This window comes from Macaca fascicularis, chromosome 19 (assembly GCF_037993035.2).
Source record: "Macaca fascicularis isolate 582-1 chromosome 19, T2T-MFA8v1.1".
Taxonomy (NCBI): domain Eukaryota; kingdom Metazoa; phylum Chordata; class Mammalia; order Primates; family Cercopithecidae; genus Macaca; species Macaca fascicularis.
The window spans coordinates 10505910-10575492 of NC_088393.1; the positions used below are offsets into that span (position 1 = coordinate 10505910).

At 51.6% G+C, this 69583-nt stretch overlaps 2 protein-coding genes across 2 annotated transcripts; one reads left to right on the top strand and one right to left on the bottom strand.

Annotated features, from left to right (window-relative positions):
- Positions 1-2081: 2081 nt before the first annotated feature.
- COL5A3 (collagen type V alpha 3 chain) lies at positions 2082-54042 on the bottom strand. Its single transcript, XM_005587918.4, has 67 exons — positions 53836-54042; positions 49349-49507; positions 49072-49261; positions 48834-48990; positions 47318-47422; positions 46838-46990; positions 45064-45177; positions 44820-44966; positions 41211-41258; positions 41093-41134; positions 40168-40230; positions 39417-39491; positions 39239-39322; positions 39012-39068; positions 38862-38915; positions 38356-38409; positions 36584-36637; positions 36451-36504; positions 36213-36266; positions 35856-35900; positions 35660-35713; positions 34790-34834; positions 34599-34652; positions 34421-34465; positions 32310-32363; positions 32163-32207; positions 31965-32018; positions 29605-29649; positions 29445-29498; positions 29208-29315; positions 28730-28783; positions 23896-23949; positions 22353-22397; positions 22083-22136; positions 21925-21969; positions 21283-21336; positions 21129-21182; positions 20600-20653; positions 20368-20475; positions 20127-20216; positions 19810-19863; positions 18827-18934; positions 18598-18705; positions 18463-18516; positions 17792-17845; positions 15053-15160; positions 14923-14976; positions 14674-14727; positions 14511-14564; positions 14325-14378; positions 13674-13781; positions 11981-12034; positions 11753-11806; positions 11400-11453; positions 10718-10771; positions 10424-10531; positions 10202-10255; positions 9606-9659; positions 9345-9452; positions 8986-9039; positions 8864-8899; positions 7890-7943; positions 7085-7295; positions 6863-6975; positions 5039-5107; positions 3168-3407; positions 2082-3074 (listed from the first exon to the last, which is right to left on the bottom strand). Exons 1-67 carry the CDS (start codon positions 53921-53923, stop codon positions 2928-2930), a joined length of 5241 nt encoding a protein of 1746 aa, XP_005587975.3. The 5' UTR covers positions 53924-54042; the 3' UTR covers positions 2082-2927.
- A 2973-nt stretch (positions 54043-57015) lies between these two features.
- RDH8 (retinol dehydrogenase 8) lies at positions 57016-66336 on the top strand. The gene is made up of 6 exons (XM_005587919.4): positions 57016-57137; positions 60737-60895; positions 62752-62931; positions 64765-64858; positions 65316-65499; positions 65595-66336. The coding sequence occupies exons 1-6, from the start codon at positions 57035-57037 to the stop codon at positions 65808-65810; spliced, it is 936 nt and encodes a 311-aa protein (XP_005587976.2). The 5' UTR covers positions 57016-57034; the 3' UTR covers positions 65811-66336.
- Positions 66337-69583: the final 3247 nt, after the last annotated feature.

A 69583-nucleotide genomic window follows, 5' to 3' on the forward strand; every position in this document is an offset into this window, starting at 1 on the left:
TCTCCTGGAAACCATTTGGCTCAAAAGGCCAGACACAAAGGGCCATATATTGTGTGATTCCATTTATTTTTATTTATTCCTTTTGTTTTTGTTTTTTGGTTTTTATTTTAGAGAGAAGGTCTCACTCTGTTGCCCAGGCTGGAGTACTGTGGTGTGATCATAGCTCACTGCAGCCTCCAACTCCTGGCCTCCAGTGATTCTCCTGCCTCAGCCTCCTGAGTAGCTGGAACTACAGATGTGCACCACTGTACCTGGCTAGTGTTTTTATTTTTATTTTTGTAGAAATGGGGTCTTGCTATGTTGCCTGGGCTGGTCTGGAACTCCTGGCCTCAAGCAATCTTCCTGCCTTGGCCTCCCAGAATGCTGGGGTTGCAGGAGTGAGTCACCTCACCCAGCCTGATTCCATTCATATGAAATGGACATTTCAGTCCAGAATAGGCAAATCCTAAGAGACAGAAAGCAAATTCGCGGTTGCCTACAGCTGGGAGGTTGGAAAGACATGCGGAGTGACCACTAATGGGTATAGGATTTCTTTTAATTATACAGCTTAAATGGGTGAATTATATGGTATGTGAATTCTATCTCAATAAATCAGTTAAAAATATATCTCAAACCAACATCTAACTCCTAATTCAAATCATCCCGAACCAAGTTTTTTTTTTTTTTTTTTTTTGAGACGGAGTCTCGCTCTGTCGCCCAGGCTGGAGTGCAGTGGCATGATCTCGGCTCACTGCAAGCTCTGCCTCCCGGGTTCACGCCATTCTCCTGCCTCAGCCTTCCGAGTAGCTGGGACTACAGGCGCCTGCCACCACGCCCGGCTAATTTTTTGTAGTTTTTTAGTAGAGACGGGGTTTCACCGAGTTAGCCAGGATGGTCTTGATCTCCTGACCTCGTGATCCACCCACCTCGGCCTCCCAAAGTGCTGGAATTACAGGCGTGAGCCACCGCACCCGGCCTTTTTTTTTTTTTTTTTTTTTTTTGAGACAAGGTCTTGCTGTGGTATCACCCAGGCTGGAGCACAGTGGTGCAACCTCAGCTTACTGCAACCTCCGCCTCCTAGGCTCAAGTGATTCTCCCACTTCAGCCTCCTGAGTGGCTGAAACCACAGGCATGCTTCTCCACGCCCAGCTAATTAATTTTTTTTTTTTTTTTTTGTAAAGAGGCCAAACTTCTGGTTTAAGCTGTCTTGGGCCTCCCAGCCCAAGCTGACAATTTTCAACTTTTCCTCTAGGAGCCTAGGTGAATAAATAGGCCTCTAATCTCCAGTAAGTCTCATTAAAATTGGATTCCCAAAAGACACACCTAATTAATACAGGTGGTGACAGGTACCTCAGATGAGACAAGAGTCAGATCCCAAGAGTGATGTGGGCCACATCAGATGAAAGAGATCAAGAGCTGGGTGAGGTGGCTCATGCCTGTGATTTCAGCAGCTCAGGAGGCTGAGGTGGGAGGATCACTTAAGGCTAGTAGTTTGAGACCAGCCTCGACAACAAAGCAAGACAATATCTCTCTCTACACACACACACACACACACACACAAACACACACACACACACACAACAACCTAACTGGGTGTGGTGGTGCATGCCTGTGGTCCCAGGTACTCAGGAGGCTGAAGAAGGAGGATCAGTTGAGTCCCAGAGTTGGAGGCTGCAGTGAGCCATGATCACGCCATTGCACTCCAGACTGGGCAACAGAGTGAGACCCAGTCTATAAAAATGAACAAACAAGGGCCGGGCTTGGTGGTTCACATCTGTAATCCCAGCACTTTGGGAGGCCGAGGTGGGGGATCACCTGAGGTCAGGAGTTCAAAACCAGCCTGGCCAACAAGGTGAAATCCCATCTCTACTAAAATTACAAAAATTAGCTGGGCATGGTAATGCGCACGTGTAACCCCAGCTTCTAGGGAGGCTGAGGCAGGAGAATTGCTTGAACCTGGGAGGCGAAGGTTGCAGTGAGCCAAGCTTGCACCACTGCACCCCAGCCTGGGTGACACAGTGAGACTGCGTCTCAAGGATAAATAAATAAAACAAAAATAAAAACAAACAAAAAAATTAAAAAAAGAAGTACAGAGACGAAAACACAGTTCATCAGTTTATTCTCAGATTTGAGATGCAAATTATGCCCTATGGCCTGGCGGTGGGGGGGCCGGGCTTGGGTTGGAATCTCTCATCATATCCTAGCCTTCCCTAAGGAGGAAGCAGATGAAATCTACAACACGGGGGATTTTCCCTTTTAATACAGACCCAGGTATAAATAGGGCAGCACCATTAGGATCCTGATTCCCCCCCACCATCTTGGTCCCCGATTCACCTGGCATGGCAAGGTGAGTCTGGGGAGGTGGGGGGCAGGGGGAGGGGATTTGCAGAGCTGGACTGAGGCAGGACAAGAAACACACAGCTCAGTCAAGGGAAGTCCCACTTCCCTCTGTAGTCTGACTTTAGTCCTTTCACCGTGGAAGTAGAAAGGATCAAAGGGGGTGGGGGTCCCAGCCTGGGATCAGGAGACATCCAGTGCTTAACTCTGGGGAAGGGTAGCACCAAAAGGTGTGAAGGGCAGCGACAGAGGAGTGAGGAGGCAGGCGTTGGGGAATGGGGAGGCTTTTGTTCATCAGCTCTGAGTTAGAAGCTCATTGCATGGGGGTTCAAGAGGTGGGGAGGTGAGGTTTGGGTGGGGAGGGAGGGGAGAAAGAGCCAGACTGCAGTATGCCACCTGGAATGGGGTGGGAGGAGGCTGGACCCTTGGGCCAGGGAAGCCCAGCCCCCAGCGCCCTGGAAAGGAGAAGGAATGACTGACCGTGATGAGCGAAGTCACATCCCATTGGCTCCAGAGTCACAGGTAACGATAAATACGGTGGCTTCAAAGCCTCAGCACCAAAGGCACCCCATTCTGGGGCTCCCTCATGGTCCCTCCCACCCCGGACACTCTCAGCTGCTGAAGCAGACGGGGCCCAGTTCAAACCCAAACTTCTGGTTCGTCTGGCCAAAGTCAGTGGCCGCCACATCCCACAGGGGCAGAAATCCCGCTCGAGAAGAGCTGAATTCGAAAAGGGTCTTCGTCTGTCCTTTCCGGAGCTGTCCACAGAGAAGACAGAGATGGTGAGTTATGGGGAGGGTGGCTGAGGTCTTGCCTCCCCTCTCCAGCCAGCCACTGCCCCACCCTCTTACCCGGCAGCCATCCTGGGGGACGCTGACGGTGGCTGCTGTCGTCTGGTTGAAGGACAGCTCCTCTCCATTGGTGCCAAGGAAGCGGACGGAGCGGCTGTGGTCACCCGTGGCTTCGTCCAGCCAGGCAGCCGCATTCTGGCAGGAGTAGGTGAGGTTCTGACGAGCTGTGGCACTCAGCAGTTTCAGGAAGTTTAGCTGCACGACATTCACTGGGGACCCGTCGGCGTCCACATAGGAGAACTGGTGAGAGGAGGTCAAGGCAGAGGGTGAGGGGCTCCATGAGCCTCTTTCGGCAGAACCCACCCCCAGGGAATCTCCATCCACTGGCAGACAGACCACGCCTCCCATGTCGCCATCTCTGAGGAGGTCCCACCAGCCACCTGGAGATCCCTGGCAGAATCGCAAGAGTCACCTGAACATCCACTCTGTCCACCTCTCCATCCAGTAGGTCTCCATGCCCACCCCATATGACCTCCCAAATTTTGGTTGCTTCATCCACCAATCCAGGGTTTTAACACACTCAGCCCCACCCGGAAGTCACAACTCTACCTCCACTCTTGTGAGCCACTGGATCTACAGAGCTCACTGTCTCCTGAATACCCGATTTCTGCCCTGTCCAATACGGCAGCCACGTGTCTTGAAATGTGGCCGATTTGAAGGAGGGACTTTTTTTTACTTTATTTAATTTTTTTCCCTTTTTTGGTGAGTGGGGGTTGGGGCCTTGCTCTTTTGCCCAAGTTGGAGTGCATTGGCACAATTCTGGCTCATTCCAGCCTCCATCTCCAGAGCTCAAGTCATCCTCCCATCTCAGCCTCCCAAGTAGCTGGGACTACAGGTGCATACCACCATGCCTGGCTGGGACTTTTTTTTTTTTTTTAACTTCATTTAATTTTTTTTTTTACTTAAAAAAAATCATAACTAGTGACTGAGCTTCAATCCAGTTATCAGAAAGCTTATGTTTGGAACAACTTGAGTCTGAATCTACTTTTTGAACTGTTGTTCAATGGTTTTATGAAATCTAAATATAGATCAAATATTCCCAATAAAATTTAGCATTTAAACTGTGATGTACTATAAATGTAAAATCTCCATCAGATTTTGAAGAGCTAATATGAAAAAAAAACACAAAATATCTTAATAATGCTTTTTCTCTTTCTTTCTTTCTTTTTTTTTTTTTTTTTTGAGATGAAATCTCACTCTGTTGCCCAGGCTGGAGTGCAGTGGTACGGTTTTGGCTCACTGCAACCTCCACCTCCTGGGTTCAAGCGATTTTCCTGTCTCAGCCTCCCAAGTAGCTGGGATTACAGGCACGCCTGGCTAATTTATTGTATTTTTAGTAGAGATGGGGTTTTACCATATTGGCCAGGCTGGTCTGGAACTCCTGACCTCAGGTGATCCCCCTACCTTGGCCTCCCAAAGTGCTGGGATTACAGGCATGAGCCACTGTGCCCAGCTATGTGACTTTTTCTTCTTCAAATTCACCAGACCCTGTCTTGACTCTGAACCTTTGCATATGCCATTCCCTCTTCCTGGAACACTTGTCCTTGCCCTTCCTAGCTTGCTAACACAGTGCATTCTTTAGGCTTCAGATGAGCTGTGATTTCTACCAGGAAGCCTTCTGGTCTTTCCAACACTCCTCTGAATTTCCACCATGCCCTGTGCTTCCCCTGTCCTGGCACCATCATTCTCTATGGCAATTGACTGTCTGTTACATATCTGAGGCTGCCACCCCACCTCCAGCTTGTGATCCCTAGGAAGGTAGAGGCAAGTCTATCCTGTTCATCTCACCTCTCAGAATCCACCCCTCAAACCCACCTGCTGGTTCCTATCAATTTTCATGCCACTCCCCACCTTGGCCTCTGGTGACTCACCTTCTTCCCTCGACGGAATGTGCTATACCAGCCTCCAGGCTTTTCCTTGGACCAGGAGGCCAATTTCACCTGGAGGAGAAAAGGGAGGGTCACTGTAGCTGATGCCCTTGGTGCCACCTAGATCCCATCTGCATTTACCTCCTCACATTGTAGGCTGCCGTGACTATGTCAGGATGTTCTCTGGCTTCTGGGATGGTTGGGCTCTGCCAGTGCACAATGGGAGAAGGGGGTTCATGCCCCTGAGGCAGCCCTCACCCAATGACTGATGGGAGTTGGTGGATAAATACCCCAGCTCCCTCACCTCCAAGGGGGATAGCTCTCAGGTGCCTGTGCTACACAGTCTCCCAGGGCTCCCCAGTGGATTGAGCTCTGGATCCCCAATGGTACCATTTTATTTTAATTAATTAATTAATTAATTTTTGAGACAGGATCTCTCTGTGTCACCCAGGCTGAAGTGCAGTGACATAATCATAGTTCACTGCAGCCTCAAACTCCTGGGCTCAAGCAATCCTCCCACTGCAGTCTTCCAAGTAGCTAGAACTACAGACGTGCACCCCCATGCCCAGCTTTTTTTAAATGTTCAAGACAGGGTCTTGTTCTGTCACCGGCCTGGAGTGCAGTGGCGTGATCACTGGCTCACTGCAGCCTCGATTTCCAAAGTTCAAGCAAACCTCCAACCTCAGCCTCCTAAGTAGCAGTGAAACCCCATCTCTACTAAAAAAAAAAAAAAAAAAAAAAATACAGAACGAATTAGCTGGGCGTGGTGGTGCATGCCTGTAATCCCAGTTACTGGGGAGGCTGAGGCAGGATAATCGCTTGAACCTGAGAGGCAGAGGTTGCAGTGAGCTGAGATCACGCCACTGCATTCCAGCCTGGGAGACAGAGCCAGACTCTGTCACACACACACAAAAAAAACAAAACCGTTCACTGATATTTGTTTTTGCATCAGTATCTGAATTGCACAGCCACTCTATGAAGTAGATACTTTCTTTCTTTCTTTTCTTTTTTTTTTTTTCTAGACAGAGTCTCACTTTGTCGCCCAGGCTGGAGTGCAATGGTGCAGTCTCGGCTCACTGCAACCTCCGTCTCCCAGGTTCAAGTGATTCTTCTGGTTCACCCCCTGAGTAGCTGCCTGCCAGCACACTCAGCTAATTTTTGTATTTTTAGTAGAGACGAGGTTGGTCAGCCTGGTCTCAAACTCCTGACCTCAGGTGATCTGTCCCTCCTTGGTCTCCCAAAGTTCTGGGATTACAGGCATGAGCTACCATGCCCAGCCTACTGATTTCTTTTGGAATTTTCCTTGTCCGTCTTCCCATGGGAGGTATGAGTTCCATAAAAGCAGAGATAGTTTTCTTTTCTTTCTTCCTTTTTTTTTTTTTTTTTGCTCGTCGCCCAGGCTGGAGCACAGTGGCATAATCTCGACTCGCTGCAACCTCCACCTCTAGGGCTCAAAAGATCCTCCCACCTCAGCCTCCAGAGTACCTGGGACTACAGGCTCACACCACCATGCCTGGTCAATTTTTTAATTTTTGTAGAAACGGGGTTTTGCTATGTTGCTGAGGCTGATCTCGAACTCCTGACCTCAAGCGATCCTCGCGCCTCAGCCTCACAAAATGCTGAGATGATAGGCATGTGCCACCACGCTGGCCTGATATTTTTTCTTTTTGATCCTCTGCTGTAGTAGTCCCAGCTCTTGAGACAGGACTTGGCATACAGTAAGTGCCGGTTGAAGGAAGGATAATGTCCCAGACAAGGTGGGTGTGGGTGTGGGGAGCAGGGGACAGCCCTTCTGGGGGAGGGGAATGAGAGGTTTGGGGCACTCACGATCTCGAACTTCTTGTCGGGATAGAGGCAGGTCTCTCCTCCCGCCGTGAAGTTGCAAAAAACCCTGAACGAGTCCCGCGCGCAGCCCTGGTTGGGGTCAATCCAGTATTCCCCTGCCGCAGAACCAGGCAGGGTGGGTGAGTCCGGATGGGACCGACGGACCCCAACCCCCCCACATCCCCAACCTCCGCCCATCCAAGTGGCGGGGTGACCGGACCTCACCATCAGGCAGGTGCGGGTGGTTGCGGTGCAGCTCGTGGCACACGAGGCCGGGGCGCTCCGCAGTGCCAGGAGGACGCCGCAGCTGCTCCAGCTCCAAGCTCAGCGATGTGAGCGAAGCCAGCACCTCCTCCAGGCCGCCCTCCACGACTGGGAGTGGGACTGGGACGAAGCGCCGGCGCCTGCGCAGCCCGTGCAGCTCGGCAGGGGGACCCTGGGCGTGGGGGATGGGGACGGAAGAGAAGAGAGGGGAGATGGGGGAGGGAGAGACCGGGAGAAAGAGAGACAGGCAGAGATGAAGAGGCAGAGAGACACAAATGAGAAAGAGAAGGGAGATAAACAAGGGGCAGAGACAGAGAAAGGAGAGATAAGCAGACAGGGAGAGACACACAGGAAAGAGAGAGACGGATTCAGAGATGGGGAGAAGCCAAGTTGTAAGAGGACAGAAGAGAAAACGCAAGAAAAGCAGAGACAGAGGGACAGAGAGCGGGGAGAGAGACAAAAGATGAAATAGTGGCGCAAGTATCGAGACAGAGACAGATAAAAAAGATGGAGCAAGACAGGGAGGGAGAGATGGGGTCCGAGAGACAAGACCCAGGTCAGAGCCCCTTTCCCCAACCCCCACCTCCCAGGCCAGACCTTCCTTGGGGTTTTGTAGGGAACTACCCTCTTCACCTACATCCTCTGAACGCCTAGTGTGTGCCTGGCCCAGTGGTGGGCACGGAAGGACCCTCTGGGGACACCCAGACATAGTCCTTGCCCTCCCCCCAGGTTTTGGTGCCCAGCCCCCTCACCCTGTGGAACTCACCGGGGGGCCTGGTGGGCCTGCAGGTCCGGTGTCTCCACGGGGGCCCATGGACCCCTGTAGGGAGAAGTCACAGAATGAACTCTGTCTATGGAGACCCTTCCTACCAACACACACACACACACACACACACTCTCTCTCTCACACACACTCACACACATGCTCAAACACACACGCACATGCTCACACTCACACACATAAACACACACACACGGACTCACACACACTTCACACACACTCAAACACACACACACTCACACACACACTCAAACACACTCACTCACACACACATGTACTCACACACTCACACTCACACACACTCTCACACACTCACACACATGCTCAAACACACATGCACACGCTCACACTCACACATATTCAAACACACACTCACTCACACATGCACTCACACTTCACACACACACTCAAACACACACACACACTCGCATACACACACACCCACTCACACACACTCAAACACACACACTCACACACACATGCACTCACACACACTCACACACACACGCACTCACATGCACTCACACTCACACACACTCTCACACACACTCACACACTCACACACACATGCACTCACACACACACACACACACACACACACTCACACACACACTCTTCATGGGGAAGGGACATGAAGTTTTCAGCATTAAGCATCAGACACAAATTTTCTTTTCATGTTTTAATGTCTCTGAAATCAGCTTCTTAACATCTTTGGCAAGTCATAGTTTACTTGGCAGAACTGTTTTCTTTCCTAGCAGTTTGTAAAATAATGGTACATCTTATAATTGACGGCATTTTAGATCTGATGAAATACAACAGTAGGTGTTGAATAAATATTTGTCAAAGGCATGATTGCAGGAATAAATAAATGAATGAAGGCAGAGGCGTGGAGGGTTCTGGTAGAGTGGAGGGGATGGGGAGCTGGGATATGTAAGCCCACGGAAGTAGGGTGTACTCACCGGAGACCCCTTTGAGCCTTTCTGTCCCAGGGGGCCCTGGAGGGTACAGACAGGAAGAGCTGAGGTCCTGGCCTGGCCCGCCATAGTGACCTCATCCCACGAATGATTCCCTTCATACTCACCGCCACACCTGGGGGCCCAGGATGGCCCAGAGAGCCAATGGGACCAGGGGGACCCTAGGGAAAGGACATCAGGGTCAGTATTGGTGGGGTACACCTTACTGCCCTGACAGATCGCCAGACAAGCTTTCAGTCCCACCAAAGGAAGACCCCAAACCCTAGACAAGTCTCCAGTTCCCCCACAGAGAGACCCCAAACCCCAGACACAGCCTCCAACTTGCCAGTTCTGAGATACAGCTCCCTATTTTCCCTAGACACACCCTCATTAATCCAGACCCATGTTTCCTAGACTCCACACCCACAGTCTCTCAACCCATCCCCTCCTTCAAACATATTCTTCCCACTGAGGTCAGGACACTCACAGGATCTCCCTTGGGACCAGGGGGTCCCTGCACGCCTGGCAACCCCTGATCTCCTTTCTCACCGGCTTCCCCCGGGGGGCCAATGAGACCGATCAATCCAATGTGGCCCTGGAGGACAGAAGAGGCATAGACAGGGGAGGACGTGGGACTATTCAGGGAGGTTTTTCTCCTGGAGCCTTAGGGTGATGAGTTTGGGAGCAGAAGGGAGAGAGGGAAGGAGGGGAGGAGATGGGGAAGAGAATAATGGAATGATGTCCTTACCTTTTCCCCCTTGGGGCCAGCGTCTCCCTTCAGCCCTGGGAGGCCAGAGGGCCCCTGGGAGAAGAGCAAGGGTCAGTCAGGGATTCTCAACTGTGAACTCTCCAGGTCTGTGTGGGTGGTTGGGGGATGGTCAAATGGGAAATTATGCAGATTTCAAATAGGAATTACCAGGGATGGGGGTCAAGGGATGGTTAGCGTAGGCCACCAAGGTGGAATGATGAGAGCTAATGAGGGGTTGATTGGAGGATGGACAATGTGAGTGGTCAGTGGCCAAGGTCAGCCTGGGGGGTCTATCATCAAGATGGAGGGTCAGTGTGGTCAGTGTAGACCATCGAAGTGGAGTGTTAGAGCAGAGGGCTAGTAGAGGTGGGCAGTGTAGGCCATCAAGGTGGAAGATTAAGGCAGAGGGTTATAGAAATGGGCAGTGTAGACCATCAAGGTGGAAGGTCAGAGCAGATGGTCAGTAGCGACGGGCAGTATGGACACTCAGATGGATGGTCAGTGAGGGTCATCCTGCACCAATGCTCACTAGGTGGTCACTAGGTGCCCCGAGTGGTCCTCAGAGCCAGGACCTCAGGGATGAACAAGTCTCTTACCAGGGGGCCAGGAGGGCCCATCTGTCCAGGGGCTCCCAGGAGGCCTGGTTCACCCTGAGGATGGAACAGAACATGGGGTGGGCTGCACCCTGTCAGAACCCAGTGTGGACCCCCCACCATGCACCAGGGGCAGCCACTCCAAACAGTGATGGGATCACAAGCTGGGAGCAGGCAGAAAGGGGCTGGACCCACCCTGTCCCACCCCTGTCCCACTCTACTCACCACAGGGCCGGGGATCCCTCGAAGACCCTCAGGCCCCACACGTCCAGGGGGCCCTCGAGCCCCCATGGGACCCGTCCTCCCTGGGGGCCCGTCAGGACCTGGTTCCCCCTGAAATGGACACAGGCAAGGGAGTGGGCCAGAGTCAGAGGGTTCCTGCCTCCTGACCTCCTGCCAAGAAGCATCTGGGATCTGGAGGGAGTGGGTCCTGGGGTGGTCACAGGTCCACCCTCTCCTGATGGCCCCACTGTTGGCCTAGAGCAGTGCAGGGACCCTTCCCCTTGTCAGGGGACTCACCTTGGCACCTTTCTCCCCTTCTCTGCCTTCTCGACCCATGGGGCCTGAAGGACCCTGGGAAAGAAAGACAATGAGCAGGGTCTAGGGGCTGACCCAGGGTCTGAGGGGTGAGTGGGGGGCTATGGGTGAGTGGGGTTTGTGAGTGTGTGGGGTCTGTGAGATGAGGGGGGCTGTGGGTGAGTGGGATCTGTAAGGTGAGTGGGGTCTGTGGGGTGAATGAGGTCTGGGTGACTGGGGTCTGTGGGTGAGTGGGGTCTGCGGGTGAGTGGGGTCTGTGAGTGTGTGCGGTCTGTGAGATGAGGGGGGCTGTGGGTGAGTGGGGTCTGTGGGTGAGTGGGGTCTGTGGGGTGAATGTGGTCTGGGTGAATGGGGTTTGTGGGTGAGTGGGATCTGTGGGGTGAGTGGGGGCTATGGGTGAGTGGGGGCTGTGGGGTGGGTGGGGGCTGTGGTGGGTGGGGGCTGTGGGTGAGTGGGGGCTGTGGGGTGAGTGGGGGCTGTGGGTGAGTGGGGGCTGTGGGGTGAGTGGGGGCTGTGGGGTGAGTGGGGGCTGTGGAGTGTGAGTGGAGTCTATGGGGTAAATTGGGGGCTGTGGGTGAGTTGGGGGCTGTAGGATGAGTGGGGTCTGTAAGGTGAGTGGGGACTGTAGGTAAGCTGAGGATCCAGGAGGTGGCTTATCACTCACCCTCTTGCCAGGGGGCCCGGGGGCACCGGGTTCCCCAGAAGCACCAGGCGGACCCTGGAGGAGACAAGGACACCAGTTGTGGTCTCGGCTAATGTTGTTTGAGCCTGACTGTTTTAGGATGCCTAGGACCAGAGGACAGCCTTCCCCAAGCATCACCCCAGCACCAGGCACTCCCACCTCCCACCTACTCCCTCAAGCTGCTCACATTCCTGGGGGTCCCCAGAGAGATGAAGCAGAAGCATCTGCAGGGACCTTGGGTACCCCACCAGCTCACTCCCCTGCCCCCCAATTCACTCACTCATTAGCTCCCCAACCCCCACTCTCACCACCACACCCTCTGTTTTCCCACTCACCGGTCCCCCAACATCACCAGGGTCTCCTTTCTCCCCTGGGGAACCATCTATGCCCTGCATAGGCGGAAGACAGAGTTGGGAGGGGTGATGAGGGTACGTGAGAAATGGGGTGGGCTGGGAGGCAAAAGAAGGTTATTGGTTCCACTGTCAGGGTCCAGGTCTGTGGGGGTGGGGAAATGGGGACAGAATGAGGAAATATGCCAGGATTGGGGAGGGGGTCACACTCACTGAAACTCCAGGGTCTCCTGGGGGCCCTAGATCTCCGGGGAGCCCTGTGGGGCCCTGGAACACAGAATGATTAATAATCACATCTCTGAATTGTGGAGCAATCATGCATTTATGGAACAGATCAACTGTATCCAGGAACAGTTTGGTTTCTGGGGACACATTAGTGAACAAAACATAAAATCCTGGCTTGGTAGAGCGAACATTCTCGTGTTTCATGGGTGCAGGCACTGAGCTAGGAATGCTGCACGCATGATCTCACTGCACACAGCCTCCCAGCTCGGATCTCACAGAGAAAACTGGCCATTCATTTGTCCATTCATTCATCCAACCATTCATCCATTCATCCATCCATCCATCCATCCATTCATCCATTCATCCATCCATCCATCCATTCATCCATCCATCCATCCATCCATCCATCCATCCATCCATCCATCCATTCATCCAGCCATTCACACACTCAGAGAAGGGACACTCCAAACAATGCAATTCAAGTTGAGGTCCCACAGATGCTAAAGCCCCTTCCTTACCTCCACCCACCCCAAACCCTACTGTGGTGGCAGAAGGGCCTCAACTTTCGCCTCAAGGCCAAATCCCACATCCACCCCAAATCTGACCCAATTCAACCTTAACCTTTACAACAACGTTAGAATGATCTGCTGTGAAACCAACTTTCATGCCATTCAATGATGTATAACCACTGTACGTTTTTGTTTCATTCACACATTTATTCACTAATTCACTCATCCATCCATCCATCCATTCATTCACTCATCTCTTCAGTCATTTTGTTCACCTATGGATCTATCCATTCATTCATACTCATCTCTTCAGTCATTTGTTCACTTGTGGATCTATCCATTCATTCTTGCATCCATTCACTCATTCACTTACTCGTTTGTCCATTTGGCCACTCATTCATTCATCCATTCATTCACATTCATGCATCTATTAATTTACTTATTCATCCATTAATTTACTCATTCATTCATTCATTCACTCATTTATTCGTACACATTTATTCATTCACATATACATATATTCACTGATTTATTCATTTTTCCATTAATTAATTCACTCATTCACCCATTCATTCACTCGTTCATCCATTCATTCACTCATTTATTCATCCATTTATTCACTCACATATTCATCCATCCACTGAATTATTCACTTGTCCTTTCATTAATTCACTCATTCATCCATTCATCCACTCATTCATTCATCCATCCATCCACCCATTAATTAATTCATCCATGTTCTGGGGGTTGCTCATGAGATCAGTAAATTAGAGGATGCAATCTCTGGCTAGAAGTTTGGGAGAGCTTCAGCCGGGCTTACTGGCTCACGCCTGTAATCCCAGCACTTTGGGAGGCCGAGGCAGGCAGATCACGAGGTCAGCAGATCGAGACTATCCTGGCCAACATGGTGAAAGCCCATCTCTACTAAAAATACAAAAATTAGCTAGGTGTGGTGGTGCGTGTCTGTAGTCCCAGCTACTCGGGAGGCTGAGGCAGAAGAGTCACTTGAACCCCTAAGGCAGAGGGTGCAGTGAGCCGAGATCATGCCACTGCACTCCAACCTGGTGACAGAGCAAGACTCCATCTCAAAAAATAAAAAAAAGTTTGGGAGGGCTTCAAGTACACTCAAGTGCCCCCTCCCATGTCTGCCCCCACTTCCCCCCAGGACTCACCACGTTCCCTTTGGCTCCATCCTCTCCAGGGGGACCTTTCTTGCCTGGGGGTCCAGCAGCTCCAGATGGGCCTGAGTCCCCTTTTTCACCAATGTCTCCCTTGGGCCCCTTTACAGAAAGAGGTCGGAGGTCAGAGTGGTCTGGACTCTCCAGGCATCAAGGATTGGCATACTTGGATTCAGGCATTGGGGTGGTCTGGGACTTTTCTGGGGTCAGGGTTCAGAGTAGCCTAGGTTGTCCAAGGGTCAAAGGTCAGAAGGAGATGGGACTTATGACAGTGAAAGATCTGGACGGTCTAGGTGCCCACTGGTCACGTGCAAGGTCGGCCTAGCCCATGTGCTGTTCTTGAGCAAATTAGAAGAGGGGCTCCCTCTGGGCAACTCATCCTCAAGTCAGGACTCATGACTCAGATTTGAGCCCTCACCTATCTCCTGGGCCATGCAGTCTTGTGCAGTGTGCAACCTGCAGAACTGTATATAGCAGCCCTATCTGAGACCTTCCAGGTGTCCTTCCTCAAGGTAGTCAGGGATGGTCATAGGACAGGGGTGAATGGATGACCTTGGACTGCCCAGAGGTCAAAGTGGCCCAAGATGCCCAGGGGTCAGGGGTTCCCTGAGTTGGGTGCAGGGACCACATCACACAGTCACTCACCGGGATGCCTGGGGCTCCTGGAGGCCCTGGGTCTCCAGCCTCCCCTGGCTCACCCTGCAGGAGGCAAAGTGAGAGTGGGGAAAGGTCCCATCCTAGCAGACAGGGAGGGGCTCCCCAGAATGTCCCTGCCCAATAGAACTAGATTCATCTCTTCCCTCCGTGCAGCCCCTGCCTTCCCTCACTCACCTTCTCACCTACAGCGCCTGGCTGACCAACTCCTCCAGGCAGTCCTGGAGTGCCCTGGAGAGACAGCAAGGGGTAGGAGTGGGACAGTGGAATCCCAACATCCTCTTCTTAGGAAATGGGTGTCCCCGTTTCTGAGCCATCCTGGCCCCCCAAGAGTTCTCACCTCTGATCCACTGGGACCTTGGGGACCCCGAGGACCTGGAGCTCCATGGGGACCCTGTGGAAGGTCAGTATTAGTATCCAGTGACCACAGCTCCCCCCCAAAAGGCCACAGTGACCACAGATACCACTCTCGATGCTTGTGACCCTCAGGGCCCTTAAAATGACAATGTCCCTCAAATGAATCTAATGCCTGCCCCCACCCTATAACCCCACCATCCTCCCGCTCCCACCTTCCTCTGGGAGTGCATACCATGGACCCGACGTCTCCGACCTCCCCTTTCTCTCCGGGAGGGCCTGGCAGCCCCTGTGGAACAAAGAACCAAGATTGGGGCACCAGGTAGGCAGAATCAGAGGTGCCACCCCCAAATCCAGATACCCACCTGTAGTCCAGGAGGGCCTATCACCCCCACAAAGCCTCTGACTCCATCATCTCCTTTCTGCCCAAAGAGGCCTGGGGGTCCCCGGCGCCCCTGAGCCCCATCTGCTCCCTGGAAGAATACAAACAGGGGCACATTTAAGGTCTGGGTCAGGGATTAGGGTAGATTGAGTCTCAAGGGTCAAGACTGAGGTTAAGGGTTGGAGTCAGGATTCAGATTAAGTTTAGGGAGGGTCAAGGTTGAGTTGGAGTTGGGGTCCAGGTTAAGGAACAGGGCTTGGGAATGAAGTCAACGGTTGAGTCAAAGTGTTAAACAGTGAATCAGATTTGCCATCGAGGTTCAGGTCATGGGCAGGGTTCAAACGGGGTTCAGATGGAATTTAGGGTTGGGTTTGAGGTTGGAGCCAGGGTCATATTCAAAGTTTGAGTTCAGGTCTGGGGTCAGCATTGGAAGAGTAGGTCAGAGTTGGGGTTAAGGATAGGGCTGTATGTTCCTATTGTATGGTAATAAATAAACACAAAAGGACAGGTCTGGGTCAGGGCTTGGTTAAGAGATTGGAAGATAAGGCTTTTGTTTGGTTGGTCGTTTTTGTTTGTTTGTTTTTGTTTGTTTGCTTTGCTTTGCTTTGTTTTTTTTTTTTTTTTTTTTTTGAGACGGAGTCTCGCTCTGTCGCCCAGGCTGGAGTGCAGTGGCCGGATCTCAGCTCACTGCAAGCTCCGCCTCCCGGGTTTACGCCATTCTCCCGCCTCAGCCTCCGGAGTAGCTGGGACTACAGGCGCCCGCCACCTCGCCTGGCTAATTTTTTGTGTTTTTAGTAGAGACGGGGTTTCGCCGTGTTAGCCAGGATGGTCTCGATCTCCTGACCTTGTGATCCGCCCGCCTCGGCCTCCCAAAGTGCTGGGATTACAGGCTTGAGCCACCGCGCCCGGCCGCTTTGCTTTGTTTTGAGGAGTCTCACTCTGTCACCCAGGCTCGAGTGCAGTGGTGAGATATCTGCTCACTGCAACCTCTGCCTCCCTGGTTCAAGCGATTCTCCTGCTTCAGGCTCCCGAGTAGCTGGGATTACAATCGTGTGCCGCTGTGCCTGGCTTCTTTTTTTTTTTTTTCTCTCTCTCTCTCTCTCTTTTTTTTTTTTTTTTCTTTTTTGAGACGGAGTCTCCCTCTGTCACACAGGCTGGAGTGCAGTGGTGCGATCTTGGCTCACTGCAACCTCTGCCTCCGGGGTTCAAGCAATTCTCCTGGCACAGCCTCCCAAGTAGCTGGGATCACAGGGTCCCGCCACCATGCCTGGGTAAGTATTTTTGTATTTTTAGTAGAGATGGGGTTTCACCGTTTTGGCCAGGATGATCTTGAACTTCTGACCTCAGGTGATCCACCCGCCTTGGCCTCCCGAAGTACTGGGATTACAGGCATGAGTCACCGTGTCTGGCTGAAGATAAGGTTTGAATAGGACTGAGGTTAAGGTCATGAGCATAGTTGAGACTGGGGCTGAAATGGGGTTCAGAGCTGGGTTTAGGTCGGAATTTACTTCAATTTTAGGGCTGAGTATATATTGGACATCAATATAGAGGGGCAGATCAAGGTTGAGGATGAGGATTGAACCAGATCCTGGGGTTGAGTCCATATTGGGTGTTGGTATTGAGGGGAAGACATGGTTGCGCAGGGATTGAATCAAATTCTGAGGTTGAGTTTACATTGGGTGTTGTCACTGAGGGGAAGACATGGTTGGGTTAGGATTAGGCCAGATTCTGAGGTTGAGTTCACATTGGGTGTTGGCATTGAGAGGAAGACATTGTTGGGTTCGAACTGACTCCGATTCTGGGGTCAAGTTCATATTGGGTGCTGGTATTGAGGGGAAGACATGGCTGGGCAGGGATTGAATCAATTCTGAGGTTGGGTTTACATTGGGTGTTGTCACTGAGGAGAAGACATGGTTGAAGTTGGGATTGAGTCCAGTTCTGGGGCTGAGTTCATATTGAGTGTTGGCACTGAGGGGAAGACATGGTTGGGTTGGTATTAGGCCAGATTCTGGGGTTGAGTTCACATTGGGTGTTGGCATTGAGAGGAAGACATTGTTGGGTTGGAATTGACTCCGATTCTGGGGTCAAGTTCATATTGGGTGCTGGTATTGAGGGGAAGACATGGTTGGGTTGAGATTTACTCAGATTCTGGGGGTGAGTACATATTGGGTGTTGGCATTGAGGGGAAGACATGGTTGGAGTTGGGATTGAGCCAAATTCTGGGGGTGAGTTCATATTGGGTGTTGGTATTGAGGGAAAGACATGGTTGGGTTGGGACTGGGCCAGATTCTGGGGTTGAGTTCACATTGAGTGTTGACACTGAGGGGAAGACATGGTTGGGTTGAGATTGTGCCAAATTCTGGGGTTAAGTTCACATTGGGTGTCAGTATTGAGAAGACGATATAGTTGGGTTGGGGTTGACTCCGAATCTGGGGTTGGGTTAATATTGGGTGTTGGTATTGAGGGGAAGACATAGTTGGGTTGAGATTGAATAAGATTCTGAGGGTGAATTCATATTGAGTGTTGGTATTGAAGGGATGACATGGTTGGATTAGGATTGACTCCAATTCTTGGAGTGAGTTCACATCGGGTGTCGGTACTGAGGGAGGATCAGGGTTGGGTTTGAGGTTTGGATTGAGTCAGTGTACTTCCACTGTCATTTGCTCCCACTAGCCCTCCCATCAAGGATCCAGAGAAGGACTGCAAAGCTGGGGCCACTCACCGGGGGACCTGGGTGTCCTGCAGGACCCCGTATCCCTGGTTGTCCAGGTGGGCCCTGGGAGAACAGGAAACAGAATCAAAAAATTCCCTCAGGTTTAAGATTAGAGAGGGCACTGGAGCTATCAATCACTGCCTCCCAACCCACACCCTCTACCAGGCAGCAACAGCTACATCCCCCCAAATCCTGTCTTCTCAGCCACCAACTGACGAGATCAGACAAACATCTGTCCTAAGCCAAGCCCTGGCCATCAGGACATTTCCTCACAAGTTCCACCAAGACCCAGGGATGAAGCTGGCTCAATGATGCAAGACACTGGGGCTGACGTTCGGAGGGAAGTTGGGTATCAGATGCCTCAGTGCCTGCCACGCAGAGTCACGGGCAGAGGGAAGGACATGTCACTTAGAATGGAGAAGGAGGTTACCCGCACCCCAGTGCCTTTCCAGTTCTTTGGGAGCCCCAGCTATCCCTGTCCTCTCTGCATTTGGGTTCTGTGGACCCATTGCTCCAGGAAGCTCAAGTACCTTCTGTTGCATGTAGGTATCAAGATGGTACCCTGGACGGCAGAAAACTCCATGGCCTCTCCTACCCCGTGAAGAATGATCTCTACATCCCTGGCCTCCTCTCTCTTCTGCTACCCACCCCGCCCCGCCTCACTGGGGATCTCTACTCACCGCATCTCCTTTATCGCCTTTACTCCCCTTGTGTCCAGGGGCACCCACATCTCCCTGCAGAGGAAATGGGATGAAGACCCAGCTTCCGTTCACCTCCATCCTCCCCTGGACCCTTCCTCTCTGTGAGCCCCTCACCTTGTCCCCTTCCTCGCCAGAAGGCCCAGCAGCTCCAGGGGGTCCCAGAGGCCCCAGGGGCCCTGGGATCCCATCTTTGCCGGTGGGGCCAGGGGGGCCACGTTCTCCCTGTTGTTGGAAATGGAAAGGGGGATGTCAGGGCAAGAATGTCCTGCAGGAGCCATGTCCTGGGATGTGGCAGGGCCAGACCCTGAGGAGGCCCTAAGAATGGGATGGGCAAGTCACTTACCGGGGACCCCTTCTCGCCTGCAGGGCCAACGGGGCCTTGGCTGCCACTTTGGCCAGGAAGTCCAATGCCTCCTGCTGGGCCCACAGGACCCCGCTCACCAGGGGATCCCTGAAAACAGGGTGACGAATCAGGAATAATACCAGTAGTAGCTCTCCTTTATGGAGGATTTTTAAGCCACCAGGCACTGAGTTCTGTGGTTACCAGGATTATATCTAACCTGTTCCCTTCCTGCAGCGGCCAGAGGGTGCCTGTGAGCACTTGAGGGGCTGGGCACATTCCTCCCCTGCTCAAGAACCATGGCTCCCATCTCACTTAGAACAAAAGCCAAAGTCCTCCTGGCAGCGTGTATATATATATATATATATATATATATATATATATATATATATATATATTTGTAGAGACAGGGCCTGGCTATGTTGCCCAGGTTGGTCTCAAACTCCTGGGCTCAAGTGATCCTCCAGCCTCAGCCTCCCAAAGAGCTAGGATTACAGGCATGAGCCACCACACCTGGCCCAAGAAAAGGGGTTTTTATATGTTGGTGGCCAACACACAGGTAAGTATTTGTTGGATAAATGATCTCAATGAGGTTTGTGATCATACATGAGATGAGGCTTCTCATCATGGCTATTTTACAGACAAGGAAACTGAGGCTTGCCAAGGACTAAAACGGCCCAGCCAGTGAGCAACAGAACTGACCTTGGCTCACTGCAACCTCCACCTCCCAGGTTCAAGTGATTCTCCTGCCTCAGCCTCTAGAGTAGCTGGGATTACAGGCATTCACCGCCATGCCTGGCTAATTTTTGTATTTTTAGTAGAGACAAGGTTTCACCGTCTTGGCCAGGTTGATCTCGAACTCCTGGCCTCAAGTGATTTGCCTGCCTTGGCCTCCATCATGGGTTTTATTATGACAATGTCAAGCTTCCAAGACACCTTGAGTCCCCTCCACCCTGCCCCCACCCAGCACAAGCGGTTATACTTACACTGGCCCCCACAGGCCCTGGGGGGCCCTTATCACCCTTCAAGCCAGTAGGTCCCTGAAGTAGGAGATAATTCACAGTCAAGAGACCCCCAAGGGTGTCCCCAAGTCCTGTCTTCCTCTGTGGGGAGCTCACAGTCCCCACCTCTCTCCTGGGACTGGACACTGAGCTTTGAGGGATCTGCCTTCTCCAGTTCCCTCCAGCATTTCTTTGCTTTCATCATTTCCCACATCCCAAATGCCATTCCCCCATCCCTCCCCTGACCCCCCCATCCTTTCCTTCTCTAAGGGACATGCAGGAGGGTCTCCAAAGATACTCACCGGGTCCCCAGGGCCCCCCTTGGGGCCAGGAAAGCCCCTGAGTCCAGCTGGTCCTTCCTTCCCAAGGGGTCCTGGTGGTCCCAGTTCCCCCTGCAGGAGTGCAGAGGAGGGAAGTCAAGCTCCAGGGAGGGGATATCTCCGTCCAGTCTGTGACTCAGGGCCCCCTCCCCCATGAGACTGTTTCTGAGCCTTTGGTTGATCTTGGATGTTCAACCAAGGTCTCTAACGGACAGGGTCTCACCTTCGCCCCCTCTCTGCCTTCCAGGCCAGGAAGACCTTGTTCGCCAGGAGGTCCAGGGGGGCCTGGAGGCCCCCTTTCACCCAGAGGTCCCACTTCTCCTGTCTTTCCCTGGTGAGGAAGAAGGTTCCTCTTGAGTTGGGGTGGCCTAGGGGAGTCGCTTAGGAGTCCAGCTTTCCCCTAAGTATCCCCCAACTGGTACAAAACAAGGGAGGTTTATGGAGTCCATTCTGACCTGAGGGCCTAAGACACCAGCTGGTCCAGGAGGGCCTGTCTGACCTTGGAAACCCTAGAGAGAAAAATTAAATGGGGGTGGGGGGTGTTACAAGGGGGAAGGGATGGAGGACGGGGAGACAGGGAAGACCTGATAGAATCAGGAATCTGGCCACTGGTGCGGTGGCTCACGCCTGTAATCACAGCACTTTGGGAGGCAGAGACAGGTGGGTCACTCGAAGCCAAGAGTTTGAGAGCAGCCTGGCCAATATGATGAAGCCCCGTCTCTACTAAAAATACAAAAATTAGCCAGGCGTGGTGGCGCGCGCCTGTAGTCCCGCTCAGGAAGCTGAGGCAGGAGAATTGCTTGAACCCGGGAGACAAAGGTTGCAGTGAGCCAAGATCGCCCCCACTGCACTCTAGCTTGGGTGACAGAGTGAGACTGTGTCTCAAAAACAAAACAAAACACACACACACACACACACACACACACACATACACACACACAAAAGAAAAAAGGATCAGCAATCAAAGGTTGAGGGGTTACTCACCAATTCTCCTCTCTGTCCAGGGTGCCCTGGTCGCCCATCTTTACCTTGGTGACCCTGGGGATGAGGTGGGAAAGAGTTGGGGCACAGATACAGGGCCTCCTCCCTTCCCACATCCTCCACCCACCCAACCCCCAATGAGGGTGACCTCACTCACAGGGGGGCCCTTTGGCCCAGGGAATCCTGGGGGGCCTTGCAGACCAGGGAGGCCCTGAAATGGAACCGGAAGTCATTGTCTCATCCTTCCTGCCTCTCTGCCAACTCCCTGAGCCCCACATAATGACAATAGGATCCAGCACACATTGAGTGCTTACTGCATGCCAGGCATGGGCAGGGCATTCTCCGCACAGTCAGTCATTTTATTCACCACTGCGGCTGGGAGACTGAGGTTATTCCCATTTTACAGAGGAGAAAACTAAGGTACAGAGAGGTTAAGTGACTTGCCCAAGGGCACACAGTAGGTGAGTGGCAGAGAACTCATGGCTCTCTGACTTCAGAGGCTGTGCTCCTTTTTTTCTTTTCTTAAAGATGGAGTCTTGCTCTGTCACCCAAGCTGGAGTGCAGTGGTGTGATTAGCTCACTGCAGCTTCCAACACCTGGGCTCAAGCAATCCTCTCATCTCAGCCTCCATAGTAGGTGGGACTACAGGCGTGCACCACCACACCCAATTAAGCTGTGCTCTTACCACTGCATTATAATGTCTCTTCATCTCTTGGACTTGTCCTCCACTCAGAATCTCTCTCTCTCTCTGACACACATACACATGCACATTCACACACACACACACACACACTCTCACCTTTTCTCCAGGGATCCCGGGGGCCCCGTCCTGGCCCACATCGCCCTAGGACAGAGTGAATGAGACTCAGGCCCCAGAACAAACTCAACTGGGAAGAATTGGGAGGGACTGGCTGAGCCTGAGGCATGGGGGGCCTTGATTGCCCACCCATCCCATACCTTGGGGCCTGGTTGCCCTGTGGCACCCGGTTGCCCCCTCTCTCCACGGGACCCCTGAACAAAAAAAAAGGCAAAGATCAGATATGAGGGGTTGGGGGAGCCTGGGAGATGAGACCAAGTCTTTCAGGTCCCCTCCCCTTGTGACTCCCTCTCCAGGGACATTGATGTAACCCAAACCCTTTCCCTGCCCTCTGATGATATCTCCACCACCTTTCCTTCCCAGCCCTGTCCCCAGGTCCCAGCAGGGTAGGGGGCACTCTATTTTCTTACTGGTGGTCCCCGCTCTCCTTCCAGGCCTGGCTGCCCTGCCTTTCCCTGAAAATAAATTGTAAGAGAGAAAGCAGAAGAGAATTAGGGTGCAAAGGCATGATGCAAACACAAAAAGGCACCCAGTCACAGACCCAGAAAGCTGTCTGCCACACATTTATTCACAAGCCTTTCAGTCATACACATACACACAAATACAACTTGTACTCAAAACCACACAAAGATCCCAAACACACAATTATAACTATGATTGCATCTACAGAGTCCAAACGTGCAAGCATGTTTGCCCACAGATCCATATATTTATCACAGTTGTGCAGTATGCATACATGATTGCATGCAATCATGGCATGCGTTTGGCAATCCACAGCCTGAAGATGACACAGAACTCATCATGTAATACATCTCTTGCACATATGTATACACACTGTAAACATATGCAGGCCCGGATTCATCTGAGGACTTTGTCCTGATAAACACAGCAGTATACATACACTCATGAATGTAAATACAATGTTCATTAACACTGTTACAATACACATGTAGCAACACAAATACAATACATGCCTGTATACACATCACTCAGTGTGCACAGAAACACACACATGTGTATACACATGTCCTTTCACACATGTGTACAAGCTTCTCGCACACATTTATGCCCACCATCATGCAAAGTGCATGCAGATTCATGCCCTTGTTCACCCAGGCACAGGCCTGCAGGCTGCAGCATTCAAACTCTGTCTCATCTATATTGAAAGATACATGAGGCCAGGTGCAGTGGCTCACGCCTGTAACCCCAGCACTCTGGGAGGCTGAGGCGGGTGGATCACGAAGTCAGGAGATGGAGACCATCCTGGCTAACACGGTGAAACCCCGTCTATACTAAAAAATACAAAAAGTTAGCCGGGCATGGTGGCGGGCGCCTGTAGTCCCAGCTACTCGGGAGGCTGAGGCAGGGAATCATTTGAACCTGGGAGGCTGAGATCGCACCACTGCACACCAGCCTGGGCGATAGAGTGAGACTCCATCTCAAAAAAAAAAAAGAAAGAAAGAAAGAAAGAAAGCCATCCTGGCTAACACGGTGAAACCCCGTCTCTACTAAAAAAATACAAAAAACTAGCCGGGCGAGGTGGCGGGCGCCTGTAGTCCCAGCTACTCGGGAGGCTGAGGCAGGAGAATGGCGTGAACCCGGGAGGCAGAGCTTGCAGTGAGCTGAGATCCGGCCACTGCACTCCAGCCTGGGCGACAGAGCGAGACTCTGTCTCAACAAAAAAAAAAAAAAAAAAAAAAAAAAAAAGAAAGAAAGAAAGAAAGAAAGAAAGATACATGAAACACACATACACATACTTAAAGTCATATTCATGGTAATACCATGTGTAATCACCTACACGTGTCATGCATTGCATATAATAGCATGTGTGCACACAAGTGCTTCCAGGCATAGACACAGACACTCATGGTCCACCCATCATCAGACACAACCACACATGCTGTTCCCCTCAGACAAGTTCACCCCTCTCCTTTACCCCCAGTCATGACTCACCGACTTCCCTTTCTCTCCTATGGGTCCCAGGGGCCCGGGAAATCCAATGGATCCCTGAGTGGAGAGAATTAGAAAGAAGACATGAGGGTGAGGAGTGAGTGGTGGGTGGAACTGGCCCCTCATACCGTCCTTTGAGGCATTTCCAGGTCACTGATTCCAGAAGCTTCCTTAGTCTCTACAGCCCCAGCCTCCTATAAGGCAGCCCTCTTCTCTCCTCTCACTTCCTCTCCTCCCTTCTCGTTTCACTGCAGCAAAATTAACCTCCTCGATGTTCCTTGGGCACAGCAGTATATTCCTGCCTCAGGGCCTTTGCACTGGCTGCTCTCTTTGGCTGAAATTCTCGTCTCCTAGGTCTCCACAAAGTCAGCCACTCCTGACCATTTGGATCTCATTCAGATGTCACCTCCTTAGAATGCCTTTCCATCCTGGCTTCCACACTGCCCAAGTTACCCTCCGTCTGTCACATCGTGCCATTTTGTTTTCCGAAGAACAATTGCATTGAAATGACCCTTACTGACTTACTTATTCAATGCCCCACTGTAGCATAGCTCACTGGTCTTATACCCCACTGCCTAGCACACGGTGAGTGCTTTTTAATATTTGTTAACTGACTCCAGTCCATGCTGGAGGAACCATTCCTCCACCTGGGGGAAGACATCACAGGCTCTGATATCCTCTCCCACACCTCACTGTGCAGACTGAGTTCAGATCAGAAAAAACAGTTGCCCAAGTTACCCAGTCTGTGGTGGCATCCCGCCTCAAAGCCCATTTCGGGCTCCCTCTACTCTCCCTTCCCATCTGGGGTTTCCATGGTCCCTATACTCTTTTTTTGTTTGTTTTGTTTTTAAGAGACAAAGCCTCACTTTGTCACCCAGGCTGGAGTGCAGTGGTGCAATCATAGCTCACTGCAGCTTCAACCTTCTGGGCTCAAGTGATCCTCCTACCACAACCTCCTGAATAGCTGGGACTACAGATGCACGCCACCATGTCCAGCTAATTTTAAAAATAAATTTCTAGTAGATATGGGGTCTCACTATGTTGCCCAGGCTGGTCTTGAACTCATGGCCTCTAGCGATTCTCCTACTTCAGCCTCTGAAAGTGCTGAGAGTACAGGTGTGAGCCACCACACCTGGCCCCGACACTCTTTGAGGGTCCTGAACACTTGCACACAAGGACTTTCTAAAACCTTAGTCTATGCCAGGTACAGTGGCTTACACTTGTAATCCCAGCACTTTGGGAGGCCAAGGTAGGAGAATCACTTGAAGCTGTGAGTTTGAGATCAGCCTGGGCAACATAGTGAGACCCTGTCTCTGTAAAACATTAAAAAATTCGTCAGGTGATGTGCACCTGTGGTTCCCAGCTACTCAGGAGGTTGAGGGAGGAGGACTGCTTGAGTCCAAGAATTGGGGGCTGCAATGAGCTATGATTGCACTATTGCACTCCAGCCTGAATGACAAAGCGACACCCTGTCTGAAAGGAAAGCAAGAACGGAAGGAAGGAAGGAAGGAAGGAAGGAAGGAAGGAAGGAAGGAAGGAAGGAAGGAAGAAAGGAGAGGCCAGGTGCGGTGGCTCACGCCTGTAATCCCAGTACTTTGGGAGGCCAAGGTAGGCGGATCACGAAGTCAGGAGATTGAGACCATCCTGGCTAACCCCGTCTCTACTAAAAAATACAAAAAATTAGCCGGGCATGGTGGCGGGCGCCTGTAGTCCCAGGTACTTGGGAGGCTGAAGCAGGAGAATGGCATGAACCTGGGAGGCAGAGCTTGCAGTGAGCCAAGATTGCGCCACAGCACTCCAGCCTGGGTGACAGAGCGAGACTCCATGTAAAAAAAAAAAAAAGGCCGGGCGCGGTGGCTCAAGCCTGTAATCCCAGCACTTTGGGAGGCCGAGATGGGCGGATCACGAGGTCAGGAGATCGAGACCATGCTGGCTAACACGGTGAAACCCCGTCTCTACTAAAAATACAAAAAAATTAGCTGGGCGAGGTGGCGGGCGCCTGTAGTCCCAGCTACTTGGGAGGCTGAGGCAGGAGAATGGCGTGAACCCAGGAGGCGGAGCTTGCAGTGAGCTGAGATCCGGCCACTGCACTCCAGCCTGGGTGACAGAGCGAGACTCCGTCTCAAAAAAAAAAAAAAAAAAAAAAAAAAAGAAAAGAAAAGAAAGAAAGAAAGAAAGAGAGAAAGATAAAAGAAAGTAAAAGAAGAAAGAAAGAGAGACAGAGAGACTGAGAGAGAGAGAAAGAAAGAAAGAGAGAGAAAGAAAAGAAAGAGAAAAGAAAAGAAAAGGCCGGGCGCGGTGGCTCAAGCCTGTAATCCCAGCACTTTGGGAGGCCGAGACGGGCGGATCACGAGGTCAGGAGATTGAGACCATCCTGGCTAACACGGTGAAACCCCGTCTCTACTAAAAAATACAAAAAACTAGCCGGGCGAGGTGGCGGGCGCCTGTAGTCCCAGCTACTCGGGAGGCTGAGGCAGGAGAATGGCGTGAACCCGGGAGGCGGAGCTTGCAGTGAGCTGAGATCCGGCCACTGCACTCCAGCCTGAGTGACAGAGCCAGACTCCGTCTCAAAAAAAAAAAAAAAAAAGAAAAGAAAAGAAAAGAAAAAAGAAAAGGGAGGGCGATGCAGGGAGGGAGGGAAGGAAAGGAGGGAGGAAGAAAGAAAGGAAGAAAGGAAGGAAAATAAAGTTGTCTATTAAAACTAAGTTAAAAGTTTTTTTCCCAATCATTAAAAAGAAAAAAATAAAAAAATAAGTTAAAGGAAAAGGAGTCAATGTAAAGGGAAATCACTGAAAAAAAAAACTGTCAACTTCAACGTAGGCGAGATAACTATCAGCTCAACAGAGCAAAAATGTGAAACTCTAGGAGGATTCTGCCCTCAAATATCTTCCCAAATGTCTATTTTTTTTTCTTTTGAGACAGAGTCTCACTCTGTCGCCCAGGGTGGAGTAAGTGGCACCATCTCAGCTCAATGCATCCTCCGCTTCCCAGGCTCAAGCAATTCTCCCGCCTCAGCCTCCGGGTACCTGGGATTACAGGCACCCACCACTGCACCCAGCTGATTCTTGTATTTTTAGTAGAGATGGGGTTCTCCCATGTTGGCCACGCTGGTGGTGAACTCCTGACCTCAGGTGATCCACCCGCCTCGGCCTCCCAACGTGCTGAGATTACAGCCATGAGCCATGGCGCCCGGCCCCAAATGTCTTTAGGTTCCTCCTCTACTCTATAGAAACAGAACTCATCAGTGATATAATATGGGTGTAGTTTAGGCAGAAAAATGAATCTCATCAGTATCCTCACCCATCAAAACATTGGCAAACAAATGTTATGTTTTTATATAAGTACGTTTTTGCATAAGTACACTTGACTATAAGTTATAATTAATTCAAGATATGTAAGATGTGTATTTTATGATTCTGTGATTCTCCCCTTTAACTGATATTGTTGGTGAATGAAACTTAATCACACCAAATGAAAGGATCCTACAGTTTTATAATCACTGTCATCATCACCATTATCAACATTATTATAATCAAAATGATGAGATGGAAATTACTGGGACGTCTGTTTCACAGCAGAGAAAACAGGCTCAAGAAACGTGCCCAAGATCGCGTAGCAGGTAAGAGGGTATTTGAGCCCAAGTCTGTGTGATGCCAAAGCTCACTTTAAAAAAATTTTTTTGAGACAGAGTACCCCTCTGTCACCCAGGCTGGGGTGTAGTGGCAAACAATTCTCCTGTCTCAGCCTCTTGGGTAGCTGGGATTACAGGTGCATGCTACTATGCCCAGTTAATTATTTTGTATTTTTAGTAGTGACAGGGTTTCACCACATTGGCCAGGCTGGTCTCAAACTCCTGACCTCAAGTGATTCACCTGCCTCTGCCTCCCAAATTGTGGGGATTACAGCTGTGAGCCACTGCGCCCGGCCACATCTGGCTAATTTTTTTTTTTCTTTTTTTTTTCTTTTTTTTTTTTTTTGAGACGGAGTCTTGCTCTGTCACCCAGGCTGGAGTGCAGTGGCCGGATCTCAGCTCACTGCAAGCTCCGCCTCCCGGGTTCACGCCATTCTCCTGCCTCAGCCTCCCGAGTAGCTGGGACTACAGGCGCCCGCCACCTCGCCCAGCTAGTTTTTTTGTATTTTTTTAGTAGAGACGGGGTTTCACCGTGTTAGCCAGGATGGTCTCGATCTCCTGACCTCGTGATCCGCCCGTCTCGGCCTCCCAAAGTGCTGGGATTACAGGCTTGAGCCACCGCGCCCGGCCTTTTTTTTTTCTTTAGATGGAGTTTTGTTCTTGTTGCCCAGGCTGTAGTGCAATGGCATGATCTTGGCTCACTGCAACCTCTGCCTCCTGGGTTCAAGCGGTTCTCCTGCCTCAGCCTCCCGAGTGGCTGGGATTACAGGTATGCACCACCACGCCCGGCTAATTTTGAATTTTTAGTAGAGACGGGGTTTCTCCATGTTGGCCAGGCTGGTCTTGAACTCCTGGCCTCCAGTGATCTGCCTGCCTCTGCCTCCCAAAGTGTTTGGATTACAGCCATGAGCCACCATGCCTGGCCACATCTGGCTAATTTTTATATGTTTTTGTAGAGAAAACGTTTTGCCATTTTGCCCAGTCTGGTCTTGAATTCCTGGGCTCAAGCAATCCTCTCACTTCAGCCTCTTAGGGTGCTGGGATTATAGGCATGAGCCACTATGCCTGGCCAAAGCCCACATTTTACATTCTCTCAATGGCCCGTGGGGCGGGCAGCTCATCCCCCAAGACCACAGCCTGGACCCCTGGACGTTAGTCTCTGAATCCTGCCCATCTCCATCTCTACCTCCACCCCCAGCTTCCTACCTTAGGTCCAGGGCGTCCTGGATAACCTGGGAGACCTGGTACACCAAGCTTGCCCTGCAGAGAGGTTATGGGACAAAGGTCAGAAATTGCAACCTGGAGGTCAGAGGAGGAAAGGTCAGGCTGGCTGGGGCATGGTGAATGGGCTAATGGGATGGGAGTCAGGGAAACAAAGTTCAAGTCCTCGCTCCTGCCTGCTAGGGGCATATCCTTGGGCAGGTCAATCAGCCATTCCAAGTCTCAGTTTTCCTTGTCTGTAAAATGGGATGAAAATGCCTATTGCATGTGTTGGTTATGGAGATAAACATATAAGTTGGGTGCATTAAATTGCTCTATAATGCTGAGCTGAGGAATTAAAGATGACAAGGATGGTAGCAACCTCCTGAGGTCGAAGGTTTAATAAAAGGGCAAAGGGTAAAGGGCAGAGGGAAAAGGTTGGGGACCCCTTGACTGTGGGAGGCTGGAGGGTGGAGTCATTTACCTTCTCGCCAGCTGAGCCTGGGGGCCCCTCCTCGCCAGCCTGCCCCGCCTGCCCCTTCAGCCCCTCGGGACCATCCTCTCCCCGGGGACCTGGAGCTCCGGGTTTCCCCTGGAAGAAAAAGGAGTCTTTAATATCCATCTTTTGTCCTTCCTGCTCTGTCTAGCCCCAGCTCATCCCCTTCCCATCTTCCCCGAGCCCCCCAGACCCACACCACCCCTCATCTGGCGCTGGTCTTACCCGATCACCTTTGAGCCCCACATCGCCCTTGAAGCCCGGGAAGCCGTCCTCTCCCTGGGTGAGACAGACAGAGGCCAGAAGTGAGGGCCTCGGGGAAGGAACACAACCAGGACCCCATGACTGGGGCTCCCTCTCCTCTGATGAATTCTTCTCTCCTCACCTTCTCGCCTTTCTCCCCCTGGAGGCCCCGATTGCCTGAAGTGCCCTGAAAAATAAGAAAGCTCTCAAGCTTCTTCCCTGCTTAAGAAGGAACCCAAACTTGGTCCCCTGCTGTAAAGCAGCCAGGATAGTCCCAAGAGGATGCTAGGCAGAAGCTGGGAGGGGCAGCTTCAGAAGAAATGATCTTTCCCCAGAGACCCCTCCCTCCCCACTGGAGGCCTCCCAAGGTCATCTGTGCAGGGGTGTGCGGGGAAGGCCAAATTTCCAAGTAAGTGATTCCCATCTCCTGGAGACGCTTTGTCCACAGTTCCTTCTGGCAGAAGAAAGAGGATGAACATTCCAGGCCCGGACCTCATTATAAAGGCAAAGGAATGTTCCCCACTGTGCCAGCTACAAGGCGACTGTGCTTGGCTATGGAGACAGCGCTTAGTATAAGTCTGGATGCTGCTCATACCAAACTCTGAACACTGCGCTTGGCTGCAACATCTCTGAGCTCAGTGGCTACAATGACAATGCACTTGGATCCAATACAACCCATGTGGTTAGTCTCCAGCCACAGAGAAACAATGTAACTGAGCTTGGCTGCAAGTTGTTCTCTAGCTTTGGCTACAATGTAACTAGACTCAACTACTACAGGTAGGGATTGGTTACAATGTAACTAGACTCAACTAGGGATCAATTAATGTAACTAGAGGCTGGGCATGGTGGCTCAGGCCTATAATCCCAACATTGTGGGAGGCAGAGGCTGGAGGATTGCTTGAGCCCGGGAGTTCCAGACCAGCCTGGGCAACATAGGAAAACCTCATCTATACAAAAAGTACCAAAAAAAAAAAAAAAAAAAAAAAAAAAAAGTAGCCAGATGTGGTGACATGCACCTGTAGTCCCAGCTACCTGGGAGCGTGAGGTGGGAGGACTGATTGAGCCTGGGAGCTCCGGGCTGCAGTGAGTGAACTGTGATGGTGGTACTGCACTCCAGCGCAGGCAACAGAGTGAGACCCTGTCTCAATAATAATAATAATAATCAAATGAAAAAACTGCCAAGCCTGGTGGCATACACCTATAGTCCTAGCTATTCTGGAGGCTAAAATGAGGGGATTACTTGAGCACAGGAGTTGAAGGCTTCAGTGAGCCATGATTATGCTACTATATTCCAGCCTGGACAACAGAGAAGACCCTGTCTCTAAAAAATAAAACGTTTAGGGCTGGGCGTGGTGGCTCACACCTGTAATCCCAGCACTTTGAGAGGCCAAGGTGGGCGGATCACCTGAGATCAGGAGTTCAAGACCAGACTGACCAACGGAGAAACCCTTTCTCTATAAAAAATACAAAAATTAGCCAGGCATGGCGGCACATGCCTGTAATACCGCTACCCGAGAGGCTGAGACAGGAGAATAATTTGAACCAGGGAGGCAGAGGTTGTGGTGAGCCCAGATGGTGTCACTGCACTCCAGCCTGGGCAACAAGAGCAGAACCAGGTCTCAAAAACAAAAACAAAAAAAGATAAAAAATGTAACTATGCTTGGCTACAATGTAACTCTGAGAGTGATGCTTGCCAGACTCTGTGCCTGCTACAGTATAGCCAATTCCTTGATTATAGAGTGTCTAAGCTTGTCTAATGCACACATGTTCAGGTAAATTACATCTATATTTGGTTACAATGTCACTGGACTCAGCTTCCATATGGATGTGAACTCTAACGCCCCTGCACCTCTATTTAGCCAAGGTGCAGCTCTTGGCTTAAGTCAGCATTAGTGTGCGTATAGATTATGTGATTCTGAGTTTGAGTTAACACAACCCTTGGGCCAGGCGCAGTGGCTCACGCCTGTAATCCCAGCCACTTTGAGAAGCCAAGGAGGGTGGATCACCTGAGGTCAGGAGTTCGAGACCAACGTGGCCAACATGGTGAAACCCTGTCTCTACTAAAAATACAAAAATTACCCGGGCCTGGTGGTGCATGCCTGTAGTCCCAGCTACTCGGGAAGCTGATGCAGGAGAATCGCTTGAATCAGGGAGGAGGCAGAGGTTGCAGTGAACCGAGATCACTCCACTACACTCCAGCCTGGGTGACAAAGCGAGACTCTGTCTCAAAAAAAAGAAAAAAGAAAAAGAAAAAAAGAAAAAAGAAATAAATGTGTTCGGCCTCTAATGGGTTTAGCTGTTTTCAGGAACAAGGTGACAAGGTGACAACACACTGTAAGGCTGTCCTTGGCTGTGCCGCTCCAAACCACAGTCCTATGACATCTGGCCTGACCAGCTGATTCCCCTCTCCACACATTCAGAAGTTTCCAATGGAGCTGCGTCGCATCCCTGAACCCAAAGCTGGTAAATCACTCCTACCCGCAAGGCCCCAGTATCACCTACCTTCACTCCCCGAGGTCCAGGATAGCCTGCAGGGCCTGCCGACCCTGGTGGACCCTGGGAGGAAGATAAGGTCAGTGCCATTCCAGACAGTCCTTTCCACATTCTAAGAGTCCTCATCTCTCTCCTCTGTGGCCCCTGACTCCAGGCCCTGCCTCCCGACCCTCGTCCCCAACCCAGCCTAACCTCCTGGTGACTCACCTGGGCCCCTTTCTCTCCCGTGGGGCCCTCATGTCCTGGGTGACCCTGGGGAAGAAACATTCTAAGTTGTCAGAGACCAAAACTCGCCATTCCAATTCCCAAGCTTCCCCCTTCTCCTTCCTACTTTTCCCAGCTCGTGGTTCTTACCGGGGGGCCATCGGCTCCTGGGAGGCCTGGAATTCCTGGGTTTCCAGGAGGACCCTGAAAGAAGATGAACAGCAGGGGAGAGACAGAGGTGCTCAGAGCTCTGGAGTACCACTAGGATCAGATCTACGCAGACATGCAGCCGCCTCAAGGTTAGGAAATAAGCAGACCTCACTGGCCAGGAAATCTATCCCAGCTCTGCCCAAACTTGCTGTGTGACCCCAGGCAAGCCTATTTCCCTCTCTGATCCTCAGAAATCCATTGCTTCTGGGAAGGTTGCAAGGAAGAATATAAAAACAGTACAAGATTGATAGCCCAAGAAGTTGACTATAGTCAATTACATGTCACCCAGGTTGGAGTGCAGTAGCACGATCTCGGCTCACTGCAACCTCTTCCCAGGTTCAAGTGATTCTTCTGCCTCAGTTTCTGGAGTAACTGGGACTTCAGCACCCGGCTAATTTTTGTAATTTTATTAGAGATGGGGTTTCACTATGTTGGCCAGGCCACCTTGGTGATCCGCCCACCTCGGCCTCCCAAAGTGTTGAGATTACAGGCGTGAGCCACTGTGCCCGGCTTCGGGTAATAATTTAATTTTACATTTAAAAATAACTAAAAGAGGCCAGGCGTAGTGGCTCACGCCTATAATTCCAGCACTTTAGGAGGCCAAGGAGGGTGGATCACCTGAGGTCAGGAGTTCGAGACCAGCCTGACCAACATGGTGAAACCCCGTTTCTACTAAAAATACAAGAATTAACTGGGTGTGGTGGTGGGCACCTGTAATCACAGCTACTTGGGAGGTTGAGGTAGGTGAATCACTTGAACATGGGAGGCGGAGGTTGCAGTGAGCTGAGATCATGCCATTGCACTCCAGCCTGGACAACAAGAGTGAAATTCCATCAAAAAAAACCAAAAAAACACTGCCAGGCGTGGTGGCTCACACCTGTAATCCCAGCACTTTGGGAGGCTGAGGTGGGTGGATCATGAGGTCAGGAGATTGAGACCATCCTGGCTAACACGGTAAAACCCCGTCTCTACTAAATATGCAAAAAATTAGCCGGGTGTAGTGACAGGCGCCTGTAGTCCCAGCTACTCGGGAGGCTGAGGCAGGAGAATGGCGTGAAACCCAGGGGGCGGAGCTTACAGTGAGCCGAGACTGAGCCACTGCACTCCGTCTCAAAAAAAAAGAAAGAAAGAAAAAGAAAAAAAACTAAAGTAGTATAACTATTGTTTGTAACACAAAGAGTAAATACTTGAGGGGACAGATACCCCATTCTCCATGACATGATTCTTTATGTGCATCCCTGTATCAAAACATCTCATGTACTCCATACATATATACCTACTATGTACCCACAAAGATAATTAATACAATTGAGTTAAAACAGTGCAAGAGACACGTTGAAATAGAGGATTCATAGGCACACCCCTCTCTTTAAAAATGCCCAGTTGGGCATCATGGCTTTCGCCTGTAATCCCAGCATTTTGGGGTACCAAGGCAGATGAATTGCTTGAGCCCAGGAGTTCAAGACCAGCCTGGGCAACACAGGGAGACCCCATCTCTACAAAAAAGAAAAAAAAAAGAGAGAGAGAAGAAAAATTAGCCAGGCATGGTGGCATGTGCCGATAGTCCCAGCTACTCGGGTGACTGAGGTGGGAGAATCACCTGCGCCCAGGGAAGTCAAGGCTGAAGTGAGGCATTATTGAGCCACTGCACTCCAGCCTGGGTGACAGAGTGAGACCCTGTCCCCACCCCCCAAAAAAAGATATGTGCAGAAAGAAGTGTGTCTGCCAGGGAAGGCGGAAGCAGATGTGCCAGGGAACAAAGATGAGCCCGCAGGGCCCGTACATCTTGGTAATATCTTCTGTGACAGGCTTCTGTGGGCTCTCTGTATCCTGACAATATCCCTTATGTGCGCTAGCCTTGGTGGGTTTCTGTTTCTTGCAACCAATCCTTCCCCAACAAGGACACTTTGTAACTCTGGGCTGGCTTAGGGAATGCTGCAGTTTATCACTATCCAGAGCTAACAGAGGGGTCCTGGTGGGAAGATTTTCCTGGCAACAGAGTTGAAGGAAGGAGACTTGAGGAGGTTGCGGTAGGTGGAGCTGTCACTCACCTTTTCCCCAGGAGTGCCGATGAGTCCCTGGGGACCGGGGAGTCCCTGGGGACAGAAAAAGAAGATGAGCGAAGGCATAAGAAAGAAGCGGTGAGTGTGGAGGTTGGGAAGCCTGGGCGTGGTCTAAGGTCTCAACTGACCACTCCCATGCCCCATTATTGGGAAGGATAGTCCAAACCTGGGACCCATGGTTTCCCTGCTGTCCCGGAGGGCCTGGTTCTCCCGGAGGACCCTGAGGAGAAAGTGGGGTTTCAGTGAAGCTGAGAGGGGTCATGGTGCTGAGGCGGTAGTGAAATTGACTTGGGGGGGTCAGTCATGGAAGGGAATAGGGATGTGGACAATCGGGGTCAGAGGGCACAGGGCACGTACCACATTGCCTTTGGCACCAGGAGCACCATCAATTCCAGTCACACCCTAGGGGAAAAGAGGATGTGAGACCAAGACACAGCAACAAGCAGGGAGCCTGAGTCTGAGACACCGAGAGATGCAGGTGGAAAGGTGGGCGGGGCTGGGCACCGCGGCTCGTGTTTGTAATCCCAGCACTTTGGGAGGCTGAGGCGGGCGGATCACCTGAGGTTGGGAGTTTAAGACCAGCCTGGCCAACATGGTGAAACCCCATCTTTACTAAAAACACAAAAATTAGCCAGGCATGTAATCCCAGCTACTCAGGAGGCTGAAGCAGAAGAATAGCTTGAACTTGTGAGGTGGAGGTTGCAGTGAGCAGAGATCATGCCATTACACTCCAGCCTGGGCAACAAGAGCAAACCTCTGTCAAAACAAAGAAAGAAAAGAAAAGAAAAGAAAAGAAAAGAAAAGAAAAAGAAAGGTGAGTGGGCGTAGAAGCCACGACAGATATGGACATGCAGAGGGCAGAAAAGTGAGAAAAAAAAGATATATAGGGGCTGGGAACAGTGGCTCAGACCTGTAATCCCAGCACTTTGGGAGGATCGCTTGAGGCCAGGAGTTCGAGACCAGCCTGATCAACATGGTGAAACCCCATCTCTACTAAAAATACAAAAATTATCCAGGTGTGATTTTGGGTGCCTATAGTCCCAGCTACTCAGGAGGCTGAAGCATGAGAATCGCTTGAACCCAGGAGGCGGAGGTTACAGTGAGCTGAGATCTCACCACTGCTCTCCAGGCTGGGCAACAGAGTGAGACCCTAATCTCAAAACAAACAAACAAACAAACAAACAAACAAAAAGACAGACAGGGATGCAGAGAGCCAGTGACACTCACCGGGCGACCCGTGGGGCCAGGGGAGCCTCTGGGGCCAATCAGTCCTCGTGGACCCTGCAAGGGAGCAGGCGAATTATCTCCACATCACCTCTGTGTGGCCTTGCGAGTTCCCAGGAGCCTATAAGTCCTGGGGCCCTGGGAGTCCTGACTCCCTCCCCTGTACCAAGCAAGGGGCCCAGGGATCCCTGATACTCACCGGCTCCCCAGCCTGGCCAGTGGGCCCTGGAGGTCCCTCTGATCCCTGTGGGAAAGCATCATTACTTGGGAACAGGAAGACACAACCCTGGGAGAGCCACCTCCTCTCATCTGGGCAGCCCCTTCCAGGGGGTCTCGGAATTAGACCAAGATCCCTGGGAACCTGCAGACTAAGTCCATGGGATTCCATTCAGGCACCTGACTCCAATCCTAGACCTGCAAGTCTCATCTCCTCACCCCACAGTGTGTCCCCAGCTCTCAGGCTGGCCACTGAGACCTCCAGATCTTCCTCTCTGATTCTCATTCAGGCTTCCAAACTTACTCACCAAACCAGACCCTAACTCTCTTCCAAACTTACCCTCTCACCATCCTCTCCTGGGGGACCGGGTTGCCCCACATGGCCAAAATCACCCTGGAGAGGGAACAGAGGGGAGTTCAGAGTGGAAGGGTGTTGGCAGAGAGACCAGCCCCCTGGGAAGGCAGATGGGGTGTGAGGAGTGACATGGGCATCATGACTCTGATACTGAGGGAGGAGAGGGGGGAGTTGAATACTGGGAGGAGGGCTTAGATCTGGGGGAGGGACCTCACACACTCACCCTTTGGCCCTTCTCACCAGGCAGCCCTGGGAGGCCATCGAAGCCACGATCACCCTGTCCAGAGACACCAGTGAGCCATGACCTCATAAGCCTGACAGCCCCCACCAAGTCTTACCTCAGCCCCATCACCTACCTTAGGTCCGGTGTCCCCTGGGAGGCCCCGAGCCCCATCTGCTCCAGGGCGGCCCTATGGAGAAAGTGAGCCCAAAAGTCAATGATGAACCCTCCCCCAAATTAGGAACCCAACTTCATCATCATCATCAACATCAAGATTTTTTTTTAGATGGGGTCTCACTCTGTCACTCAGGTTGGAGTGCAGTGGCACATTCTCAGCTCACTGCAACCTCAGCCTCATGAGTAGCTGGGACCACAGGCGCATGCCACTATGTCTGGCTAATTTTTTGTATTTTTGGTAGAGATGGTGGGGGTTTCACCCGGTTGCTCAGGCTGGTCTCGAACTCCTGAACTCAAGTAATCCACCCTTCTCAGCCTCCAAAACTGCTGGAATTATAGGCATGAGCCACCACACCCAGGCTAAGATATTATTTTTTAAAATGTATTTATGTGTTCTAGAGCTGAGGTCTTGCTCTCTTGCCCAGGCTGGAGTGCAGTGATATGATCATGACTCAACACAGCTTTGAACTCCTGGCTCAAGCAATCCTCCCACTTCAGCCTCCCAAGTAGCTAGGACTACAGGTGCACACCACCATACCTGGCTAATTTTTTATTTGTGCTTTGTGTAGACACCGGGTTTCGCCATGTTGCCCAGGCTGGTCTCAACCTCCTAGGCTCAAGCCATCCTTTCACCTCAGCCTCCTAAAGTGCTGGGATTACAGATATGAGCCGCTATGCCATGGCTGATTTTTTTTTTTTTTTTTTTTTGAGACAGAGTCTTGCTCTGTTGCCCAGGCTGGAGTGTGGTGGCATGATCTCGGCTCACTGCAACCTCTGCCTCTCGGGTTCATGCCATTCTCCTGCCTCAGCCTCCTGAGTAGCTGGGACTACAGGCATCCGCCACCACGCCCAGCTAATTTTTTGTATTTTTAGTAGAGACGGGGTTTCACCATGTTAGCCAGGATGGTCTCAATCTCCTGACCTCATGACGTGCCCGCCTTGGCCTCCCAAAGTGCTGGGATTATAGGCATGAGCCACCGTACCCAGCTATAGTAAGTATTTGTATGTCTAAACATACCCAAACATATAAATGGTATGGTAAAAATACAGTATTATAATCTCATGGGACCAACAACTTACTTATTTATTCTTATTCTTATTATTTGAGACACAGTCTCACTCTGTCACCCAAGCTGGAGTGCAATGGTTCACTGCAACCTCTGCTTCCTGGATTCAAGCCATTCTCATGCCTCAGCCTTCCGAGTAGCTGGGATTGCAGGCGCATGCTGCCATGCCCGGCTAATTTTTGTATTTTTAGTAGAGACGGGGTTTCCCCATGTTGACCAGGCTGATCTCAAACTCCTAACCTCAAACGATCCACCTGCCTTGGCCTCTCAAAGTGCTGGTATTACAGGCGTGAGCCACCGCATGCAGCCAATCATCTTATAAGCACCATTATGTGGTGCATGACTCTATCTGAAATTGACTTATTTGTCATTTCCTTCCATGTGACAGGCCTCTTTTTTGCCATGCTGTTTCTTCCACTTCCCCATCTGTTGATCTGGTTCTATTTCAGATCTCAGGGCAAGCGTCACTCCTGCAGGCAGTCCTTCCTGACTCTACGGCCTGGCTGGATTCCTTTACCACACGTTCAGCGGAGCTGCTGTTCCCTGTCTTCGGCACTCTTGTCCCACTAATGACACCAGCAGACTCCAAGGTCACAAAGCCAAGGCTCATGTTGGGTGTCGAGGGATGGATAAGGGGTGGTCTGGGGACCTCGCTGTCACTCACCATCTTGCCCACTCGGCCAGGGGGTCCATGAGGTCCCTGCAGGCCTCGGGGACCCTAGAAGAAAGAGAAAAGGAGGAAGGAAAGGAAAATAAGAAGAAAGAGGGACTTATTCTATTGTACTAAAAAAAAATTAGAGATAGGGTCTTGCCGTATTGCCCAGGCTGGACACCTGGGCTCAAGTAATACTCCCTCCTCAGTCTCCCAAGGAGCTGAGGCTACAAGTGTGTGCCACTGTACCCAGCTTGGAAGGACATATTTATTTATTGTACAGACAGGGTCTCCCTATGTTGCCCAGACTGGTCTTGAACTCCTGGCCTCAAGCAATCCTCCCACCTCGGCCTCCCAAAGTGCTGGGATTCCAGACGTGAGCCGCCATTCTCTAGGAAAGTCATGAATTGCAAGGGTATCCCCAGCCCCTGTGGCATTTTCCCCATCCAGCACTGTGTCCTGTGGTCCTGGGGGAAGGCTTTTCCCATCCGATCCTGCCCTATCTCCACCAGTCTCACCTGTGGCCCTTGTGCTCCCGCCTCTCCTTTCAGACCTGGATATCCGGGGAGACCCTTATGGGAGGACAGATGGAGAACTGTGGTTAGAAGATGATTCTTCTCCACTAATGGCATGCACCGCCCCCTCCATGCAGTTGTCCCGTTACTCACCACAGGGCCTGGGCGCCCAGTGAGCCCCACTGGACCAGGGGGGCCTTTCATAGAGAGCTGGAAAGACAGAGGGGTCAGAGCCTGGGGCCTCCCACAAGACCCCCAACATTCCCCGCAGAGGCATCTACAGGAGAAAAATATCCCCCTTCTCCTGCCCAGCCCCTCCTTACGCCCAGGCTGTATCACTCTCTGGGGTTCCTCCCACTACGTCCACACCTCCCACTCACCTGAGTCTGCTGCAGAACTGCCTGAGCCTGGGCCTGCTGGAATGAGACTGGGGGCCCTTTAAAGGAGCCGCCTGCAAACTGGAACTGGGAGGAATTTAGTGGTGAGGGAAGCCCCCAGGAGAGCCCCCTCCTGGACCAGGACTCCACTCCCCAAGTCTGGGCCACTCCGTCTCCTTACCGGCATCATGATCACAGTGCCTGGTGGGCCTCGGATCCCATCAATGCCGGGGATTCCTGGGAGGCCAGCAGGGCCCTGAGAGAGGGATGGGGGAAGAGAGGTGGAGACAGGTAGAGAGGGAGAGAGAGAGCGCGGACAGGGGAGGCACAGAAGGATGAGTCAGAAAGAGAGAGAGAGGGAGAGATGGAGACAGACAGAGACAGAATCAAAGAGGGAGCATGGCAAGGAAAGAGAGAGAGAGAAATAGAGAGACGGGGAAAGGAAAAGACAGAGATGGAGACAGAGACAAAGAGAAGGGGAGAGAGAGGTGGAGAAGGATGGAGGCAGATGGAGAGACATACAGAGACAGAAACAAAGAGAGACAGACAGACAGAAAAGCCAGGTAAAGAGACAGAGATGGAGAAATAGAGAGAGAGGCAAAGATAGAGAGATGGGGGGAGGGAGAGAGACAGAGACCAACAGAGAGAGACAGAAGAGAGACAGAGACAGTCACAACAGGAGAAAGACAGAGATGAAAGACACTCAGAAACAGAGACAGGCAAAAGAAGAAAAGCAAAGAGTACGCCCCAGAAACACAAGGGGAACCAGAGAAATAGTTCACAGATGGGAGACAGAGAACAGAAGAGGTCAGTGCCAGCCCTGAGATGGTGTTCCCGAGTGCCACGCCCTCATATCTATGTTCAGACCATCATGCTCCCAGCCCCAAACCTCACTCCTCTGGGAAGTATACACTCCAGTGGGAGTCTCTTACCTGTGGACCAGGGTCGCCAGGGAATCCCGGGGGGCCAGGAGGGCCTGAGGGGCCAACCACCCCCTGTTGGGGACAGAGAAACAGGAGTCACAGGAAGTGCAAAGTTTGAGCTAGGCTGACTTTCAACCTACCACTCACTGACTCTAACCTCAGGCTGACCTCCCTACCCCACTACAGAGTCACTCCAACTCCTCCAATGCAATGCTGACCCACACTCACCCCCAACGCTACTCTCTGACCCCTATTCTTTTTTTAGAGATGATCTCACTCTGTCACCCATGCTGGAGTGCAGTGGCATGATCATAGCTCACTGCAGCCTCCAACTCCTGGGCTCAAGCAATCCTCCCACCTCGGCCTCCCAAGTAGTTGGGACTACAAGTGGGTACCACTATTTTTTTTTTTAATATGAGGCTATTTTTTTTTGGGGGGGGGATGGAGTCTTGCTCTGTCACCCAGGCTGGAGTGCGGTGGCACTATCTCGGCTCACTGCAAGCTCTGCCTCCCAGGTTCACGCCATTCTCCTGCCTCAGCCTCCCGGGTAGCTGGGACTACAGGCACCCGTCACCACGCCCGGCTAATTTTTTGTATTTTTAGTAGAGACAGGGTTTCACTGTGTTAGCCAGGATGGTCTTGATCTCCTGACCTCACGGTCTGCCCACCTCAGTCTCCCAAAGTGCTAGGATTACAGGCATGAGGCACTGCGCCTGGCCAATATGTGGCTATTTTTAAAGAGATGGGGTCTTGCTATGTTGCCCAGTCTCTATGTTGTTCATTCTCCCTATTTTGACTCATCCTTTCAGCCTCAAATGTCCACTACCCTCCACTTGGCCAGGCAACATTACACCCCAACTCCTCACTCCAGGGGCTTAAACACCCCTCAGCTGGAAGGGAAAGACTGGAAGAAGGAAACTCAGCCATGACTTACTCGGGGTCCGGGGGCTCCTGGAGGTCCCTCAAACTGCTGCCCCTAAAGGGAGAAATGAGTGTCGATGACCCCTGTCATCATGAAGCCCCTCAACCCCCTCGCAATCCAGACCCCTCACCTTTTCAATCACTGCAGGCTCTCCTTTTGCTCCTTTCTCTCCAGCACCCTGGGGTGGGGTCAGGGGAGATGGAGAGACAAGAGATGTGAACTTGGACATAAACCCCTCAGCTATCTGATCACGCACGCGTGCATGCACACACACACAGGGTCTACCCTCAGAGCCGATTCTCCTCTACTGTAACCAACATGCACTGAGAAGCTCAGCCCCCCCGCATCCACTAGGCAGTGCCATGTCAAGGTGAAGAGCGTGAACTCCAGAGCGTGCTGCCCAATACTGATCCTGCATCTACCTCTTACTAACTGAGTGATGTTGGGAAATTTAGTCAACCCCTATGGCCACTTACAGGTAATTGGTCCACCTGTAAAGTCAGTGGATGAATGACGACTGTGTGTATCGCATGCAAAGATGAATGAATTGAAATAATGCTTGGCACACAACAAGCACTCCAGGTAACAAGGTACCAAGGGCAAGTTAGTTACAACTATGTGCCTATGTGCCTCCGCTGTGGAACACCTAGGCTTTTCCTTCCTCCCTTTCTCTCTTTCCTTCTTTCCCTCTTTCCCTCTTTCCTTCTTCCTCCTCCTCCTCTTCTTCTTCTTCTTCTTCTTCTTCTTCTTCTTCTTCTTCTTCTTCTTCTTCTTCCTCCTCGTCCTCGTCCTCCTCCTCCTCCTCCTCCTCCTCCTCCTCCTCCTCCTCTTCTTCTTCTTCTTCTTCTTCTTCTTCTTCTTCTTCTTCTTCTTCTTCTTCTTCTTCTTCTTCTTCCTTTCTTCTTCTTTTTTGCACCCTCTACCTCCTGGGTTCAAGCAATTCTCCTGCCTCAGCCTCCCGAGTAGCTGGGACTACAGGTGTCCACCAACATGCCTGGCTAATTTTTATATTTTTAGTAGAGACAGGGTTTCACCATGTTGGTTAGGCTGGTCTCGAACTTCTGACCTCAGGTGATCCACCTGCCTCATCCTCCCAAAGTGCTGGGATTACAAGCATGAACCACCATGCTTGGCTCCTTCCTTCCTTCTCTCTCTCTTTCCTTCCTTCCTTCCTTTCTTCCTTCTTTCTTTTTTTTCAGAGTTACTCTATTGCCCAAGCAGGCTTTTCCTTTTTTCTGTCTTTCCCTTCTTTCTTTCCTTCCTTCCTTCCTTTTTTCCTTCCTTCCTTCTCTTGCTTGCTTTCTTTGCTTTGCTTTTTTTTTTTTTTTTTTTTTTTTTTTTGAGACAGGATCACCCTATTCCCCAGGCTAGAATGCAGCAGTACAATCATGGCTCACTGCAACCTCGATCTCCTCAGACTCAGGTGATCCTCCCTCCTCAGCCTCCTGAGTAGCTGGGACCACAGGTGCACTCATCACCATGCCCGGCTAATTTTATTTTTTGTAGAGACAGGGTCTTGCTATGTTGCCCAGGCTGAACTCAAACCAGGAGCCACTGCACCTGGCCTCTTTTCTTTTCTTTATTATTTTCTTTAAATTATTATTTTCTTTAAATAATAATAATTATTATTATATCCCTCTTTAAATAAAAGAGGATATATTTATATCCCTCTTTATAATAATAAATAATAATAATTATTATTATTATGTTGAGACAGAGTCTCCCTCTCACACCCAGACTGGAGTGCAGTGGCGCGGTCTCGGCTCACTGCAAGCTCTGCCTCCCAGGTTCAGGCCATTCTCCTTCCTCAGCCTCCTGAGTAGCTGGAACTACAGGCGCCCACCACCATGCCCAGCTAATTTTTGTATTTTTAAGTACAGACGGGCTTTCACCAATGTTAGCCAGGATGGTCTCAATCTCCTGACCTCTTGATCCTCCCGCCTCGGCCTCCCAAAGTGCTGGGATTACAGACGTGAGCCACCGTGCCCAGCCCAAGCCTCTTTTCTTTTCTTTTCTCTAGAGACAAGGTCTTGCTCTGCCACCCAGGCTGGAGTGCAGTGGTGTGATCATGGCTCCCTGCAGCCTCCACCTCCTGGGCTCAAGCTATCCCCCCGCTTCAGCTGGGACCAGAGGCACGCACCACCACTGGGTTCGGTTAATTTTTTCTTTATTTTGTAAAGATGGGGTCTCGCTATGTTACCCAGGCTGGTCCCAAACTCTTGGGCTCAAGTGATCTTCCCGCCTCAACCTACCAAATTGCTGAGATTATAGGTGTGAGTCACCGTACCCTGCCTCAGTTACCTCTTGATCTCTACCCTCTTCTCTTCTCCCTGCCCTTAACATAAAAACAGCCTAAAATCTGTACTGACTTAAGATGGTGCTTCGGAACAAGAGTCCACCATCTTCTTGGTTTGCTGTCTCTTGGAATAAACCTGCTTTTCCTTCCACCAGTTCTCGTCTCTCTTGTTTTCCTTTCAAATATCAAGCCACTGAGCTTGGGTTCAGTTACATCAAATGTGTATCCATTTTTTCTCTAAGACCAAAATGGAGCATGTTCCAAATCGGTCCACTTCTCTCCATCCCTCCCTCCCATCTCCCTCCAGGTCACATCCCCACTGCAGATTCCCTGCCGCCCCTCTGGCTCCCCCTACTGTCCATGTGTCATTCAGCCGCCAGAGAGCTCTTCTTTTTCTTTTTCTTTTCTTTTTTTTCTTTTTTTTTTTTTAAGAGATGGGGCCTCACTGTTGTCTAGGCTGGCCTCAAACTCCTGGCCTCAAGCGATCTCCCCGCCTCCGCCTCCCAAAGCATTGGGATTACAGGTGTGAGCCACTGCCCCCGGCCCAGAGGGAGCTTTCAAAACTCCGAGTCAGATCATGTTCCTTCACAAGTGCTCAAGTGGCATCTCCTGGTACTTGGAGTAAAAGCCAAGCACCTCTGTCTAGTCACAGAGTCAACTATTAGCACAGTGCCTGACACAAGCAGGTGCCGAAGCCAAAAGAGAGACTGGCTTTTCGTGGCTCCTGGTAGGAATCCCTTCTAAGCCCTCAAGATGTGAGAAAAGTAAGTAAATAAAATAACACAGGGACAGAAGACCATATACCACATGTTCTCACTTATAAATGGGAGCTAAATGAGAAAACATGGACAAATAGAGGGGAACAGCAGACACTGGGACCTATCGGAAGGTGGAGGGTGGGAGGAGGGAGAGGATCAGGAAAAATAACTAATGGATACTAGGCTTAATACCTGAGTAATGAAATAAATAATCTGTACAACGAACCCCCCATGATACATGTCTACCTACGTAACAAGCCTGCACTTGTACCCCTGAACTTAAAACAAAAGTTTAAAAAAAAATGAAAAAATAAAATAAAAAAAATTTTTTTTTTCAAGATGGAGTCTCACTTTGTTTCCCTGGCTGGAGTGAAGTGGCACGATCTTGGCTCATTGCAGCCTCTGCCTCCTAGGTTCAAGCAATTCTCCTGCCTCAGCCTTCCCAGTGGCTGGGATTACAGGCGCACACCACCACTCCTGGCTAATTTTTTGTATTTCTAGTAGACATGCGGTTTCACCATGTTGGTCAGGCTAGTCTCAATCTCCTGACCTCAAATGATCTGCCTGCCTTGGTCTCCCAAAGTGCTGGAATTACAGGCGGGAGCCACTGCGCCCCACCTAAATAAATAAATTTTTAAATAGGAATCCCACTCTCTTGCACCTAACCCCAGCCACCTAGACTCACAGGAAAGATCTGGAACTGAGTCCGAGATGGGTATTCTGCTGCCCGGAAGTCAGGGCCCATGGTGGAATCAGCTCCTTCTTCATCCTCCCTGGTTGCCTTGGTCTCCGGGGTCCCCAGCTCGGTTCCACTGTCAGGGTCCAAGCTCCCCTGAGAACATTAGGACAGACCAAAGTTTTCCCTGACCTCCTTATTGTCTACCACCCCCCAAACCCCTGGGGTCTTCCCTCTTCCAGCCCCATCCAACCTCTAGGATTGTGGCATTGGGTCCAGTAGTCACAGTGGAGATGACGGCCAAAGGCGTAGGGGTCGGAGGCAGATTTGGAGCTGGAGTCTCTGTCTTGGGGATGTCAGTGGAGGTCTGGAGCAGGGATGGAGGGAGCTTTGGGTCTCAGGTCAGGGCAATCAAGACAAAAGGGAGGCACCCTCCCACTGTCCCCAGGAGCTCCCAGTTTGGGGCCAGGACAGAGGAGGCTCCCCAAAGAGCACCGGAGGCCAGTGGAGACAAAAGTGTGCTGGCTGGACCAGAGCTTCCAGCAGAGGGAGCCATCGTGGATGGAGGAGGCGCTGAGCCAGGCTGGCCCTGGAACCCAGAGGTCAAGGTCAAGGTCCAACATTCAGGGCCAGGCTCCCGGAAGCCTAGCCCACATGTCCTCTCCCAAGGCAGAGTTCAGCGGCCAGTCAGCCAGGCCACAGTCAGAGAGGGAGTGGCGGCTCCTTCTAGCCTGCACAGCTGCAGAGGAACTGGGTCAAGGCAGGGGTTGGGGGGTGTGGGAAGAGGGTGGTGGGGCCCCAGGTGAGGGGACAAGGCTGAGGAAGGGGTTGAAGAGGGGCCCACTACTCCTGGTGTCTGTATTCTTGGCCAAGAAGATCTGGAACTGAGATGTAGTGCAACCAGTGACTCCCCCGCCAGTCAAAGACCCCAAGCAATGACCCCCACCAAGGACCCCCCAACCCAGTGACCCACCAAGAATGACCTACATCAACAGACCCCAATGATTCTAGAACCAGTGACTCACAAACAACCCCTCCCACTGGCATCACTGGCCTCAACCTGTTACTGCTCCATTCAGTGATTTTCCCAACCAGTGACCTCAACGAGTGACACTCTCTTGACTATTAGCACTAACTAGTGACTCTCCAACTAATAACCCCCATCAGTGACCCTTAATCAATTATTCCTCTAACCAGTGATGCTCCAACAATGAATACCCATAAATGAGCCCAACAAAAGTGTCCTAACCAATGACCCCCAAACAGTAGTTCCACCTATCAATGACTTCCTAATAATCCCCTTAGGGACTCCCAAATCAGTTACCCCATCTGCGACCCCCTGAAATCACTCTTCCAACTTGTGGCCCCAATGAGTGATGCCACTATGACTTCCAGTCAGTGACCATCCACCAACAACCCCCCAGTCATTGACCCTAAACTGGGGACATTGGTGGCACCAATAATGGTTTCTATCAATGACCTTCCACAGTGATCCCAGCTAGGTGCACCCCAAACACTGACCTCAATTAATATCTCCCTCGATGATTCCCCCCTATCCAGCAATACCTATCAGGGAAGCCAAATAATGCCCCCAATTAATGACTCTCCCAATGAATAACCGTCCCCAATGACCCCAAGAAGGGAACCCCAAACAATGACACACTAACTAATGAACGCATCATTCAACCTAGCCAATGATCCCCCTTAAACAGTAGCCCTCATCAAGAACCCGCTTAAAATCAGGAGCTTATCTGGATCTGCCCCCTCCCTCTAGTGCCCCAGGACTGGAGATTGAGGGGGTCAGAGATGGGAGAGCTTGTAAGATGGGACCCACTCCCACCCTGTCATCAGTCACCCTGACAGTCATCAGTCAGCTGAGAGAAGTCAGAGCTCATGGATCAGAGACCAGAGAAAAAGATCATAGATGAGGGACCAGAGATTAGTAGGGATGGGAGACTAGAAGTCAAGCACCAAGACCAGAAGTCAGATAGTCAAGGCCGGAAGTCAGGTGGTCTCAGGGCTCTTACCTGGTTCTCTGGGGAGTCAGGAGGTAGACTTGAGGTCAAAATTTCCTTGTTCTTCTTTTTTCTGCCCTTCCCCTTTCGACCTCGCCCTTTCTTCCTCCCTTTTCCCTTCCCCTTCCGCCGAGGACGAGGGGTCTCTGGTTCACCCTGGGGAGCCTGGGAGGAGGGTCCCAGTCAGGTCCAGAGCATCCCACCAGCAGAGACCCCATCCTTCAGGTCACCTGGGGTGAGGCTGGCTCATGGTCCATTGTGTCCTCACTCAGCCCTGTGACCTGGAGTTGATGTTATTCATGTAACCTGGGGTCAAGGGTGGCTCAGGAATATGACTTGAGGTCAAAGTCATTCACGCCTGGGATGTGTTTGAGGTCATGGGTCACTTAACCCTCTGTCTGGGGGATGAGAATTCACTCTTTCCAGGGATCTGGAGCCAGGAAGGACCCAGCCTGTGTCCTGAGATTAGGAGTCATGGAGCCCCTCACTCACCCCTGTGGCTGCCGGTACCAGGTTGTCACAGTCGGGGAGGTACCGCTCGCAAGCCTGGAAGGCAGCCTGAGGATCTGGGCTTATCAGCAGCTCCTGAATGTCTCCCTAGGGGGTGGGGGGTGTAGGAGTCAAGGAAGGCAGCCATACAGCCACAGGCTTACTGTGACCCCTCATCCCCCAGAAGTCCTACCCACCTCCTGGTACCAGGGTGTGATGCTCTCCCATCCAGAGCACACTACGTATAAGGAGGAGGTGACCCCATGACAGCCCTAGTGATTCCTCTACCCCCTGTAACTAAGACAAGGAAAGATCCTATCGGGGGCACACCCGATCCCAACCACAAGCCACATCCCATCCCACACATCTGCCCTACTAGGGGTGCATCAGTTCCTTCATGGGTTCAAGCGATTCTCAGCCTCCCGAGTAGCTGAGATTACAGGCGTGTGCCACCACACCCAGCTAATTTTTGAACTTTTAGTAGAGACAAGGTTTTGCCATGCTGGCCAGGCTGGTCTCAAACTCCTGGCCTCAAGTGATCCACCCGCCTTGGCCTCCCAAAGTGCTGGGATTACAGGTATGAGCCACCGTGCCCTGCCAACACCATAAATTGTGACAATGCCTACTTGGCTTGTTGTGGGAAGATCCAGTACTAGGGATAAGGAGGAACATGAGGTAGATCAGGTCCTGGCCTCCCAGAGGTGACACACATCACGGTCACACACAGTTAACAAAGGTCTCCACACCCAGAACACACATCACACTGCCACACAACACAGCTGCTTGCTGGCTCCCAAAGTTATAACTGCCCCTATACAATCACACACTATCACAGCAACCAGTACCATCTCAGGTCACAGTCTCAGATGCACAATACCACTAGATCTTTCCACAACAAGCCCAGTAGGCGCTGTCACAATTTATGGTCTTGTGGCTCTGCAATCTCACAGTCATGCACTGCAACGGCACACACAAGCATGCACTGGCACAACCGGATCTTCCTACAACAAGTCAAGTAGGCCTCGTCACGATTTATGGTGTTGGCCAGGCGCGGTGGCTCATACCTGTAATCCCAGCACTTTGGGAGGCCAAGGTGGATGGATCACTTGAGGCCAGGAGTTCAGGACCAGCCTGGCCAACATGGCAAAACCTTGTCTCTACTAAAAATTCAAAGATTAGCTGAGTGTGGTGGTGCACACCTGTAATCTCAGCTACTCGGAAGGCTGAGAATCGCTTGAACCCGTGAGGTGGAGGTTGCAGTGAGCTGAGATCAAGCCACTGCACTCCAGCCTGGGTGACAGAGCAAGGCTCCATCTCAAAAAAAAATTATGGTCTTGTGGCTCTGCAATTTCACAATCGCACGCTGCAACGGTGCGTGAAAGCATACACTTGCTTCCCTCAGCTTCCTGGGGATAGATTGAAGCTTGGTATCTTTCTTCTTTAATATCCTCTCCAGATTCAGGCTGCAGACAAAACAGCCAACCCTCTGCCTCAGTTTCCCCCATCACTGAACTCCTACCTCGAAAGTCTTCTCCCCAAGGTCCTGGGTCCCCAGCACAGTGAGTCCAGCTATGCTGATGAAGCGGGGGCCATGGCCCAAGACAGGGGGCTGAGCTTTACAGTCAGCTACCAGGGTCACCGTCTCACCATCTATGCTGACCGCCACACGGTGCCACCTGCAAGGGGACGGCCTCCGTGTGGGTGCTTCTCACCCCACCCCTCATCCACGGTCCCCTGCCCACTCTCCCCATGCTCACCTGCCATCTGTGAGGTTGACCTGCTGGGGGAGGGGGCAGAAGGGATCACCTAGGAGACCCAGCGCTGGCCCCAGTGCCAGGCCCAACTGCCGGGCACCCCTTTCATCATAAAGGGACAGCAGGACAGACTGATTGGCTGGCTGGCCCCGCAAGGTGATCAGCAAGGAGAAGTTCTCAGGAAAGTGGCCATCTGGGTGGGCAGAGGGAACAGGGCAGCTCAGATGGCCCAGCAGTGCCTCTCTCCAGGGAGGTACCCAGGCCTCCTACTCCAGCTCACCTGGAAAGAGTTCCCGCGTGGGGATGCCGAGTGTGCTGGCCTGGCCCACTCTGAATGCCCGGTCACCCTCTGGAGTCCTCTGGGGACAGAAGCCAGGCCCCTCGGGGACCCCAGCCTGTCCTCCCCGCACACCCAGGGCCTTCAGGACATCCACAGGATCTGCAGCAGAGAGAAGCCGTTGGGGGGCAGAGGTGGGGAACAGCTAGAACAAGCCCAGGACTCCAGGATAGAGGCTCAGGGTTTTTTTTGGGGGGGCTCAGCCTCTCCCTCCCTCACACCATGTGTTTGTGGCTCAGGAAGAAGGAGCAGGCCTGGGCCCCCAGCACCCCCTGCCTCCTCATCACCCCACAGATGTTCCGACCTCAGCAGCCTGTTGACTCTGTTTTTATTTCCCCTTGGTTTTTGGTGAGAAAAAAAGTTGACCTAGTTCTGGGATGAATCAAAGCTTCCTGGCCTGAGCCCCAGAGTGGAACTGTCCCCCTCTCCCCACTCCCCCGCACAGGCTCCCTAGGGCTACATCCCAGGCCTGGAGCCCCCTTGCCAGAGGTAACCCATGTGGAGAGGAGGGGCTTCTAGTGTGTTTTCTTCCCCCACCTCCTCCCTCTCTCTAACCTCCTCCTTTGACCACTGTCACCCACAACCTCTTCCTTTTGACTACAGCCATTTTGGAGCTCCTCCCTCTGACCACTCTGCCTCTGACCATGCCCACTAACTTCTTTTTCCAGTTACCCCCTCTGGCCCTCTGATTTTCTTCTGCCTGACCCCAGTCTATTCCCTCTGATCTCCTTTTTCTGCCTGACCCCAACCTCCGCCTTCTGAATTTCCCCTCTGACCTCCTCCCTCTGACTTTCCCCTCTGACCTCCTCCCTCTGACTTTCCCCTCTGACCTCCTCCCTCTGACTTTCCCCTCTGACCTCCTCCCTCTGACTTTCCCCGTTGACCTCTTCCCTCTGACTTTCCCCTCTGACCTCCTCCCTCTGACTTTCCCCTTTGACCTCTTCCCTCTGACTTTCCCCTGTAACCTCCTCCCTCTGACCATCCCCTCCGACCTCCTCCCTCTGACCCTCCTCTCTGACCTCCACCCTCGGACTTTCCCCTCTGACCTCCTCCCTCTGAATGTCCCTTCTGATCTCCTCTCCTCTGACATTCCCCTCTGACCTCCTTCCTGTGACTGTCCCCTTTGACCTCTTCCCTCTGACTTTCCCCTCTAATCTCCTCCCTTTGACCCTCTCCTCCAACCTCCTCCCTCTGAGCCTCCCCTCTGATCTCTCCTCTGACTTTCCCCTCTGACCTCCTCCCTCTGACTTTCCCTTCTGATCTCCTCCCTCTGACTTTCCCCTCTGACCTCCACCCTCTGACTTTCCTCTCCAACCTCCTGTCGTTTGATTTTCCCCTCTGACCTCCTCCCTCTGACATTCCCTTCTGATCTCCTCCCTCTGACTTTCCCCTCTGACCTCCACCCTCTGACAACCCCCGACCTTCTCCCACTGCCTATCCTGATCTCCTCCACCTGACCCATGACCTCCTCGTTTCATCTCTCTGACCTTCTTCTTCTGATCAGCTGTCTCCAATAACCTCCAGACCTCCCCTGTCTGACCCTGTCCCTCTTTCATCCCAGCTAAGGAAAGGACTTGTCTGGCCCAACAGTTCCTAATCTAGGCCACGCTACCAGCCCCACCCCGAAAAGCAGCCCAGCCAGTGCTAAGTGGAACCACATGGCTTGGGCAGGGGCGGGTGGGGGCTTCCCTTGGGCCCCGAGCCCCCTGTCTGGTTTCCCCCTCCCCCCACCCTCAGCAAATTGTCCCACTGACCCCCTGCCCCAGCCTCTTGGCAGGAGCTAGATTCTCCCGAATCTGCCATGACCTCACCCCTGGGGGCGGCTCTGCTGATCTCACCACAGGGAGCTGGGGCGGGGGAGGGGGGAGGAAGACGTTGGGGAGGCAGGGGCTTGGATGAAGGACCCCGATTCCCACTCTTCCTAGGTCAGAGCCCTCATTTTCCAGACTCCTCAGACGCCTGTGTCAGCCTCTGTTTCCTCTTGCCTCCAATCTCCTTCTCTCTGCATCCCTGCCCGCCCTCTCTCTGTCCCACTTTCTGTGCTGGGTCTTTCCAGGCCTCTATCTGTGTCCAAGTCTCTCTCTCTCTCTCTCTCTCTCTCTCTCTCTCTCTCATTCTCTCATTCTCTCTCTCTCTTTTTTCAATCTCTCTCTCTCCACTCGCCTTCCCCAACCCATCACCCCAGCCCCCATCTCTAATTGCCTGTTTTGTGGCTGGGCTGTTATTAAGAGAAATCTGGGTTGCAGTCCCCTGGGGCTGAGATCTGGGCTCCCAGGCTCTGCTGACCACAAGAGTCACTTCCCCACGGAACAATCATCCCAGCTGCCCCATCTCAGGCTGGGGCCCCGGGGAGGATTGAGATCAACGACCTCACCCAGCCTGGAGGCTCTCCCCTGACCCGCACACTAACCTCTCTGCAGAGGAAAGAGGGTCTCCCCTCAACTACCACTCATTTACAGTAAGAAAGTCCTTCCCAGCATCCAACTCAAAGATATCCTGCTCGAAACTTGTGTCCCTTCTGGAATGACCTTTCAGAAACTGACTGCCCTTTCTTTTCATAGCTGGCATTATGACAAAAAGTCACATAAGCGGCATTGAGTCCTGCCTACGGGGACAGAGGGCGGGGGGTCTGTCAGGGACCCAACTTGCCTCCTGCCACTCTCCCCTGTACTGGTCAGGGCCCCCAGGGGGATCTTGGCTGGGGTCTGGGATGTGAAGGGACAGAGGCAGGGGCTGAGTCAGGGCATGGCTGGGAATCCCCCAGGTGTGCGGTGTGTGTGCAAATATGTGTATGTGCATGAGATTGTACAAGCGTGGGTGAGTCTGAATGAGCCAGGCAGAGAATAGCTGGGCATGTCATTTCTCCGGGTGTCAATGTGTGCAAATATTTTGCTTCTAATGGAGGGATTAGGTGCAGTTACTTGACGCGTGGCCATGTAACGCTTGCAGCGAGCTTGCAGGTGTGTCTGTGACTGTAACACCTCGGACTTCTGGTGGGGGAGTGCCATTCTGTGTGAGAGTGTGACCCAGCCAGAGAGTGGGTGATGGGTTGTGAATGTTGACAGCGTTTGTTCAGATGTCAGGGGCAGCGTGTGTGAGAAACTGAGCGCGTGGGAGGGTCATAAAAGCTGGAACCATTTGGCGGGTGACTGGAGAGGGTTGCCTGGACACGGTGTTTCACATTCCTGGAGTCCCAGGGGACTTATATTCAGAGTGGATGCCTGAGATTGCATGACCATGTGGATGTGTGAGCGTGGGAATGCGGAATGGTCCAATCAGGGATTAACCATATGGACAGGCACCTTCCTGGACTCCAAAGTAAGAAGTGTGCTGTGGGGTGTGTGTGTGTGTGTGTGTGTGTGTGTGTGTGTTGGGAGACTGAGCTCACCTTAGAAAGGGATTTCCAGGAGGGCCTAGTCTGAGGTCTCTCAGATCAGGGAAGCCCCAGGGAGCCACGCCATCCCCTGACTCCCGGAGCGCCCCCTACTCCGAACCCTGCGGGGCGGGACAGGGCGCCCAGCCAGATGCGCGCAGCTGGGCGTGCGTCAGCGCTGACTCACCCATCCGGCGGCCCCCGGGACCCCTTGGGGGCCCCTGAGAAATTCCTCGGAAAAAACACCCAAGGCTCCAGCAGCTGGGGTGGGAGGGGGGAAGCAACTTCCACTCCCGCCCCGCCCTGCGCCCCGCCCCGCCTCGCCCCTCACCGTGGCCCTCCCCGAGGCCCTGTCCATGGTGCTGATCGCGGCTCTGGGGACCGCGGGGTGGGGGAGGGGGCGACAGGGAGGGAGGGGAGGAGACGGGCACTCGCCAATTTGGGGCAGAGGAGGGAAAGGGAGAATGGGGTGAAGCCATTTAAAGAGACGCAAAAGAAACTGTGAGTTCCCGAAGAGCCCTCCCATACTCGTCCCCACTCACCTTCATCCTCATGGGCAATTATTTGCACCCAAAAATCACAACTACACCCCTCATAGGGGCACTCAGAGACACACAGTCACACGCATAACCACACACACGGTTACCCTCGAAAATCAGCACATAGACAAACGCACAAGTGCATACTCACCTGTCGCAGTACACATCCTCCCAGCACTGCCCTGTCACTCACAGTCACACTATCGCCATCAACCTCCACATGCAAGCACACATGCAATTTCACTCCAAATGCACAGACATGCTACACACACGCACACACCTGCACATTGCATGCATTCCCACGCGCTCGCCAGAAAACGCAGTCACACATCCCTACCCCTACCCCCGAACAGTCACACACCCACAAATCACCCAGAGTCGGACACTCATGCGCCCACATCACACCGGGACCCCACGCAGCGCTCACGTCCTCCCCCTCCACGCCCCTCCATGCCTCGCTCTTTTAGGCCCTCTCTGAGTCGTGGACCCTGGGTCCCATCTCTTCCCTCCCGGCTCACCGGCCTGCCTCCCCGGCAGAAGCTGCAGCGCCGCCAGGAGCAGGCAGAGACCGGCCCGCGGCTGGCCCAGGCCCTGGCGGTTCCCCATCCTGGCGGGGCCCACGGGCAAGGCGGGGGACCAGTCGGGGCGGTTGCCGGGCGCGGTGACTCCTTGGGCTCGGTGCTGTCACTCGCGGCGCCCGCTCCTCTCGGGGTCCGCGGGAAACTGCCCGAGACCCCGCCCTGGCCTCGCCCTGCGCTCCAGCGCCTGGCCAGGCGGGGCTCCTTGGAGGGAGAGCGCTGACAGCTGGACTGGGAAGTTGGGAAACTTTGTGCTGAGCGCTGATTGGCCGGCTGGTGTGGAGCCGAGCGCCAGGAGCTGGGTTGTTCCTGCCCCACCCCACAGTGGAGGAGAAGGGTCACTCCCACCCAGTCCTGGAGTTCGAGGGTTCCAGCCCTACCCCAAACCTTTTCGGCCTAGCAGATCCCCTCAAAGGAGAGCTTAGCCTCATTCAAACCTTCAGCCTCCATCCAGGCCCTGGAAAAGGGGGAGGTGCAGGTTTATACCAAATCTTTTTTTATTTTCTTTTATTTTTACATTTTATTTTGGAGACAGGGTCTTGATCTGTCACTCAAGCTGGAGTGCAGTGGCCCAGTCATAGCTCACTGCAGCTTCCAACTCCTGGGTTCAAGCCATCCACCTGCTTCAGCCTCCTGAGAAGCAGGTACCACATGCACATACTGCCACACCTAGCTAATTTAAATATATATATATTTTTGTAGAGACCAGGGTCTTGCTTGCTGCCCAGGTCGGTCTTGAACTTCTGGTTTCAAGTCATCCTTTGGCCTTGCCCTCCCAAAGCGCTGGCATTACAGGCATGAGCCACCTCACCTGGCACCAAGTCCTTTCTGCCTCACTCAGGCCCCCAAGTGGGGTCCCAATCTCACCCCAAACTCTCATTCACCTACCTGCTTTATCCTCAGTCCCTTAGCTAGACAATAGGAGGTACCAGCCTCAGCCCCAGAGCCTTTCCTTCAGGTCCCTAAGGGGTCCTGATCCCACCTCAAACCTCACCCCAGATCCCAAAATGGGGTCCCCAGTCTTACTCCAAACATTTATCTCTCCACTGAAATCCCTGAGTCACGTGTCCTGGTCCCAGATTCTCACCACAGATCCCAAAACACAGTTTTCACTTTCCCCCAAATTATTGATTCCTCAAATAAAGGGTCTTATCTCCATCCCTAACCCTCATCTCCCCCCACCCCAAACCAGGTCTCCAGTGGATGCCCTGGCCCCAATCCCAAATCCCCACCAAATGGGGGAGTCTGAGCTGGGTGCGGTGGCTCACGCCTGTAGTCCTAGCACTTTTGAGAGGCTGAGGCGGGCAGATCGCTTGAGTCCAGGGGTTAGAGGCCAGCTGGCTAACATGGCGAAACCCCATCTCTGCTAAAAATACAAAAACTAGCCAGGCAATGTGGCTGGCCTCTGTAGTCCCAGCTACTTGGGAGGCTGAGGTGGGAGGATCACTTGAACCAGGGAGGTGGAGGTTGCAGTGAGCTAAGGTTGTGCCACTGCACTCCAGCCTGGGCAACAGAGCAAGACTCTATCTGTCTCAGAAAAAAAAAAAAAAAAAAAAAAGGTCCGGGGGTGGTGGGAAATCTGTCCCTGTTGCAAAGCAATGCACTGTCACGGGGAGGAAAGGGTGGATTCTTGCCATTCTTGGGATGAGGCAGAGGCCCCCCTCACCGTGCTGGGACCCCCACCTCCAGCATGAAGAGGCCCCCAGGAGGTCAAACAGAGCTTTATGCAATTGGACAAGCGCAGACACGCAGGATGTGAGGGTGCTTCCCGAGGGAGGGGAGGAACCAAGAGGCGTATCCTGAGCCCTGAACTGCTCCCCGAACCCTGCTTCCCCCACCCCCGCCCCAGGGGAAGAGGGAGACGCAAGCAGTGCCTTCCTCCCAGTCTCTGACTCCCCAGACAAAGAGTCTCTGTGTCCCTGAAGAGGAGGGGGTGGGGCCCCATCAGGCCTGAGGGGGAGACGGGGGCCCCCCAGGGTGGGAGGAGGAGAGGGAATCTCTGCAAGCTGCGCCTCCCCCCACCCCAGGGACATCTGAAGCTGAGACTTCTCCAACTAAAAGGCTCTCACAAAATTCCTGCCTGCCCTGCCTTGCTGGAAGTTCTTCCTGTAGTCTAACTACATCTTCTGACAGTTCTACACCCCTTCCCTCTGTGAAACAACATTCTCTGTCTCCTTCTCTCACTCTCTCCCTTCAATCAGAGATTCTTCACCCAGAATACAGACACTAATTCCCCCCAACTTTCACAGAAACTCTCCCCAGCCCTAAATAATTTATACTCGGCCGGGCTCAGTGGCTCACGCTTGGAATCCCAGCACTTTGGGAGGCTAAGGCCGCTGCACCACTTGAGGTCAGGAGTTCAAGACCAGCCTGACCAACATGGAGAAACCTCATCTCTACTAAAAATACAAAAATCAACTCCGTGTGGTGGCACACACCTGTAGTCCCAGCTACTTGGGAGGCTGAGATAGGAGAATCGCTTGACCCTGGAAAACGGAGGTTGTAGTGAGCCGAGATTGTACCACTGCACTCCAGCCTGGGTGACAAGAGCAAGACTCTGTCTCAAAATAATAATAATAATAATAATTTACACTCATAATAAAAATTAAAAATTAAGAAAACGGTTACAAATGTCCAAGGCAGGAGGATCGCTTGAGGCCAAGAGTTGGAGACCAGTCTGGGCAACAGAGCAAGGTCCCATGTCTAAAAACGAAGTAAATTTAAAAATTAGCTGGGTATGGTAGTGTGTGCCGGTAGCCCCAGCTACTCTGGAGGCTGAGGTGGAAGGATCGCTTGAGGCTGCGGTGAGCTACGGTGGTGCCACTGCACTGCAGCCTGAGTGACAGAGCAAGACGCTGTCTCTTAAAAACAAACAAACAAAAACCAGTGATGTGTATAGTAGGTGTGGAGAAGAAATTTTTGGCAGATGAAGAAAATGAGGTGCAGAAAGGATTTAAGAGATTCTCTCTTACTGCCTGTTCAGGGTCAGTCCAGACTTGAGGGTCTCCTGGCCAGGGCGGAGGCTTTGCCCTGCAGGGGATCTGTGGGAGGGGGTTAGGAGGGAGCAGACGAGCCCAGGATGAATGGTCAGAGTCAGGTGCTGCCCGGCGGAGGTCACGCGTCCAGGGAGGGGATCAACATGGCCGCTGCACCCCGGACTGTGCTGATCTCCGGCTGCTCATCAGGAATTGGTCTGGAACTTGCAGTGCAGCTGGCCCATGACCCCAAGAAGCGTTACCAGGGTAAGAGGTGCAGGGCGGCGCTAGGAGGCAGCAGGGTGGAAACAGCTTCCCCAGCACTGTCTCCCCTACCCATCTCTCCCAGCTGTACTTGTGGGCTTGAGGAGAACTCAGGATGCATGCCGTCTTCCTCTCCCTCCAGGAATCATCCCCTCATCCTACAAATATTTCTTGAGCACCTTCTGGGTGTTCTGAATGCTGGCAACACAACTGGGGATGAAATAGACAAAAAAATCTCAGCCCTCGGGATGGTGTCATTCGGGGAGGAGAGGGAGAACGGGCGATAAACAGATAAAAAGAAATTGTTGCTATATCTGGTGGGAATAAGTGCTGAGAAACAAAATAAAGCATGCTGAGAGTGGCAGGGGGTGGGTGGGTGATATTTTTAGAAGGGTTTCACTAGGGCATTTCCTAGATTGGAATAATCACTACCCTGATGCTCACTCCTCCACAGTCTCCCCAGATTACTGCTTTTACTGAGATAAGCTTCTTAAGTGCTCCTGACCTTGGGGGTTGAAGGGATGGCCTTCTAGTTCTAAGAATTTGCCTTTCTGCACCTCTAGAATAAATCCCTGGAACCTGCATCCTAACCAACCAGGAGAACCCCTGACCCAGAGGGTGCATGCTGGAGCCAAAGTGGGCAAAGGGTTGTTACTTACAAGGAGGCGACTAGGGGTGAGGGCATTGCCCCAGTTGGCAGGGGTGCTTCTCCCAGCCCTCTGCCCTCTGTTTTAGAGACACACACAGCTTTGAGCATGACAGCCTGAACGCCAGTGTGCAGGGAATAACGTGCGTTCCTGTGGGCGGGCAGATGGGTGTATTAAACTGCTGGAGGCTAATGTTTACGGAGCTTTTACAATGTACCACGCTGCATTCTAAGTGCCCTGAATCCAGGAAGTCGTTTAATCCTCACATCACACCTGTGAGGCAGGCACTATCCTCCACCCCATTTTATTATTATTTTATTATTTATTTATTTTGAGTCAGAGTCTTGCTCTGTCGCCCAGGTTGAGTGCAGTGGCGCATCTTGGCTCACTGCAGCCTCCACCTCCCACATTCAAGTGATTTTCATGCCTCAGTCTCCTGAGTTTCTGGGATTAAGGCATGCACCACCACACCCGGCTAATGTTTTGTATTTTTAATAGACGAGATTTCACCATGTTGGCCAGACTGGTCTCGAACTCCTGGCCTCAGGTGATCTGCCCACCTGGGCCTCCCAAAGTGCTGGGATTACAGGCATGAGGCACTGTGCCTGGCCTGCCTCATTTTAGAAATGAGGAAACGAAGATGCAGACTGTCAAAGGTCTTTGCTCAAGGTCTCCCAGCTGCAAAGTGGCAGAGCTGGGATTTGAACTCAGGCATCCCATCCCTTGCACCCATGTTTCCCACTATATCACATGTAGATGCAAGTGACCCCATTCAGGCGCCTGCTACCCACAAATCACACTGGCCCGAAGACAAGAGGCAAATGCCCCCAGGAGTGTTCTTGGTTGATTATGGTTGCACACATTGGGGGATATCAAACATGCATGCTGGTGCATGTGCAGACATGGTACATATGCTAAGGTCCTGCTTAAGAGCATAAGCTTGAGGCTGGGCGCAGTAGCTCATGTCTGTAATTTCAGCACTTTGGGAGGCCGAGGTGGACAGATCACCTGAAGTCAGGAGTTTGAGAACAGCCTGGCCAACATGGTGAAACCCCGTCTCTACTAAAAATACAAAAATTGGCCAGGTGTAGTGGTTCATGCCTGTAACCCCAGCACTTTGGGAGACCGAGGTGGGTGGATCACGGGGTCAGGAGATTGAGACCATCCTGGCTAACATGGTGAAACTCCATCTCTACTACAAATACAAAAACTTAGCCGGGCGTGGTGGCGGGCACCTGCAGTACCAGCTACTCTGGAGGCTGAGGCAGAAGAATGGTGTGAATCCCAGGGGTGGAGCTTGCAGTGAGCCGAGATTGCGCCACTGCACTCCAACCTGGGTGACAGAGCAAGACTCTGTCTCAGTCAATCAATCAACCAATCAATAAAAATACAAACATTAGCTGGGCATGGTGGCAGGTACCTGTAATCCCAGCTACTTGAGAGGCTAAGGCAAGAGAATCGCTTGAACCAGGAGACAGAGGTTGCAGTGAGCCGAGATTTTGCTACTGTATTCCAGCCTGGGTGACAAGAGCGAGACTCCATCTCAAAAAAAAAAAAAAAAAAAAAAAAAGAAAAGAAAAGAAAAAAGAGGATAAGCTTGTCCAGGCTCTGTGGCTCTTTGGCTTCTGACGCCTATAATCCCAGCACTTTGGGAGGATGAGGTGGGCAGATCACCTGAGGTTTGACACCAGCCTGACCAATATGGTGAAACCCCATATCTACTAAAAATACAAAAGATTAGCTGGGTGTAGTGGCAGGCACCTGTAATCCCAGCTACTTGGGAGGTTGAGGCAGGGGAATCGCTTGAACCCAGGAGGTAGAAGTGGCAGTGAGCCGAGATCACACCCCTGCACTCCAGACTGGGTAACAAACGAGAGTGAAACTTTGTCTCAAAATATGTGTGTATATATATATATGGCTATTAACTTCAGTGTTCATGTATGTATGTATGTTGGCTATAGGTATGTATGCATTTTTTTCATGGCAGTCTGTTTTATGTTTGTGTATTTTATTGTCTTACCTACTAGGCTATAAATTCCATGAAGGCAGAAATGTTATCTTATTTATTTATTTATTTATTTATTTTGAGACAGAGTCTCACTCTGTTGCCAGGCTGGAGTTCAGTAGCATGATCTCAGCTCACTGCAACCTCCTCTGCCTCCCAGGTTCAAGCAATTCTCCTGCCTCAGCCTCCTGAGTAGCTGGGATTTCAGGTGTGTGCCACCACGCCCAGCTAATTTTTGTATTTTTAATAGAGACGAACTTTCACCACTTTGGCCAGGATGGTCTTGATCTCTTGACCTTGTGATCTGCCCACCTCGGCCTCCCAGAGGGCTGGGATTACACATGTGAGCCACCCCAGCCTTATTTTTTTATTTTTTGAGACAGGGTCTCACTCTGTCACCCAGGCTGTAGTGCAGTGGCTCCAACTCAGCTCACTGCAGCCTCAACCTCCTGGGCTCAAGCAATCCTCCCACCGCAGCCTCCCAAGTAGCCAGGACTACAGGTGGGGGCCACCCACCACACCTGGCAAATTTGTATATATAATTTTTTTGTAGAGATGGGATCTTGCTATACTTCCCAGGCTGGTCTCAAACTCCTGGTCGAGCAATCCTCCCACCCAGGCCTCCCAAAGTGCTGGGATTACAGGCTTGCACCACCACACCTGGCGACTTTATCTTATTTCATGCCATAGCCTCAGCACCTAGAATAGGGCATAGTGTATAGTAGATGCTCAATAAATGTCTGTTGAACTCATGGTTGGAAGGATGGATACAGGTATGTGGAGATGCATGTACACAAGTGTGCACTTGTTGGCTGAGTGATAAATGTGGGTGTGTAAACTTGTGGGTTTCCATCTCTCTGTGACTTTTAATGCAAGATCACAGAAACGTGGAGCCCACACCAAGGGGAAAGGAACTCAGTGCCTGTCCCTGCTCTACTCTCTGCCCCCAGTGGTGGCCACCATGAGGGACCTGGGGAAGAAGGAGACACTGGAGGCAGCTGCTGGGGAGGCTCTGGGGCAGACCCTCACTGTGGCCCAGCTGGACGTGTGCAGTGATGAGTCGGTGGCTCATTGTCTCAGCTGTATCCAGGGAGAAGTGGACGTGCTGGGTAAGACGTTGCAGCCCCTGACTCACTGAGCCCCATCCTGGTCTGAGTATAGACCCTCAATACGGCAAGGTCTGAACACCAGCTCTCTGGCTCCTTCCCCAATCTCTGAACCTGGACAGAAGGGGTAGACCAGTTGGCCAACAGGGGTAGACCAGTTGATCCTACCAATTGATTTATTAAGGCTTGGGTGCCGTGGCTCATACCTGTAATCCTAGCACTTTGGGAGGCTGAGACAGGAGGATTGCTTGAGCCCAGCAGCTCGAGACCAGCAAAATAGTGAGACTTTGACTCTACAAAAAATTTAAGAATTAGCCAGGTATAGTGGTGCATGCCTAATCCCAGCTACTCAGGAGGCCAAGGTGGGAGGATCACTAGAGCCCAGGGGTTTGAGGCTGCAGTGAGTTATGATAGAGCCAGTCTGGGAGACAGAGCAAGACCTTGTCTCAAAAATCAAAAAAAAATTTTTTTTTCTTGAGACGGATTCTTGCTCTGCGCCCAGGCTGGAGTGCAGTGGCGTGATCTCAGCTCACTGCAACCTCCACCCCCCAGGTTCAAGTGATTCTCCTGCCTTGCCTGCTGAGTAGCTGGGATTACACGTGCCTGCCACCATGCCCAGCTAATTTTTGTATTTTTCGTAGAGGCGAGGTTTCACCATGTTGGCCAGGCTGGTCTCAAACTCCTGACCTGAAGTGATCCGCCCACCTCGGCCTCCCAGAGTGCTGGAATTACAGGCGTGCACCACCGCACCTGGCCAAAAATCTTTTTTTTTTGAGATGGAATTTAACTCTTGCTGCCTAGGCTGGAGTGCAGTGGCGCGATCTCAGCTCACTGAAACCTCCGCCTCTCGGGTTCAAGTGATTCTCCTGCCTCAGCCTCCCAAGTAGCTGGGATTACAGGCATGGGCCACCACACCCGGCTAATTTTGTATTTTTAATAGAGACGGGGTTTCTCCATGTTCTTCAGGCTGGTCTTGAAGCCTGACCTCAGGTGATCCACTCGTCTTGGCCTCCCAAAGTGCTGGGATTACAGGCATGAGCCACCATGCCTGGCCCAAAAATCAATTTTTTAAAAAATAAAAATATTAGGCCGGGCGCGGTGGCTCAAGCCTGTAATCCCAGCACTTTGGGAGGCCGAGACGGGTGGATCACGAGGTCAGGAGATCGAGACCATCCTGGCTAACACGGTGAAACCCCGTCTCTACTAAAAATACAAAAAAAAAAAACTAGCCGGGCGAGGTGGCGGGCGCCTGTAGTCCCAGCTACTCGGGAGGCTGAGGCAGGAGAATGGCGTGAACCCGGGAGGCGGAGCTTGCAGTGAGCTGAGATCCGGCCACTGCACTTCAGCCTGGGCGACAGAGCAAGACTCCGTCTCAAAAAAAAAATAAAAATAAAAATAAAAATATTAGAGACACTAGTAATAATCTGAGGCCTGGGGGTGGGGCAGATTTTACGGAATAGAAATTCTCATATATGGAGAAAGTCATACGTGGTTGGGAAAATTACTTGGATGAGTCACTTGGGGAAGACAGCATGATGCAGAAATAAGTCATAAGGTCCCCAACCTTCGCAGGAAGGTGGGTGTCACTGTCTTGATGCAATTTGGGGTCAGAATCGAATTGCTCATGGATTAAGGGGGCCACTATTCCCAGCAGCCCTTCCTCCCACTCAGGGCTGAGGATCTCCTATGACAAACGCTAAACTGTGTTTAAAGATCACCAAGATTTCATATTTGTCCACCCACGATACCCTGGACTGGCCTTGGACTTGGAGTACGGGGTGGGGTGATTCAGGGGGTGTCTGGAAGTAGTGCTAGAAGGGTAAGGGACTTTCAGGTAACCTTAGTACCTCTTCTCTTAGTGAATAATGCTGGAATGGGTCTGGTGGGGCCCCTTGAGGGGCTCAGCCTTGCTGCCATGCAGAATGTCTTTGACACCAACTTTTTCGGAGCTGTCCGTCTCGTCAAAGCTGTGCTTCCAGGCATGAAGAGGAGGCGGCAGGGCCACATCGTGGTGATCAGCAGCGTCATGGGGCTGCAGGGTGAGCTGTGGGGACCCACCCCTGGAAATCCCACCAGCGTCTGATCCTCCCCAGACTGGGAGGATGGTGAATGGGTTTTAGATCATATTCTAAATTAGTGTGGAGCCCAGGCTTGGTGATTCATGCCTGTAATCCTAGCACTTTGGGAGGCTGAGACGGGTGGATTGCCTGAGCTCAGGAGTTCGAGACCACCAGTAAGAACGGGTGAAAGCCCGTTCTTACTAAAATACAAAAAAAAAATCAGCTGTGCATGGTAGCATGTGCCTGTAATCCCAGCTACTCAGGAGGCTGAGGCACGAGAATTGCTTGAACCTGGGAGGCAGAGGTTGCAGTGAGCCAAGATTGTGCCACTGCACTCCAGCCTGGGCAACAAAGTGAAACTCTGTCTCTAAAATAAATAAAATAAAATAAATTAGCCTGGAGAATTGTGTTCAGAAGGATTATGAAGTTCAGAAGGAAAAAGTGGCCAGACATGGTGACTCATATCTATAATCCCAGCACTTTGCGCGGCCTAGGCAGGAGGGTTGTTTAAGCTCAGGAGTTTGAGACCAGCCTGGTCAACATAGCAAGACCTTATTACTATGAACTTTTTTTTCAATTAGGCCAGGCACAATGACTCATGCCTGTAACTCCAACACTTTGGGAGGCCAAGGCAGGTGGATCACTTGAGATCAGGAGTTCAAGACCAGCCTGGCCAAAATTGTGAAACCCTACCTCTACTAAAAATACAAAAAAATTAGCCGGGTGTGGTGGCACACATCTGTAGTCCCAGCTACTCGGGAGGCTGAAGCAGGGGAATTGCTTGAACCCAGGAGGCAGATGTTGCAGTGACCTGAGATTGTGCCATTGCACTCCAGCCTGGGCAACAAGAGCAAGTCTCTGTCTCAAAAAATAAATAAATAAATAAGTAAATAAACAAACAAACAAAAAAAACCAACAAACCTTTGGCCAGATGCGGTGGTTCATGCCTGTAATCCCAGCACTTTGGGAGGCTGAGGCTGATTTTGAGACCAGAACGGCCAACATGGTGAAACCCCATCTCTAGTAAAAATACAAAAATTAGCCGGGTGTGGTGGTGTGCACCTGTAGTCCCAGCTACTCAGGAGGCTGAGGCAGGAGATTCTTTTGACCTCAGGAGGCAAAGGCTGCACTCCAGCCTAGACGACAGAGTGAGACTCCGTCTCCCTTCAACAACAACAAAAAATAAATTAATTAAATTTAAAAATCAGCCAAGCATCGTGGTGTGTGCCTGTAGTCCCAGCTACTCAAGAGGCTGAAGTGAGAGGATTGCTTAAGCCCAGGAGTTCAAGGCTGCAGTGAGCTGTGATTGCACTGCTGCACCCCAGACTGCAGGACAGGGCAACACCCTATCAAAAAAGAAAAAGAAAGAGAGGGAGAGAGAGAGGGAAGGAAGGAAGGAAGGAAGGAAGGAAGGAAGGAAGGAAGGAAGGAAGGAAAGGGAGGGAGGGAGAAAAGGAGGGAGGGAGGGAGGAAGAAAGGGAGGGAGGGAGAGAGACAACAGCCCTAATGAAGAGAAAAATGAAGAGGATCCCCAAGTGGCCCCAAAGGTTTAGAGAATGGAGGGAAATAGGGGAGTTTCCTGGGACCAGGTGGAGCTGAGAGGAGGTGGCACCCATCACCCGAGAACAACTTCGTTCTGACCCCATATGACCCCATCACACAATGCCATACCCCACATCATCTTGGCACCATGTATCTGCTCTGTCTCGTCTCCACATCCTCTTTGCTCTGTCTCCCAAAGACCCCATCACCCTGGAACCCACAAAGCCCACCTCCCAGACCCCCAAAGAGCTCTCCTTCTGACCCTCACAGGTGTCATCTTCAACGATGTCTATGCAGCCTCCAAGTTCGCCCTGGAGGGATTCTTCGAAAGCCTGGCTATCCAGCTGCTGCAGTTCAACATCTTGTGAGGCGGGCACGTGGGCAGAGGGGGCTTGGAGGCAGTGCTGGGGAGGTGGCATTGAAAGGGGGAGAGGAGAGATGAAGACAATGAAGCTGGGTGCAGCGGCTCACACCTGTAATTCCAGCGTTTTGAGAGGCTGAAAGGGGAGGATCACTTGAGGTCAGGAGTTTGAGACCAGCCTGGGCAACATAGCGAGACCCCCATCTCAACCCAAAATTTAAAAATTAGCCAAGGGTGGTGGTGTGTGTAGCTGCAGTCCCAGCTACTCGGGAGGCTGAGGTAGAGGATTGCTTGAACCCAGGAGTTGGAGGTTGTGGTGAGCTATGATCATGCCACTGCACTCCAGCCTGGGCAAGGGAGTGAGACCCTGTATCTTAAAATAAATAAATAAATAAATGGACAAAATAGGTCAGGGAGCAGTTGGGGCATCAGACTGACACTACCCCTGCCCGGTCGCCAGCATCTCCCTGGTGGAACCAGGCCCCGTGGTCACCGAGTTTGAGGGGAAGCTTCTGGCGCAGGTTTCTACAGCTGAGTTCCCAGGCACTGACCCTGACACCCTGCACTACTTCCGGGACCTCTATCTCCCAGCCTCCAGGGAGCTGTTTCGCTCCGTGGGACAGAGCCCACAGGATGTAGTTCAGGTGAGTGAAGGGCCCAGAGCCCCAAGTGGTGGCTCAGGTATGTTGCGGGGTGAAGCCCTCCCTGGGTCCCAGGGCTCAGGCGCTCCACTCTGCAGGCCATTGTCAATGTCATCAGCTCGGCTCGGCCACCCCTGCGCCGACAGACCAACGTCCGCTACTCCCCGCTGACCATGCTCAAAACCGTGGACTCCTCGGGCAGCCTGTATGTGCGAACCACCCACCGCCTCCTCTTCCGCTGTCCACGCCTCCTCAGCCTTGGCCTTCAATGTCTGTCCTGCGGCTGCCTCCCAACGCGAGTGCGGCCAAGATGAGCAGAACGGAGCTCACGATCCCCATCCCTGAACAACCAGACTTCTTCATTCCACATCTAATTCAAGGGATGAAGATGCTTCATTCATTCATTCTGCAAACTCCCCCTCCCCTGCTCTGTGCCTGGACATGGCTAGAATCCCAGAAGGGCTCAATTTTCAGGCATAGACTCCTCTGCAGTCACAGCTGGAGCAGAGACAGGGACCCTGGGAACTTGGCCTGGGGAGCCCAGAGCAGGAAGCTGCAGCTGTCTCTGGGAAAGCAAGAGAGGCTTCCTGGAGGAAGGGGCATTGTTATGAGCCTTGAAGGATGAGACAGACTCTGCCACATTCAACCTCGTGACTTCATGATCCTGGGCCTGAGAATACAGGAATAATTAATAACCCACCCTGCACCCCCATGCAGACACCAGAGCTCTGTGGACCAAGGGGACATCCCTGGTCACACACCCCATCAACAAAATGTATCTGAGCACACACCAGCAATGTATGTATATTTTTTCCATTAAGTATATATTTATAACCACAAGTTGTAGTTACATTTACTATTTAATAAAGCTCAATTTCTTAAAATTAAATAAAAACTTAAAAAGACAGCTCCAAAGAGAGAGAGAGAGCAAGAGAGAGAAAGCAAGCCAGCCAAGCATGGTGCATCATGCCTATAATCCCAGCACTTTGGGAGGCCAAGGCAGGTGGATCACTTGAAGCCAGGAGTTCGAGATCAGTCTGGCCAACATAGTGAAACCCTCTCTCTACTAAAAATACAAAAATTAGCTGGGCATGGTGGCCGGCACCTGTAATCCCAGCTACTCGGGAAGCTGAGGCATGAGAATCACTTGAACCCAGGAGGTGGAGGTTGCAGTGAGGCCAAGATGGCACCACTGCACTCCAGCCTGGGCAACAGAATGAGACTCTGTCTCAAAAAAATACAAAAACAAAAACTCACAAATGGATAAGCAGACTTTTGTGTATCCTTAAAAAGGAAGGAAATTCTGACATGTGGGTAAATACTGAGAACACCATGCTGAGTGAAATAAACCAGATAGAAAATTCCACCTATCTGAGATGCCTAAAGTAATCAAATTCATAGAGATAGAAAGTCACATGGTGGGTGCCAGGGGCTGAGGACTCCTCTGTGATCACAGTGGAGCAGAGAGAGGGACCCTGGGAACTAGGCCTGGGGAGCCCAGAGCAGGAAGCCGCAGCTGTCTCTGGGAAAGCAAGGGAGGCTTCCTGGAGGAAGGGGTATTGTTATGAGCCTCGAAGGATGAGACAGACTCTGCTACATTCAACCTCGTGACTTCATGATCCTGGGACTGAGAATGCAGGAATAATTAATAACCCACCCTGCACCCCCATGCAGACACCAGAGCTCTGTGGACCAAGGGAACATTCTGAATATATACTTTTAAAAACTGAATATATACTTTTTTTAATAGTATATGCTGAATATATGCTTTTTAAAAATACTTTCAAAAAAGTTTTTTAAATAGTATATACTGAATATATACTTTTTAAAAAATACTTTTAAAAACTGAATATACACTTTAAAAAAATTTTGTTCACTAAAAGCAGCATACTATACAAATAAATGTGAACTTCAGTTGTTTCCTTGAATCATGTACCTTGGAGGATTTTCTTTTTTGAGACAGGGTCTCGCTCTATCGCCCAGGCTGGAGTGCAGTGGCGCAATCTTGGCTCACTGCAACCTCTGCCTCACGGGTTCAAGCGATTCTCCTACCTCAGCTTCCTGAGTAGCTGGGACTACAGGTGTGCACCACCACGCCCGGTTAATTTTTGTATTTTTGGTAGAGACGGGATTTCACCGTGTTAGCCAGGCTGGTCTCAAACTCCTGACTGATTCGCCCTCCTTGGCCTCCCAAAGTGCTGGGATTACAGGCATGCGCCACCACTCACGGCTAATTTTTGTATTTTTAGTAGAGATGGGGTTTCTCCATGTTGGTCAGGCCGGTGTCAAACTCCCAACCTCAGGTGATCCTCCTGCCTCAGCCTGCCAAAGTTCTGGGATTACAGGCATGAGCCACCACACCTGGCCATTATTATTATTTTACTTTTAAATTTTAAGACACAGAAACACAGGACATACTGATAGCACAGTGGCTCAGGCATGTAATCCCAACACTGGGAGGTGGAGGCAAGAGAATCACTTGAGTCCAGGATTTTGAGACCAGCCTGGGTAGCATAGCAAAATCCCATCTCTACAAAAAATTTAAAAAATTAGCCTGGTGTGGTGGCATGTCCCTGTAGTCTCAGTTACTCAAGAGGCTGAAGCGGAAGGATCCCTTGCATCCAGGAGTTGGAGGCTGCAGTAAGCTATGATCGCACCACTGCACTTCAACCTGCTGACTGAGACAGACCCTGTCTCAAATAAATAAATAAATACATAAAATAAGAAAGGACATACATAGACTGATTCTGTTAGAACCCAAAGACAATGTCATTCCTCCTTTCAATCCTTTCTTTTTTTTTTTTTTTTTTTTTTTTTGAGACGGAGTCTGGCTCTGTTGCCCAGGCTGGAGTGCAGTGGCCGGATCTCAGCTCACTGCAAGCCCCGCCTCCCGGGTTCACGCCATTCTCCTGCCTCAGCCTCCCGAGTAGCTGGGAGTACAGGCGCCCGCCACCTCGCCCGGCTAATTTTTTTTGTATTTTAGTAGAGACGGGGTTTCACCGTGTTAGCCAGGATGGTCTCGATCTCCTGAACTCGTGATCCGCCCGTCTCAGCCTCCCAAAGTGCTGGGATTACAGGCTTGAGCCACCGCGCCCGGCCCCTTTCAATCCTTTCAAACCTCTGCAGTGGCTTCTCCTTTTATTTAGACTTTTTTTTTTTTTTTTTTTTTTTGAGACGGGGTCTTGCTCTGTCATTCAGATTAAAGTACAATGGTGCAATCACTCAGCCTTAACCTCCCAGCTCAGAAGATCCTCCCACCTCAGCCTCCTGAGTAGCTGGGACCACAGGTGTGTGCCTCCATAACTAGCTAACTTTAACACATTTTTTTTGTAGATACGGGGTCTCACTATGTTGCCCAGGCTGGTCTTGAACTCCTGGTCTCAAACAATCCTTCCGCTTTGGCCTCCCAAAGTGCTGGGATTACAGGTGTGAGCCATGACGTCTGGCGTGCTTCCCCTCTTATTTAGACTCAGATCAAAACTGCATCATCTGACCACTGAATATTTGTCTCAAATTATTGCCTACTTTTTCCCCATCACCCACTCATTCCAGCAACACTGACTTCTTTGCTGTGCCATTTCGTCTGTCTGTCTTTCTTTATTTCTTTTCAGAGACAGGGTCTCTCTCTGTCACCCAGGCTGGTGTGCAGTGGCATGATCATAGTTCACTGCAACCTCAAACTCCTGGACTCAAGTGATCCTCCAGCCTTGGCCTCCTAAAGTGCTGGTATTACAAGTGTGAGCCACCATGCCTGGCCTACTTGCTGTTTCTTAAACACACCAACCTCAATACCTTTGCACTTGCTGTTCCCTCTACATAGAATGCTTTTCCCAAATACCCACAAGGCTCCCTTCTTCATTTCCTTCATGTGCTCAAATATCACCTCGTCCAAGAGGCCCTCCAGGATCACCTCAAGATAGCACACTGTCCCTTTATTTTCTTATCTGTTTTATTTCCCATCATCTGACATGGTTCTCTCTCTTTTCCCTCCCTCCCTCCCTCCCTTTCTTCCTTCCTTCCTTTCTCCCTCCCTTCCCTTCCTTTTCTTTTCTTTCTAAAAAAAACAAAAATAGAAACAGGGGTCTTG

Excerpts from the sequence above, each read along its gene's own strand:
- COL5A3 (XM_005587918.4), bottom strand. The coding sequence starts at position 53,923 with ATGGGGAACCGCCAGGGCCTGGGCCAGCCGCGGGCCGGTCTCTGCCTG. Across the intron at positions 35,901-36,212 it reads CAGGAGAGGATGGTGAGAGG|GGATCAGAGGGACCTCCAGG; the intron begins GTAAGTTTGGAA and ends GCTTTCCCACAG. Across the intron at positions 11,454-11,752 it reads CTGGTGATGTTGGGGGACCG|GGTCCGCCTGGTGCTTCTGG; the intron begins GTGAGTGGGAAA and ends TGTCTCCTCCAG.
- RDH8 (XM_005587919.4), top strand. The coding sequence starts at position 57,035 with ATGGCCGCTGCACCCCGGACTGTGCTGATCTCCGGCTGCTCATCAGGA. Across the intron at positions 57,138-60,736 it reads CCCCAAGAAGCGTTACCAGG|TGGTGGCCACCATGAGGGAC; the intron begins GTAAGAGGTGCA and ends CTCTGCCCCCAG. Across the intron at positions 60,896-62,751 it reads GGGAGAAGTGGACGTGCTGG|TGAATAATGCTGGAATGGGT; the intron begins GTAAGACGTTGC and ends CTCTTCTCTTAG.